This window comes from Molothrus ater, chromosome 6 (assembly GCF_012460135.2).
Source record: "Molothrus ater isolate BHLD 08-10-18 breed brown headed cowbird chromosome 6, BPBGC_Mater_1.1, whole genome shotgun sequence".
Taxonomy (NCBI): domain Eukaryota; kingdom Metazoa; phylum Chordata; class Aves; order Passeriformes; family Icteridae; genus Molothrus; species Molothrus ater.
The window spans coordinates 45,780,605-45,852,693 of record NC_050483.2 but is presented as its reverse complement, the minus strand read 5'-3'; the positions used below and the strand labels follow the sequence as shown (position 1 = coordinate 45,852,693).

General features: G+C 39.6%; 2 protein-coding genes across 2 annotated transcripts; one reads left to right on the top strand and one right to left on the bottom strand.

Annotated features, from left to right (window-relative positions):
• Positions 1 to 23,169: 23,169 nt before the first annotated feature.
• Positions 23,170 to 51,435, top strand: NRDE2 (NRDE-2, necessary for RNA interference, domain containing). The gene is made up of 14 exons (XM_054515282.1): positions 23,170 to 23,270; positions 27,013 to 27,122; positions 29,189 to 29,406; positions 31,421 to 31,570; positions 33,842 to 34,304; positions 34,503 to 34,905; positions 38,443 to 38,576; positions 40,532 to 40,652; positions 42,669 to 42,844; positions 43,552 to 43,938; positions 44,299 to 45,227; positions 47,450 to 47,588; positions 49,929 to 50,000; positions 50,643 to 51,435. The coding sequence occupies exons 1-14, from the start codon at positions 23,192 to 23,194 to the stop codon at positions 50,766 to 50,768; spliced, it is 3,507 nt and encodes a 1,168-aa protein (XP_054371257.1). The 5' UTR covers positions 23,170 to 23,191; the 3' UTR covers positions 50,769 to 51,435.
• Positions 51,436 to 54,234: 2,799 nt separating this feature from the next.
• On the bottom strand, positions 54,235 to 62,149 carry PSMC1 (proteasome 26S subunit, ATPase 1). The gene is made up of 11 exons (XM_036383323.2): positions 62,093 to 62,149; positions 61,666 to 61,719; positions 60,747 to 60,843; positions 60,299 to 60,423; positions 59,639 to 59,824; positions 59,317 to 59,445; positions 58,319 to 58,415; positions 57,945 to 58,134; positions 56,800 to 56,951; positions 55,327 to 55,481; positions 54,235 to 54,535 (listed from the first exon to the last, which is right to left on the bottom strand). Exons 1-11 carry the CDS (start codon positions 62,093 to 62,095, stop codon positions 54,401 to 54,403), a joined length of 1,323 nt encoding a protein of 440 aa, XP_036239216.1. The 5' UTR covers positions 62,096 to 62,149; the 3' UTR covers positions 54,235 to 54,400.
• Positions 62,150 to 72,089: the final 9,940 nt, after the last annotated feature.

Here is a 72,089-nt window from a genome sequence, read left to right as displayed (position 1 = left end):
CCAGCACCATTGCCAAATGACACTTTTTCCTTTGCCTTACCTACAGGAAGAAAACTATGGAATCATTTCACTTCTTTGGATGGCTATTTTATGTTGTGAATGCACCAGTAAAAAACCCACCTCATAATGAAATAACTTCTCCAACTTATCAACACTTCTGGGGAGATAAAAACCCATGCTTTTCAACAACCTTGAGGAGAAGATGCATTTCTAGTATAAAACTATAAATTCCAATCTCTGTTACCTATTGTCCAAGAGCAAATGACTGCCTCTCCCCTGGGAACATTCCATGGCAGTACCTAGGAAGTGCTCTCCTGAGGGCTCATCTCTTTTAATTCTTTTGGTGAACAGGGACATCTGATGCCTCCAGAATGTAGGTTCTGATATCCCCCTTAAGGTTTCTCTTTGATCCAGTTCTTTGTGTAGACCTTTAGGTTTTTAGTTTTGAGGACACTAGCTCGTGTGAAGTTCAGACTCTTAAAACGTCCAACCCCCAGAGTATGCATCTCCATCCTAAAGCAACTCCCATCATTGTTGAAACTCCAGAAATTGTGCCAAGAAAAGCCATCTTTTTCTGTAAAATTAAAAAGTAGAGCTGTCTCATGAGACTTCGTACTCTTCCCCACATTTTTGTGAGGCTACAGTTCACATCAGCTACCTAATTAAACCTCTGTTCTGCCTGCTTTACTCTGAAGCTATCAGCTTCTGTGGAATAAAAATATGCCTAAAAATTCCGGTCTGTCCCAGGTATGTAGCACTTTGTGCACACCTTTCCTGGCAAGCAGCATTGACCTTCCCCACAGTATGGCTATTTGTTGTTATTTTTGTGGTAGCAGAAGTATTCTAGATGCAAATGAAGTACTTATATTTAGTAAGTGCACTGTTATGTGCTGGCTGTGAAGCAGCACAGTTAAAGAGCACAAGCCTAACACAAAGGTGCACTGCACTTTGAGAATGGGGGGTTTTATGCTATATAGAAGGGAAGTACATTTAATGAGTTTATTTTGGTTAGCCTTTGGTTTAGTTTCAGGTCTGCCAATACTGACATCATTTTTCCAAGCAGGGAGCACCATCTAAGACTTCACTGCATCACTATCCTTGGGGTGGGCCTGTGTGTGGGCTGATGCAGTGCTCAGCACTCCAGATCATTTCACTTTGGCAACCATTCTGCTTCTGCTGTCTCTATCTCCATATTCTATTTTAGGGGCTTACGGAGCACCAATCCACTCAACTAAAATATAACTGAAACAAGATATTCAGCATTAAATAAGCAAAAAGCTAAAGACTCAAAATAGGCTATTTTGTTATTATTATTATGGGGTTAAATCACTTAAACATAGATATCTTCCTACTCCTCCTCCCACATCTTTCTTTGTCTCTTCTTGTTCTCTCAGGACGCACTGATGGCCCACAGGTTTGTGCAAAAAAAAATGAACTCTGTTCTGTGAGGGGTCTATGGGTGCCAAGTACTCATCTAGCTTAATTCTTGAAAAAACCTGTTATTGCTAGAATTTTGTCTGTCCTGAGACCCTTGCAGCAAATCAGCAAATCCTTAGCCACCAGTGGGGCCAGGGAGCATCCTTTAGAGAGCGATCTGGCATGGCAGAATTGTTTTGGCATGAAAACACAGCTCCACCGAAGCCGCATTCAGAGTGAAGTGGATTTATGGGTATGGGAAGCAGGTGGATTTTCAAGCAGGTACACCCTTGGCAGGTGTTTGGAAGGATATAGAGGAATAGCGGTCCCTATGCTGGGGACTTCAGCTCGCCACAGAGGAGCTGTTCGGTAGGGCAGCGGGCTGCCCTCATGCCCCGCAGCCGCTCGGCACTGCGGCTCCTGCCGCCGCTCCCGAAGGCGCTGTGGCGGCATCTGCAATTCCCGAGCGGCACCGCAGGGCTCTCGGCTGTGCTCCCGCAGATGCCGCTCGCCAGCTTGGCACGGCAGCTCTGCAGCTCCTCTGGAGACACTCTGGGATTCGCCTGAACCGAGGCTTTGGCTCGGCTCGGCGCTGGTCGTGCTCCCGCTCCCCCCGCAGGAACTGCCGATGGCGATTAACGTGACACCCACCAGCGATGGCCCGGGCGGCACAGCACAAACGCTGCGCTCTCCCGGAGCCTCCCCAGGGACCCTTTTCCCCCACCACTGTCCCGCAGGCAACGAGGCCGCAGCGGGCGGGCTCAGTGCCGGACTCGGCAGCCGTTTGCTGCCCGGGGGATGGGGCTGCACCCCGCACGCTGCCGGGTCCTGCAGCGCTAGCGAGGGGGAGGCAGCGCTGGGGCAGCCGCTCCGGTCCCGGCTCCCTCCGTCCCTCGGCGGGCCGCTCCCGCCAGGCAGCCGCTGGCCCGCGGCGGGACCTATATGCTCTCGCGGAAGGTTACCGCTGCCCGGCACGGCAGCGGCCGACGGAAGCGGTGCTGAGGCTTCTGAGGCAGCGCTTTGTCAAGGAGCGCCTGATTGGCTAACGGGACTCCGCAATGGTTATCTGGTAAGAGTCAGGGCCTCTGATTGGCTGCGCCGTACCTGCAATGCGTCAAGTGAGGATGCTGGGCTGCGCGTGCCAGCGCGCTGCCGGGGGGCGGCCGCGGCCCCGCCGGGAATGGCTGTCCGCAGCCGCTGCTGGCCGCAGCACCCGCCAGCTCCGGACGCTCCCGGCCCTTCTGGGCAGCATCAGCAGCGGTCCCAGAGGAAGATTTGCCGTCTCTTCATACCGCTGCAGCTTGCAGCAATAGCAACTGCTTTGCTGATGAGCCCGAGCTGGCGGGAAGAAGCTGTTCCTCAGCCAGTGACCTCTTCAGAGCAGTGTTTCTACGTAAAAAAGCGGCAGAAAGACAAAGCCGCTTTTCTCAATCCTTTTCCACAACACAGGGTGCCAGAGGTGCAAAGTGTGGCAGAACAAACGTGCTCAGGCCGCCCTTCCGCTGCCCGTGTGAGAAGCGTCTCTCAGACCGCTGCTCCCAGTGACAGCTTGAGTGGCAGCTGGGGGAGGATGTGCACGGCGAAGTGATGACTGATCGCCGAAATATCTCGCTGAAACCCTGCAAAATCTTTCAACACAAAAGAGAGATGCTTCTGCAAAATTAGCCCTGAGCTGCGAAGCTGTGCCGAGGCACGCGAGATTGGTGTGCGTCCATGTGGGGATGGCGGCCCCTCGGGCCTGGCCGAAACCCAGTGCAGCCCTGTTGCATAAGGAGCTGCAGAGATGCCATAACCACTTGTGTGGGATTTTTTGTATGTCTCTAATTGAAATAAGCATAGATCAAACAGAAGCAATGAAAGTCGTCTCTGCAGCAGTAAGAAGCTTACAGGACTGCTTTAAAAACGACGGGGGTTTCAAAGCAGCAAGAACTTCCTGGCAGATCTGTGAAGCTTGATACAATAGGTGTCTAAAGGTAGAAGTAGGTTACAGACACTCATTATCTAAATTCTTCAGTATTTCTGTTACTGGAGTGTTTTCATTGCTCTTTTTCAAAATCCCATTCTTGAAGAGTGAGTCAGCAAGAAGCCTGTGAATGTGTCAGGGAGCAGTGTTTTAAATAAGCTTTTGCTGCTAAGCAATTATTAAAGAGCATGCTTACATATGAAAAAATTACAAATTTGCATATGAACATAACAGCCCAATTTTTTCACTCTAGTGAAAGTTTTTTCCTAACAACGGTTTTCAGGATGACATTCTTGATGTGCTAGCATAGGAATTTTGAGTTAAATTCCTTGGTAATTTGTTTTCTTTGTTCCATTTGGTTACCTGGAAGTAGATCAGTTTTTAATTTAAAATTATCTTTATTTCCTTTTCAGGGCCCTACTGAGTACAAACTGCTTTCCTGCTGGCATGAGAACTTCTTACTGTCTTTTTTCCAAAGAACTCTTTTAAAAACAATTGAACCGCTTTTCCTTGTAATCCTAGCCAAGTGGAACAAGTGCAATGAAACCTTTATGGGAAAATTATATGCCTGTGTAATTATAATGTTTATGAGTCCAAGTTTGCTAAAGTGAAACATAAAAGTCAGACTGCAAGCTCATTCTGTTTCTTACCTGGTCATTTAAAGTATGATAATGTTTTTGAAAATTTCATGTTTGAACACGTTAGGTCTAAACCAGGTTAATGTCTTAATAAATGGAAAGGAAATTGGTATAAAGCACTGCTAAAGGCATCACCTTGTTCTGGACTACTTTCCAGAACAACCTAATATGACTCATAAAACAAATTTGTTGTATTAATTTACTATAATAGTACTATAATGACTGTACAAATAACAGAACTACGTTAATGACAGAGAACCTGGAAAAAGCTTTTAGAAGTGACATCATCCCATCATTCAACAGGAAATAAATATACTAATTTTAGTTAGCATGTAAGTCATTGTTGCCCCAAACAGTCTCCTTTAAATCAGATTATTTAAAAGATAACTTCAAGGCTTTGGTGTGTTCAAGGCAGCAATATATTCTTAGAGTTAGCTTACAATGACCAAAAGTTCTAGAATGAATCAATGGGAATAAAAACCAATTATGTGTTTATTAGAGAGAATTACATTGATCAAGTAATGGTAATTCCCAATCAATCAGCTATGAGTGATGATGCTACATTTTATTTTTTTACAGGTGCTTTATGTAGGCCATGTCCAAAGCCATCAGAGTGTATGGCAAAGGCAGTACAGGGTAGTAAGCAGAGTTCATTACAGTTCTAAATATATCACATTCTAAACATTCTGAGTGAAAACATGCCCCATCAATTTAAAGCAACCATTTAAAAACCAATGTATTTACAGCAATGTCATTACACCAACATCTGTTAAATGTATGCAGGTCTGCCATCTTATGGAGCCTGAATGGTACTGCCAAATAACAGAACGTGGAGCTGCATGTTCATGTTTGGTGAATAGTTTGAATTTTTCCTTTACAGGTAATGTGTGCTTTCTTCTAAAACTTGCACCATTTGGATGCACTCTTTCTATTTGATTAGTATGTTTGTGGGATTTATGCGTGCATGCAAGTGTAAACACAATCATATAAAGGTGTTACACTGCAAGTTTAAGCATATAAAAGCTGGAAAGAGTTGAAGTTAAAGCTGGTTGTTTACATTATATGACAGCCTGGACCAACTTAATCATTGCAATTTTTTGGGGGAGCTCTGTTGGATCTGTCTGGTTCAGCATTCAGGTTAGATGGTTCTATTTAGTGAGTGGCTATTCAGAATTTTGCTCTAACCTCTTTGTTTGGAGTGTGACTGTGCTGTATTTGCTGCAAGCTAGTCAAGTCTTGTTCTAAAGATGAAATTATTAGCTCCTTTATGGGCTTTTCTACAGCTGTTATTATTAGAATATAATATAAACAGTTTTGAATTAAGTTTGTACAGGCCAAAGCAGACAATCATCATGGCAATATCCAGCCCAAGTGATTAAATTTTGGCACAGCTATTAAAGTTGCTAAAATGATGCTTGTTTGTTTGTTTTATTTTCTATTTTTATAAAAGCTGATGTCAGATAAACTTGATAAGTGACTTTTGGGTCAGCCAAGAACAAATGCACAAGAACACAAGAATGTTATAATTAGTACATCAAGTATTATTATACATTATTTTCTCTTTAACTGGTGCAAATTTATTTTTGGGTGAAAAGGATTCTTCAGGAAGACCTCATTATTTTGCTTTTGAAAAGTTTGAGGTGAGTTAGGAAAGTGGTTGATCTAAGTGGTTGTGACACAGTCAGATACTGTGGTAGAACACTTAAGATAAGCAAATTGTCCAGCATTCAGTGAAGTTTTGCAGAGTTTTACCAGCTGCTGGAAAATCTAGTAGTGCCTGGAATCTAAACACATAGGAGGATGTCTGATTTTTCCCAGTTGTACCTGTACTAGAAAATACTCTGCGTTATACCTTTTCCATTTAGTGTCATTTGCAAATATTCATAGCTACCCTGATGCTCTTGATCAAAAAAGACACTAAGCACAAACTGCCATTTAGATTACTGTCAATTTGTCAATTTGATGATGTGAAGTACTGCTTACCACGACAAAGATGTCTTAGCATAATTTGTTTTCACTATTTGAATCAGTTTGTTATCATGATATATCAATTTTCATTTGTCTTCATCTAAAAGTTTTACAGTTTCAGATGGATGTTAGGTAACCTTGGCTTTTTGTTGAGGAAGTTATGTTGTGTCTCAAAGGTCATGCCACATGTTACTGTGTCTTAAACACCTTTTTTTTCCAGTCAAAAAGAATCTGTTGTTGACTAGAAAAAACCAAATCTGTAAACCACATATGTTATATGACAGCAGCAAATTTTTTTGTGTCTAAAACTTACATTATTTTGAAGTGGATAGTTTTGAAGGTGGATACAGACACACATTCATTATTCTGAAGGTGGATAGTTTGAAGGTGGATAGTTTTGAAGGTGGATACAGTATTTTGAAGTGGATAGTTTTGAAGGTGGATACAGACACACATTCAAACCCATTGCCACGTACACATCTCACCGGAGAGCTGCTGCCAGATGCAGATACCAGAGGAGTATTTCATGCTGTGTAATTCTGAGCTGGAGGTGTGGTCAGGCAGGTGCATCCTCAGCATGACAGCCAGTGAGCATGGTGTTTGCTAGGTTCATTGATGGCATGTGTATGACAATGCAAACAATCTCCTGCTACTATAGGTATCCACATATTTTTATGAAAGACTTTAGGAATGACAGCAAATAGGCATAAGGGTATGATTTTTATATGAGTGGCACTCATCTGACAGATTCCTAACTACTGCAGTATTAACCCCTTTGTAGCTGCATTAGGCAACCCTCAATATTATATTAAATAGTTTAAAGTCATCCTCCATTGAATTTACTTCTCATCAAGTTAGATTTGTCTTTGACTATTTTCAATAGCTATCCAAATTGATTAACCTGCTATATGCTAGTTAGTTGAAATAGAATACAAGCTAAAGCATTGGCTTGAAGAATCTGGCTTCTTGTGGTATGGTTTCAGTCATTAGTAATGGGCACCACAGTGATAGATAAGTGTGTCACTAAAGGTGCCAGGTACCTTGCCAGTCTTGTGTAGAAGTTTGTAAAGCTGTTGGTAGCCAGCTTGCAATTCTGGTTACCACAGCTTTCTATTCTTACAATATTGAGAATTTATTTGCTAGAATTTTTGTGTTAAACGAATTCAATGTTCATGGTCCTACACCAATTCCACCCAGCAAAGTTTGCATGGTATCTCTTTGATTTCTGTATCCTATTGCTGTGTGTTTTTTGTAGCCATCATAGAGGAAGATGCTATATTCATCACAAGTCTTGTTCCTTGTATCAGTTGGCTAAGTTCACATGTATGTTAATCTCATTAATTTTGGAGCCATAATCATGGGCTCTCATCCATGATATAGTTGCATTAAGTAAAGGAGTGTCTTCGTTAAGAGGTTTTTTGGTTGTTGAATAAGCAATTCTAGTTGCCTATAAGATACACAATCAGGAACAAGTAGTATCTTAATTGTGTCTATTTGCATTGACTTCCTATTGATTATTAGCAGTGTTTATAGAAAAATGGCTGAATATTATCATGTTGTTCTCATTGTTTAAAATTTGAGTGTAATTCTTAGGAGCCCTTAAAGTTTGATTGGTTGTCTTATGTGTCTATAGTACCCACTTAATTTTATTAATAAAATAATTTGCAATTTCCCATCCAGTATTACCTACAGCTACAGTCAGTTAATTTTAGGCTTTAGGATTACTGTAACATTATCACCTACTCACCCACTATCAGTTCTTGACCCAGAACTAATCTGTGAGAATGTATTTCCAGCCTTCAGGAAGGACCAATATAATCTATTTGCTGAGTTTCTCAGAGTAGTTTACCTTCCTTGAGATTGGCAGCCTATTGCTCTTTTAAAAGGTACAGTCTCATTAAAAAACTAAACAAAACAAAACAACAAACCCAAACCCGACAAAAACCTAAAACCAAAACCCAAGAAGGTATGTGTTTACTATATGTATCACCAGCAGCAGGACACAGGCAATCCTCTCCTTGTATCCTGTTGAAATAAATCATAACTCCCAATGTGTCTTAGCCATTCTGGTACCCACTTACTAGCCTTTCTCAGAAGGTGATTGAATGTTTTAGATCTCTATTAATACAAATGCTGTGGCCTCCCATCCATCATGTACCTAATACTACAACTTCTTGACTTGGTCCCTGCTGTGTAAAGTCAAAACACTAATATTTAATTCCAGAAAATGCTTGATGGAACATTAATATTTAATTCCAGTGAATGCTGGATGATAGCATTCGAACTTTTTCCTCATGCACTCCAGTTAGAGTATGATCTGTGTACTGTAAAATTGTTACTTTGGTGGGAGGATCATTGCTTCCAGCTGTTTAGCTAACATGGCACAGACAAAGATGGGGCCATGGTTAAAATCTTGGGGTATGTGATAAAAGGTACATTGTCTTCCACCCCAAGTAAATGCAAACTGTGGTTTCTCTTGCTCTTGTATCAGGATGATAAAGACCATTTCTTGTGCAGCTGACACACCCACCCATGGAGAGCATTTACTGTGCTGGAAACCAGGGGCTGTTAAAGAGCCAGTTGCTTCATGGGAAGCCCTACAGTCAATAGTTGTGTGCCATATCCTGTCTGCTTTATTAAAACTGGGCTGTTACACAGTGAGCTTTTTCTATAGTACCCTGTTGCTCCAGTTGTTTGACTTAATTCTGTCACAGGTTTTATGGCAGGGGGTTATGGCTCTGAGCCTTCTTTCATTGTGGTACTTGTTTGATCAGTCTCAGCATGTGATTGACTTCCTGGATGTAAACTTTAACTTGTTTGTTATCCATCCTAGCATACATTCCAAGACAACAAAACAGACTGATACAAAGCAGGGGGCTCTCAGGATTAATCCATTGGATTGGGGCAGTCATTTGGTGCTACTGGAAGCATCAAACTTCTGTCCCCAGACTGATGTGCTGGATGTGCAGGAAGATACATGCTTCCACACCAGCACTCTTACGCCACTTCTGTACCTGTGTGCATGCATCATATACGGAGGTCCCAAGTTTTAACTTGCTTCCCTCGTCTCCAGAAGAAGACATTGGTTTCATTTCCTCATATGGCTACGCTCCACCCATGTCACATTTCCAAACTTGTCTTGGTCCCAGAGTCTTGGAAAAGGTGGCTCTTGGCTGGGTTTCTACAGTGAGGGCCATGATGGTGCAGAGGCAAGAGCTGCTAACCCAGACAGCAGCAAAACTCTGCCCAACAATCCTGTGCTGGTCACACACAGCTCCAGGGGTGGAGAGAAACTGCTCTGTGCCAAAGCAGACTGGAGATACAGGAACACTTCACTGTATGAACAGTTTATGACTGCATGGAATGACTTCTGCCGTGGTGATTGCTCCACAGCTCATGAATCTTCTACTTGTGGCCTTCTTTGCAATTAAAAGAATGTTAAAAAGGCAAAATAATGTTGTTAATTAATGGGATTATCAATTTTGACTGAATCAGAGACCACTTTACTGCTTAAACCCTCACTGCGTTTCTCTGCTTTAAAGTGGTCAGAAGCTGACCCCAAATACAAGTGAAAGCAGAAGGTGGATCAAATTTTTATGCAGAGCTGCATTTAAAGAAAAATTCTAACTGCAGAGATTAAAACATAGTTGAGTTACTGTGTTGGGAAAAAAAATCTATAAATTGGTGCCATTATTTATGTGCCTTATTCTTAAAATGGTAGTTACTGATAAAGCAAAATGGCAAAAAAATTACTGAAATTGGCATCCACTATGCTTTCTTCAGCTCCCAAACAACAGGGAGATCACAGGAAGCTCAGAGGTTGCTATGTAGAAAATACTATTCTGCACCAGACTGGAGATCAGACTGGGTCAGTATCTTTCTACATCTATGGCAATATGAGGTCCTTGAATTAATTACTTGCTGCTGGTAAGGGGAATCAGTCCATCCCCATGAAGGATTGTACTCTAAACTTTAGGAGTAAAAGATTTTCTTAACTTTGAAGCATGACTTGTTAAAAGGATTTCAGAATTATTGTGAACAAGCACAGCTCCAGGTAGTTTCATATTCATGTACATTTTAGAATTTACTCAGTTCTTGACCTTGGTGGATTTCTGCAGCAGTATGTTTCACCATGCAATTACTTATTGATTTGGCAAACAGTAATCAAGCACATTCTTTCTTCTACTAAAACGATGCAAGATTTTATTATCATTACAAAGGAGGAAACATTTCAGCTCTCTTGTTTTGTCTGAGAAACTGGCATAACTGCAAACTGCCTTCAGCTGGTTGTATCTTTTAGATCAGATCATCTTAAAATGTCATATTGGGATTCTGGTGTTAATTTACAGTGTCAACATGTCTAAGGTGGATGAACCTTAGTATTTTACTGAAACATAATGTTTTCTGGGTTTTCTAATAATTCAAACCGGCTTTATCTAGTTATTTTCAGCTTTCATAATTATGTGTATTTTTTTTACCTTCCTGATGCATAAATCAATGAGTAGCATTTAATCTAACATTTGGTTTACTTCTGTTTAACAATAAAAGCCTGTACAGATGGCTGCAAAACAGAACCCTCAGACACAGTTGGATTTGTACATTTGTGCTGATTTCTTGCTCAAGGGAACTCAGTTCAACATGCTGTACTGCCAGATCCATCCCTGCACTAATTCTCTTGGCTTCAGTGCATGGCCACATGGGATCACCTGTGCTAGCTGGCTAAGCTAAGAGATTCTGTACCATTCCAAAGAGATCTGCTTGACAATATGAAAAATGAAGTCTGAAGAGGATGCTGTGTTGGGCTTTGGACAGTTCAACTGTTTTGTTCATGTAGGGGCCATGAGAGCCACTTTCCATTCAGGGACCACAAGAAATAATTACAACTTTGATTTATTATAATGGGCAGTAGAAAATATTGTGCTCACCCTGGGTACTGTCTAGGTGCAGACAATAGGAGGGTCAAAGATTCAGCTGATTTTCTGAGGACTCAGAAATCATTTCAGAACTGTGGAAGTCATTGAGAAGCTGCTCTAATTCTGTCTGTGTGACATCAGAAATGCTGGAAGGAAGATTTTTAGAATACAGCTGCCTACAAAAAGTCTGGGAACTACAGGCACATAAATTGTTCCTATTCATGTGAATTTCTTTGTGCTCCATAAATCAAGTTGTAATGTCCATTATTCCTAAAATCAAGGATCATATTAAATTTCATCAATTTCTTTTCCTAATGGAAAAACCCTTAAAGATGTAGAAATCTGAGCAACTGGGGCCTAAAAGGAATTGACACTTCTAGAGAATATGATATTCCACAAGATTGCAACATAGGAACAGGCAAACAGCTTGTTTGGCTTTGTTTGGTATGGCTTATACAGGGCAGGCAAGACACACAGAACTGCAAGTCCTGAAGCTAACTTGTTTTTATGGAGTTGTGCACCTTATCTGAATATATGCAAAGTATGAAAATAATTAGTTGTGAATTTTTGATCATCCATTAAAGGCAAACTGTGATAGTGATTACATTAAAGTCAAATTACTTGTGCTCACTTGTAAGTTGGCTTGCTTTTCTATGGGAAACAACGTTCTTTCAAAATCACCCAAAATGGTAAGCACTTTCATGGTGCAATACAAATAAAACAGAATAATCAGCTGCAAAAATGCTGTCCAGAACGAAAACATACTTCCACACCGAGAGGTGATCATAGTTTGTAGGAAACAACCATGCTTGTAAACAGTGTTAGCACTGTGACAAACAACCAGGAAAGAATCACCTTATAACTTCAGCTGAATCCTTAGGGTCATGCAGCTCGGTTGGGCTGGAGCTGACCCAAGATGGAATGCTTCTCAGCACTCTACTCCTCCTAATTGTAAAGTTTCCCATTTTCTTTTGCAAGTAATACTTTATAGTGTAAATACCTCACTGGTGGTGTCACCTATGACATTTTGGCCTTTTCATTCTTCCCATACTTTCCTCCAGAAACTGGCCAGGGTTCTTGCTGTTGATGTTTCAATGCTATCTCCCCAGTTGCCTGTAGGAGAGTTTGTTGGGTCAGATATCCAAAGCGGATCCGTGCCTGTGTATCGGATTCACCTGACCTGAAAGGCCTCCCACAATCCTGCCTGCTGGGGATCATTTCCACATCAATCCTGCCTGCTGGGGATCATTTCTACTTGAAGGCGCCTGCAGCTGGCCTGCAGCCCAGCTAGGTTTGAGCTGCTCCTGGGGGGAAGCAATGTGGTGTGACTGCAGCATGCTGTCTGTCACTCCTGCTTCTGGGAACACGGTGAGGAAAAGCTTCAGCTGTTTTTTCACAGAGGCCACTTTGGATTGACAAAATTTATGATTTCTGGCTCTGCAGGAAGGTGCATGCATTGTTCCCAAGCCAGGCACGGTCTTGCAAGAGATGTTTGTACAGTCATGGGCTTCAGCTAATACCTATGCTGGAGGCAGTGTGGTTGGTTTTATATTTGTGGCACAGATTATCTGCAATGAAGATAATCTAATCATAGATAATTGAGAATTGGCTCAGTGGGTGTTACAATCCTGCTCTCAGTTTTGATCTAGCACAGGCTGGTTTTTGCTGCTGTCCAGGCACTGCTATCAGCATGAGGTATTCCTGCTTCCCTGCTCCTGTTCCCTCTTCTGCTGTGGCATGCCAGCCATTCAGTTGTGCTAGCAACTGAATGTGCTAGTGATTATCACAATCAATAATTCTTTTTTAACTCCAGTCAGTTCCTTGACTTAGGGCTGGCAACTTTTTAATGAACCTTAGTTCAGAAGCCCTGCAAGCAATTTGTTGGCACAGCTGAGGGGCACAGGGGTATTAAGAAGGTTTTAAGCTATTACTGACATTTTTTATCATGAAACACTAGCCACATTTCAGCTGTATTTTTGTAATTTCACTATACCATTGTAAATTAGGAGTAATCTCAAATAAAACAATGCTTTCACTATCACCAAACATGTTTTGAGAAGGTGAAATAATAAAAAAAAAAGAAAAATTATGGTAGGTAGTTGGAGATTTGAGAGAAGGCTTTTTCTTCCTTGCAAATAAAATAATTTAGGAATGCCATCAATAAATACAATTATTTTATTTTAGCAGATGAAAACAGGATTATCTTCCATTTAGTACTGAACCAGCACTTAGAAAACTGCAGGGTTACAGAATTAAAAATCACACACAGTGTTCTATGAAAAACTCGATTGGTTCAGTGAGCCATGTCCTACTGAGCATTTCATGGCTCGCTGGGAATGAGAAGCAATAGTGCCTCGGATTCACCAGTCATTTTTGTCATTGACTTCAGTGAAGGAAAGGCTGCAAATAAAGCTGCTGCAGGGGCCCTCTGTCCCACAGCCAGGTGTGGCAGGGCCAGACAGGCAGAGAAATAAATGACTTGTCCTTGGAGCTGCCTCTGTCACACCACCCTGCTTGGCAGGAGGGGGAAATGTACAGGGTGGAGGGAGACAGATGATCATCAGGCTTCAGAAATCCCTTCTAGGAGTGCCATCTGATGGGTCTAACTGCGCTTTTTGTTGAGAGGGTGAGAATCCTTGTGTGCAGGAAATATAACTGCACAAAGAAAAGAAATCCAAACAAAGGTAATAAATGCAGAGCAGGCACTTTGACAAGGAGTAAACAGATTCCGTTTTGACAAGCAACGGAACTGATGACTGTCAAGCTCTTTCCTTGACAGGAAAAAAGATGTCAGAATCTGCTGCTGGAGAAACCTCCCACCCCATCTGACTAGCAAAACACAGCTGGCAACCCCAGGGAAGAAGATCCCTGAACAACAGGGAAAAACAACACATGAAAATACTCTATTTCTTTTGACTTGAGAAGAACAAGTTCTATCAGCAGAAAGCTCTGTTTGATACAGCTATTAATTAACGTTATTGGCATTTTCTAACTCTGGCCTTTCTTACTGCTTTCCTCCCTTTCCTCTTTAGTCTCTCCGAGCACCTCTCCCCATCTTATCTATGTTTCTGACAACTCACTAACTCACTGTGCTGATTATCTGAATGTCCTTCTCTCTGGGCTCGTCTGTGACTGCTAGTCCTAGTAATTTACCTTTTTGAAATAGTTATTTACTGAATAGCAATAGAAAGTAATTACTTACGATAGCCAAAGAAAAACCCTGATGTTAGCATTTTAAAATGGGATACTTTACAGACAAAGTCTTAAAGTCTTCAGGGTTCATATTTCTGTAGTGGTACTCTAGTACAGGGCCTCCATTAACAATTATGGCTGTTCAAGAATTTCTGTAATGTCAACATTGGAGTCTCTTTCCTTTCTAGTAAAGTGTTCCTGATTTTTTTGCTAACAAATATGGGATACCAACCCACAAACTGAAGGTGCAGTGTTCTATAAATGAACTTGGATGAACCTAGCAGAGCCTGCTTTATGTAGCTCTTCCTAAATGAAGGCTGCTCTGACAGTGTTTAGAGATTCCACAGTTCATATGAGGCTACTGTGTGCTCCTGCCAAAGGCCGTAACAGAGTTTGGGGTGGAGTGCAGCTTCCCCTCTCAGTGTGAGGGTGCCAGAAGTTTTTAGATTTAAGCATATGGTGTACTTTCTTCATTAAAACAGCAATGTGCTTAGCTCAGAAGTACTTAATTCTAAAACTCACTGATAGCCTTTTGATAGCAGAGCTGGTAGAATGCCATTTAAGTGTTATTTGGATTTTAGGACTCTGAGCAGCCCTAAATATAGGGAATCAATGGTTGTGATTCCTAGGAAATACAGCTGCAGCTTTACATTGCTTTCAGCACAAGATTGTCTACAATGATTAGCTATACTTTAATGAAGTTGTTCTGGATATACTGATGAACACTAACAATAATTTCTTAATCTTTAATTAATTGTGTAAATTGTTATCTGCTTTCCGATTTACTTCTATATGGATTTTTTTTGGTATTGTTTTTATATATATATGATTTCTAGTTCAGAATGGTCTGGTTGCTAGGTTAAATTATAGAAAGAAGAGCTCATATCTAATATGGATAATAATGAAAAGAGTAGACAAGAATTGTTTATCAAAGCAAAGTGTTTGAAATAGAAACTGTTATTGAAGCATCTTGGAAGTTGTCCATATTTACATGACATTTCATGTAAATAAAGTGAAGTAATGAAAATAGGTGAGAAGTCCTTTGTCCAAAAAAACTCATATAGTCAGATGGGTAGAAAGTATTTCAGATAATGGCTGCAGTTGAGAAAATGAACTCAGGGTTCATGAAAGCCCAACAGTTTTGAACAAAATTTAGCATCTGAAAGTAATGAAGAATCTGTGGGGAATTAAAAAAGAATGTAACATTTAATAGGGGAAGAAGAAGTATTTGGGATAGACAGTGAGATAAATGATTGTTGTACAATACTGAGTGTCTGGGAAAAGGAAGGAACAAATACGCCTGGCCATTTGTGAGCAGATGGTCATGTGTGGTCATGATCATCCTGAGGTACCAAAAAGGGAATAAGTATGTATGGGAGACAGATCTGTGCTATGAGCTCTTTGACAAAGGGTTGTCATCTGGTTTTGTGCATGTCTGGGTGTGGAATAGTGGTTGTGAAGAGAGAGAATTCTAGGGAGAGAATTCATAGAGGATCATAGCATGAGTCAGCTTGGAAGGGTCTTCAGAATATCTTCTAGTCCAACCTTCTGCTCACATGGGAATGAAGATGGTTGCAAACATTTTGATGAAGTTGAGCATATTCACGTTTGTGGTACAGACTAACAGATTTTGAAGTACTCAATTTTCTTGGAATTTGTAAATTTTGAACTGCTCACTCCTGTATGTGTGTCTAAAATAAACTACAGAATATAAAATTGTATCTATATTTTCACTATTACCCTGATGCATGTGTATGGGCATTCAAATTATTTTGGCTTAGGCTATTCTTATTCTTGCACTAAGAACTAGGTTTGCATTGCCATCATCCTTATTTTTCCTCCTAATACATTTAATGAATGTACAACTGGTTGCAGCCTTCTGAGCTAAAAGAACTGCTTTTATGCAATTTAATGGCTATAGCAAAACACTAAGGGACAGGTAAGGTGAAAAAAATGTGCATGAAAAAAGCACAGACATACCTTTGAGGACATACCTATGGTTCTTTGAGGAAAAACCATAAAAATAAAATTAATGTTCTTTCTTCTCCACATGAAGATCAAATTTCCAATTGCTGTTATAGAGCTTACCTATGCATTCTCCTCTTTTCAAAGCTGTGAACATACTGATGCTTTTAGTATGTGAAAAGGAAGAGCACATCAGCAGAATAACTGCAGTCTATGATAGGACTTCCACTGCTAGTAAGATAGAGGATTAAATTTTAATAAATATATAATTGATTAGTCCCAGTTAATACAGTATTATGACTTAGTGATGGCATCCATAATTTAGGTTTATTAGGTTGGGTTTTTTATAGGCTTAATAATCTTCAGTGTGCTGAAAGGAGTGTAATAGTTGAGGACAGCAGGATTTCAGGTCATTATATTGTAGATTTTTTTAAACTGTGTATTTATCATCTAGCTTCAATGCCTGTCATATCAGTTGTCTAGTGACAGCAATCAGCATTCTGGCAAAGGGGTGACATTGCATACAACTCAAGCATTATACAAATTGTCTGGTAATAAACTTTTCAATACCAATAATGGATATCTATGTGATATTATTTACAGATTGAATTTTTTTAGAAAACTGAGGAAAGCTTATGGTCTCATTGGCAGCTGAATTCATGTAATTTTGCAGCACAAATGGAGATTGGAGAAAGGAAAATCTGTGGGCATCTCAGCTCAATTGTTGGCAAACCATGGGAATGAGGAAGATTTCTGGCAAGGTTGAAGACAAATTAAAAAATGCAGTTGTATAGTGAAAAATGCGGGCTGCTAATGCTCAGGTACAGCTCAGGTACTTGTGCAAGTGACAACAAAAGCTTTTTTATTTATTTACTGGGCACAAACTGAGGCTGTTTTAGACTAATTTATGTAGGTAGTAAAGATGGGAAGGAAACTGGTTGTGTTTAAATTAAAAGCAGAACAGTCCTCTCTCTATACCCACCTGGCTGAAAAATCCAAATGAAATGGAAGAATAAACAAAACTGTTTTGACAAAGTTTTACAGAGCTTTTTTAGTACTATAAGAACAAATATTGATAAACTAGACATAGTAATTGAGGTAATAAATCAGGCTTAGACATGACAGAGATCTGGAATTTATCTAACACAGATACAAAAAATGTCTGGAATTTACATTCCAAGTATGAAAGAGGGATGAGTAACCTTCACAGTCAGAGAAGAAACAAGGAAAAGCTCTGTGTAGAATGGAGAAGGGAAATGAATGAATCAAGAAAGCTACAATTTGGAGTCTTGGAGGTGCAGACTCAAGGTCTTGCAGAAGACTGAAACAAAAAGACTATTTAGCAATATAGGCAGCAAATTGCAACTAGCACATAAAGAAGGGGGAGCCCTAAAGGTTTTGTATCATCTAGTTGCATGCCCCAGCCTAATGAGCAATTTTGCAGCTTTCAGAACAGACAATGATGTAGAAAAGAAAGACAAAGCCAGAAGTGAATATACACAAAGTGAAAAGAACTGTGGGGTGGAAACTAAACTAGGAGAGCTCAACTTATTCAAAGGGATGGGGAGCATTACTGACTAGTGAAAAAACTAGGGAATGAAGTTTTATGGCTTGTGGTAGAGATTTTAATCCACTTGTGGTGTGCTATATAACAAGCTTCATTTTTATTTTATAAACATTTGCTATATTTGCAATTAAAGCTTAGAATGAATGAACAGTATGGGAATAAACAGAAGATGGGATAAAATGCAGTTCAAGTTTACCAAACATAGACCATGAGTGTATTTTAATGGCAGCAGAATTTTTAGGATGGAAACATGTTAGATACAATTAATTTTTATCTCAGTAAAGCATTTGACAATGTTTCACTTGTGAGATTATTAGGTGAAATGGGAAATAGCACAAGAAATAGATGAAGAAGTGGCTAAAAGAGGGATGAGAATAGGTCTGTGCTGGAAAGGGGACTATGAGACTAAAGAGGGAGTTCAGTGGGTGCTCCTTACACCAACTATTGGCCAACATTATTTAACAAAGGCAATGACACAAAAATAAGAATGTGCTAATTAAACTTGCTGATGGCAAAACCAGAGGCATTGCTCACAATGAGCCAAATCAAAAATTTCAATCCTATAAAACAGGTATTCTATGGAAGTAAAGTTGAATTTAATACAGAAATAGAAGGCAGTGTCCTTAAGGATTAATAACAAGATTTTCTGGTATAATAGGAGAAATTCATATAAGGGAAGCAATTGCTTGGAAATGCCCAATTATAATTATTCATTATGGTCATTATGAGCTACTAGTATGATTCACCCAACTGTACATTAAATGCAGGGATGTAGAATATTTCCAGTAGAGACTGAGAAGTACCACTGTGTCTTGAATACTGTGTACAATTCTAGTTCAGAATATGAACTGAGAAAAGTGCAAAAAATTTAGTGGACTGAGCACTGAATATTTTTAAATTGCTTAATGGCAGAAAGGCTGAGTGGCATATGATTGCTGTCTGTGCATAGATTACATCCAGGTTAGCACCCTCATGAAGCAGAGAGCTATTTTAAGCCATAGAAATTGCTAGCCCAGAAAGAGATGGATATAAACATAAATGGAATTAAGGAGGAAGTCAGGATGTTTCTAAGCATTGGAACATAATGGTTCTGGACCTCTCTCTCTGCAGGAGCTGTGGGTAGAAAAGGCCAACAAATTTGAAAATTGAATACATGAACACACCTGTGGGGTGAGGTTTTCTGCAGAGAAGGCTGAACTCAGTGGCTCAGACCATCCCTTCTGGACATATGTCCACAAAAGATTAGAGACCAGGGATAAATGGCAAGATCAACTTTATTTTGGGGAAAAGCCTAATGAGAAATTATCATGGGTTTTACATAAGAAATCATTAAATCCAGGGAAATGCAGAATAACGAAACACAACAGAAAATCCTGACTGTTGGTATAGCTTATTTATTTTTACAATACTGACTATTTAAGCATGCTGTTTCATAGGCTGCATTTTGAAAGGTTCATTAGGAATATGACTCCTCCTCCAAATTAAACCTGATCCTATGATCCCAAGGCACCAAAAACCCCACCTCATTACAGTAACTGGAAGCTTCACCTGTGGCTTCACAAATAATGTCACAAAGTCACCTCAAAATTATGCAGTAAGTTGAATGTTTTCTGACAAAATTAACACTTTAACATTAGCATTTAACACTTGTTTTGATTTGAGAGTAAAAGAAGTATGTCAAGTGCATTTTTCTTAAAGAAGGATCTATTCCTATGGTTTTAAAAAGAAAGGTGGAAGAACTACAGGGTACAAAATATAAAAATAGACCAAAAATAAGGGTGGATGTGGGGTCGGGTGTTTTGTTTGGTAGATTTGGTTTGTATTTTTTTAAGAACTAAAATTCCTCTATTCTTTTCTCTGCAAAAAGAAACTGGATAAAATTGTATGGGTCTGGATATGTATAGGAAGTTTTAATCATTCTGGATTTCTTAAAATTCTCTAGTCTTCACCCTGAGAAGGCTTGTATAAAATGCTAGTGGGCCGTTCTAGCATAAAATATGTGCTTATGTCTGCAAAATACCTCCTTCCTCTCCTACTGTGCTTTGTTCCCAGTAAATGTACTGGGGACAATATCAAGAGCCTACTTTTTTGGAATGATATAGAAATACAGACTTATATTCACATATGCAAAAATGAATACATAGCAGAATTTAAAATACTTTACAAGTCTGAGTTTATGTCTAAACACCTCACAGACCAGTCTAGAATATGGCTTTGATACAGATTTTTCATATTAATGTTGTTGCTGGTTTTGTTTTGTATAGTGGAACAGTGTACACATATTTCAAACTTGCCTACAGGATCAGTCTGACCATGGCTTCAATTTGAAGTTCAAGACCAGCACTTCCATGCTGCCTGAAAAAATCAAGTCAGGAGAACTCCTTAAAGTTTTTGAAGTGTAGCATCAGAATGCATATCTGAACTGAACCAGTTATCTTTATTACATATGTCCATCACAAATATACCTGCAATAACTGATCCACCCAGCAAGCATTTGATAGCCCAGCAAGCTTTTCATAAGTGAAGATTTTGCAGATAGGACTTGGATCCTATCTGTAATAAACCACCTAATAAACTACCAGATTTATTAAAGCATTAGAAAGAGGGCCTGACAGCCTTTGTGAAAATATTAGCAATAATGCATCCATCAACTTGTATATGTTTACTTTCTGTTTAATTTTGTCTGTGGAAGGAAAAATGTTTGCACCTTTCACATGTAATTTTATAGCCCTATTTTATTAATAATTTAAACTGCTAAGACTTTATTCAGGTATTGTTTATTACATTGTAAGAAGGCAGTAGAATTGCATTTTTATAATGTAGTTTTCAAAATCTCTGTATAAAAGACTCCAGGAAGCATAAACATACTGACCTGCAGAGTAGGTCCTTTGAGGAGAAAATGTGATACATTAAATGTAATAGCAGTATTATACAATATCATCACCTAGAATACTTATTGTACAAGTAATATAACAGATAAGTAAAACTGAAGAGAACACTAGTAATTGAAATTTGTTGCTAAATATGCAGCTACTGTGGTTTTGTCTGTAATGTAAAAGGCATGATGGTTTGCTTTTATTAGGATAGAACTGAAGAAACTGCTGGGTATTTCTTTACTCTAGACATCAAGAGGTCCTTTGGTCAGGCTTTTTAGTGAATCCTAAGGAAAAGTGTGGCTCAACTGCATTGAGGCAACCAATTTATTTAATACACTGGATATGTTGCAGAAAACTCCACTTCATCAGCATGAACACTGCTCACTCAATAGTACAAGGAAATGTCAAAGCAGGAGATTTTACCACAGGGCCAACTTTAAATAGTAACTACTTATGTAATAATCTAAAAGCAACATTGACACAAGTTTAACTTCATTTGTGATAATGGAAGATAACTGCTTTCAATTTTGTGGTAGTGTTAAATATGTTTGTTTGGTTGGGGTTTTTCTTTGTCACAGTACCAGATGTATGGCAACAATAACTGTTTATTAATGTATCCTTCTCATCCTTTTGCCATAATTTGGTTTAACTTTCAGGGACATGGCATAAATCTGTGCTTAGGATTCTTATAAACTCTCTCTTTGGCTATTTGCTTTACTCTCAAAAAGCACATTTTCTGTATTCTCTTTGTTGAGAAACCATTAGCTACCATCAGAGTGAGCAGCTCAGAGACTATATGAAAAATTACATTCAGCAAATTGACTAATTTTTTTTTTATTAAATCTATTTAGTTTATCTTGCACTAGAGCATCAAAATCTTGAAAGGGCTTTGAGTCTCACTCATAAGAGAAGAGGGAAATAATTATTCTTCTGTAGATAGGTGGTAATTTTCCCATTGCTGAAGTATGCAAAATAAACACATTTACAGATTTCAGGAACTATCCAAATATGACTATAAGAAATATTTCCATTAACAGAAGAGTTCTGCCTCAACTTTCTCAGTAGGTCAGTCTCCCAATGTGAACTGCATGCATATTGGAGTTTTGCTCCCACTCAAAATCCTGCTCTGAGTTCCAATCTGTTCTCATTTGATTTGCAGTAATGCAGTAACCTTTAACCCTCTTTTAAATTTGGTTGATACTAATCATGAGTTCTAAAACTACTTGGAGAAATTATGCCAGGCAGACAGAAAGACAACTGCAGGTTGCAAAATTACATACATTTTCCGTTCTCAGGATAAAGGCCGAAACATGCATGTGGCAAGGTAATTATTTTGTACTTCTCTCTTCAAAATTGGTAATGTGCTTCTTTTAGATGTCTCCTGTTGATTAATAGCATTTTATGAACTAATAATAAACTTAAGGTAGGAAACAAGGATTAAGAAATAGTTTTGGAGTTTTCTAAAGGATGAAGTCATCAACATCTAAAAAAGGGCTGCAAATGCAGGGACCATGGAGCTGACAAAGTTTGCAGATGGTGCAAAGGTATTCACAGCAATCAACTGGAAATCTGACTGAGAAAGGTCACTGACGTTTTTAAAAGATGAATTATAAAATGACAAAATAGTCAGTTTGGTATATATGAAGCAGTGTGTATAGGGAAGCTAATCCTATCATCTAGAAACAGTAGTTACTGTTCTCTTTTGCCAATCACAAATGGTCTTTTGACAGATTCTGGAGCTCAGGAGAAGACAGAAGTCAAACAGAATCATCAGAAGGCATTGGAAAAGGAGCACAAAACAAACCAGTCACCGTAATTCCATATAATCCCTAAACTCACTGTACACCTTAATCATTGCATGAAATTGTGGTCATGCAATAGTATTAGTAAGAATTTAGAAGAACTAATGAAATTCAACAAGGAGACTGTTATGGAGTGGCTTTAGCATACAAATCAAATAGGCAAACGTTTCAGTCAAAGAAGAATACTGAAGTATATTAATAGGGTATAAAATTTTGCAGAAAAAGTGAATAGGGTGCTTATTTTTTTCCTCACAATACAAGAATTGGGCATTGGCTAGAGGAAAAAAAATGAAATACTGTTTCAGACAATACATAATTAAGAAGCGGAACATCCTGTCCAAGAAAGCACAAAGTGAAAAACATAAAAAATTATTTTTCCAGTTCCTTAGTGGAGGGCAGGCTCATGGATGCTATCGGACACGCAGGGTGGCTCCGGGGTCAGGGGGTTATTTGTGCCCGTGCTGGGACAGGCTGCCAGGCTGGCCGGCTCTCCGGGCATGCACTGGTTACCAGCAAAGGCCGCCTGGCCTCTCCCAGCAGCGCCTTTAACACTGCCGAGCATTCCCGGCTCCCGAGACCGCTCGGGCCTTCTGTCCCGGGGAGCTTCATGAGGGATGAGGGCGGTGGGAAGGACGGGCTGGCTCTGGAAACTGCTCCCGCCTCTTCCCGCAGCACTTCCCTGCTCCAGTCCCGCAGTGCGGCGGCGGAGGGCGCACGATACGCGGAGTCCCACAAAAAGCCGCCGGCCACAGCAGCGACCCCAGCGCCGAGCCCTCCTTCCCCCAGCCGCCATCTTGGGGCCGGGCGGAAGAACTACCGCTCCCAGCGCGCTCGGCGCCGCGGCGCCATCTTGCCGCCGGCAGCGCGGGCGGGGGGCGGCGGCGCCGGGACATGGCGCTGTTCCCGGCCTTCGCCGGGGCCGCCCAGCCAGGGGAGCCCCCCGCCGGCAGCTCCGAGGGCTCCACGAGAGGTAAAGTCCTGGGAGAACCGTCTTTCCCTTAACAGCTCTCCAGCGGCCCCCGGCACCCGCCACCGGCCCCCTCCGGCCGTGTTTGGCCCCGCCGTGTAGCGGCGGCGTGGGCGGTGCTGCCACCGGGCCCGGGCCCATCGCCCCCAGAGGCTGCGGAGCGCGGCACGGGGGCTTTGGGTTTATCGTTAGTTTTGTTATTTTTTCTTTTTTTTTTTTTTCTTTTTTCTCCGCTAGCTTTGGGTGTCTTGAAAAGTGTTTTTTAATTCCTTGCTTATTAAGCCACATTACAGTTGGAAAGGACTTTCCTGGAAGGTTACAAGTGAGGTTGTGATTCATTGTATCACATTGACTGTTGATGTCTAGCGAGTTATACTTTTAATAAAATAAATAATAATAGTAAAGTAAATAACACTTTCTGGTGTAATGCCAATCGGTGAAGTAGGTACTAAGTTTATTTATTCTGCTGAACGGGATTTGAACTAACCCTTCCTTTTGCTTGCCACCCTTAAATCTTCCCATTCCCTGGACACCACAGCAAAGGGTAACCAAAGAATTATTTCCCTAGGCTCCATTTCTTGTGTGTTTGGTCCAGTCGTATGGTGCATTAGCTTTTTGTTCTAGCCAGTTCTGCATTACCCCTGATGGCATAGCAGTGGTTGATACTCACTCTGCCCGTACAGAGATGTTCTAGCTGCCGTCAGGATCCTTTCTGACATTTGGTGTAGGGAGTCGTGGACATAATAAGATCCCAAACTATAGTTTGTAGGAACAGAAGAGCTGCTCTGTCAGGCAGAGATACAGTAAAATTTTCTGGTAATAAGACTTCGGTTATATTTTAAAACTTTAGGAATTTAGCCTTTAAGTTTGTTACAGTAGCCTATGTCGCTTCAGGACACCTTCCACTGTCTGGAAGATCAGATTATACAGAAAAAGGTGTAAGACCTGACTTTTGGATCCAGATTTCAGTTGTTAGCACTGCTTATGACTTACATTTTGGTATACTGGAAGCTTTTTCTGATTGACAAACCTGGAACATAATTTGTTTGGTTTATGTTTTAATAAATATTGTACTTTGTTGTTGACAACGATATTTTAATGTGAGTTATAAAAATTAAATATTAACTCAGAACCACGTTTATGGCAGTGTATATCAAATTTCACACATTCAGCTTGTGAGAACTTGAGAACTTGACAGGCATCTGTCTCTCTGATAGATGGTTCTCTGCTCAGACCTGATGTGAAGCCAAAGTGCATCATAATACAGAGATCCCAGAGTATTTTGATTTTAACGTTAAGTAAAACTAAGGTGCTTTTAGCAGACATTTAGGACTGCTTCATAGCTTTACTGTAAAACTTGAAGTAATAATGTATATATGTTGGTCATGTTTCATGCAGCAACCACTCTGTCTCATACTTTTAAAAACTTTCCTAAACCATTTCTGAAGTGGAAGTGCTGTTTGAAACAGAAACAGAAGCAGTGCTTATGCTTCCTATGCTGCTCAATTGCTGAGTTGTAGCAGCCACCAGGGTGCTGCAATTTTCTATATGCTTTGATATAAGCATATGTTGTTGTCAAGCTTAATTAGTGTTTGGTAGAAGATAAATTGTGAATGTATGTGTAGCCATGAAGAGAGCAGTGGTGATAAGTAACCCTGCTGGCATTAGTAAGCATTATTTGCATCTGAACTATGCTGTAGGTCAGACAATGCAGTGAATTTTGCTGGAAGCAGATTTTCAGGATCCTGAGAGGCATCAAAAGACTTCATGTAACTCTTAAAAATTGCCTCTGTAGACATGCGCTGTAAATTCTTAATTTTTCTTTCTGCTTGAGAAGGTATAAAGAGAATGTCATTCGATTGCTGCTGCTGTTGCTCATAAGCATGTAACAAGTACATGCATATTATTGAAAAATAGGTCTTTTATATCTCCTCTGCAAAAATGATAAACTTCTTAGACATTCCCCAAGAAAAAAGCATAACAAGTGAAGAGATAGTGTTTTAAAGTTTGGAATGCATTGTGATGTTTGAAATGCTTGCATCCAGCTAACTGAACACTTGAGATTATTTGCAAGCAGTTTGAACTTGAATGTTGCATAATGGCAAAAATTGCTCATATCTTTTTGAGTATTAGGTCAGTTTGGTTAAATTCTTCAGAAGATACTGTACTTGGAGAATTCTGAGCTTCCTTGCTGTAGCCACAGAGGTGCATTGACTATGCACAGGGCTTGATTTTCACAGAGTGATTCTTCAATGCATTAAAGATGCAGTTTGATCTTACCTGCTCAGGTAGAACCAAGCTCCAGGCACAGGCTGGGAAATGGTGCATGGTGGTGTTCTGCAGCATGTTGGTTTTGGCTGGACATGTGGAGTGTGTTTTGGTCTTGAGAGTGCCATGATTGTGGATTCTCCTATGCACAGAGATGGAGGCTCAAGAGCCAGGGAGGTGATCACTCCTCATGGGGCCTTTCGTAATTGGGATGGACTCGTGGGAAGCACACACTGTAGCTCTGCTTTATTTTTTGTGTTTCTTGATGTGTTTAATTTAGGTTAACAAACTGTTTTGCAGCCTACTCTGCTTTAAATCCTTTTGTGGACAACAGCTCAGGGATATGAGACAGAAGAAAGCTTTTCATACCAAAATTCTGTTTCTGAAATAAATACTTTGAAAGGAGGAGAGGTATACGGCTTGATAGACAGTGAGTTCTTGTTGTTAAGGAGTAGAGGTCAGTGTAGTCAAGAGCACAAAGACAAGAATGTGACAGGAAGAAAAAAAAAAAGTGATTGTGAAGAGCCTGGAGAGAGGCAGGGAGACCATATTTGTTCCTCATGTTATCTCTGTCAGTGTGGCACTGGAGGGACTGCTTTTAAGTTCTGTATTTATGCAGAATAACTTTTGTTGTTAAATAGCAAAGAAATTTCACATGCTTAAAGGAATTCTAGATATTAAAACCCTGTGAAAATCATTATAAACTTGTAATATCAGTAAAATTGTGACAAAAAGTTTCTCTTCCATGTTTTGTCCATGTCTGATCTTATCTGGTGACTTAGATGCAGAATGCTTAATGCTGACCAGTGTATCCAAATTAGTATCAAATAGCTTTCTTTCACACTGTTGAAAGGTCTCATGATATTTCAGTGGTTAGAGAACTGAGAATCCAGTGCCATGTTTTAGCCATGTATAAAACACTTGAGTATTCTTATCAGTAATGGATGTGCCTATCAATAAAACTGTGTTAAGAATATTTTCCACACAGTCAGTAAAGTACACTTTTGTTAGTTTGTATAAGCGTTATCACATTCATTAACTATACCTTTTGTTTTATTATGCTTTTCTGTAATTTTTAAATTTCATTTTTAAAATATGTAACTAATTCTATTTTATATTGTATATAGAAATTAATGTGTAAACGACATATAGTAGTAAATATATTATGATACAGTAAATTATCTTATATAATAAATTTTTACAGTCTATAGATATATAAAGTTAGAACCTTTAAATCATAACAATGAATGTTAGATAGATTCTTTTTTATGTATAGAGCTGTGTTTTAAACATGGAGTCTGCTTTCAGTTTGAGCTAAAATGAAATTTCATTGAGTGCTTTCCAATATGCTCAGTTATTGCACATGACTTAGTGACATTTACTGTGAATTTAACTGTCTGCTGACTAGATGAACCCCCAACTTTAAAAAGCATGGCAACCTAATTTGTATTGATCTCACACTTTTTTTTACCTACAGAGTTAGACTGGCTTAGTAACCCAAGCTTCTCTGCAGAAGATGCGCTATTACTGCACCAGCGCTCTACAGAAGTTGCCAATCTCATTCCTGAAAAATCACCATTAATAAGGTAGAATGTGCTTCAATGTCTTTTGAAATAGCTTCTTTCTTTTGTCCTGCTTATCTTTTGTTGTATGAGACCAAATTCAGAAGCTAAAAGCTGCTTTTCATTCTATTGTTCAGTATTTAAAAATGCCTGAACTGAGTCACGTGTAAAAGAATGAATAATGCTTCCCTGTCTTTTAACTTAAAATAATGAGAAATTGTGTGTATGCAATTACATTCTTATTTTCTTTTTCTCAGAGCTGCGTTTAAATGATTCTTATTTTGGAATGGAGAGGGAACTGAGCAATCATCATTCTTTATTAGCTTTTGAATGTCTAAAGTGACCCTTGAAATAATGTAAAGATTAAGCATCACCTTGTGCCTTCTCTGGGGAAACCAGAGAAATCAGCCATTTCACTGTTGAGTTTTTTACTTTTTGAAAAACAGTTGCTGATGTGAACTAATGAAATATTACATATATGAAGTTGAGTGTGGCTGGAGAGCATTCTGGTCAGCTGAAGTGTGTGATTATCCTTTTGCAGAAATGAGCTTTAAGCAGCCACATTTGCTGAAGATCTGGTTTTAATATGTTCACTGGGCTGGGTGCTTGGCTTATCTACACTGTAACTCGCACTCAACAGGGAATTCAGTCAGGCTGTAGTTGTCAAGTTCAAAACCTTAGTCTCTCTTAATTTGATACAAGCGCCCTTGTCTATGCTGATTGTTGGTGGTCATGATAGAGAATATCTTTATAATACCAAGCACACCTAAGCACATCTTTTTCCATACTTAGTCTTGCATTTACATGCATTGTGTGTTTGAAATGCAATCAATGTTTTGTTTATCAGTCATATACTCTGCTGCGTTTCTTCAAATCTTTTTAGGACTTTCATGTCATAAAGTTAAGGATTTTGCAAGTTACCATCAGATAGACTGACATAATAAATCCATCATATTAATTTTATCTTTGAAAAGGACTTTGTCAAAAAATAGTGTGCAGAAAAATGTTTGGGTGTTTGTTGTTTGGGGGTTGTTTTGCCTATTACTTGGGTACTTGCTTTAATAAAAACTAATTGGTTGCATCTCAGTTCAATAAAAAGTAATTGCTCCAACCTGGTAGGTGGTTTTGAGAGGGTTTGCTTTGTTTGGTTTGCAGAAATGTGCATGTTTGTTTTAAAGGTCTGCTAATGGTTCTTCTTTGGTTTCTTTTTCTTTAGTGTCCCTGAAAAAATTCTGTCAGGGCTGTTGCTTGAGATGCCTTATTTCTGAAATACAATATTTTCTTTTATTGACATATTATGAATAATGAGAGTTGTCAGTCCTTTTTTTCATTGAAAGACTGCAGAAAAAAAAGTTTTAAAAGAGTTTCTGCTTTTCTTAAGGGTTAGAGAAGACTTCCATTATTCATTTGATTATTAAGTGTTGGAGTTTTTGTGGAATGTACAATAATATACACGTGTTTTGCCAAAACTATGTGTTCTTTGTGTGATCTCTCAATAATTCAGTTGTCTGTTCTACATAGTGTTATTTATTACATTATACTGTGTTATATGATAACATTTGTTGAGTAGCCATCAAAAATTGTTTCTTGGTTGGTAGATTTCATTTTTTTAATCTGGAATCTTTGATTTTTTTTTATCTGGAATTTGATACTTCTTATATAAATCATAAAAAAAAACGGGAAAAAATTCAGACTTTTTTCTTTTGCAGGGCACAGTGAAAGACTTCTCAGTCTTTTAACATGACCTAAGTTGTTTAGCAAAGTTAGGAAATTTTATCATTTCGGTCATCTTCTTTAATTTGGCAGTGTTAACAGATGGTTATTTATAGAGATCACACATCTAAATGCCTTGACAATTAGAACATTAAGACTGGCCGTCCGTAATTCCAGCAGCTGAAAAATGTAGTTGTGATTTATTGCAGATTTAGCTCACTTTTGCTGTATATGTTACTGCTACCATCTCAAAAAAATAGAGGGAGAATAAAGGTAAAGAATAAAATGTTCTGAACTTCCTTCTGTGCTAGTCCATAACAGTTTTACTGCTTAGCTGTATAGGTGTATATAAATGTCTATACTTTTTTCCAAGCAGGGACTTCTTCCAGATCTGAGTTGTCAGAGAAGAGTGATACAGATGAGAGTCTGAAACAGACAAGTAAGAAAAGGAAAAAGAAAAAGAAAAAGCATCACCACAGTAAGAAGACAAAAAAGAAAACCAAAGGGGATTCCAGTAGCAGCGAATCAGAGGTGGACACTAAGCACATCAAGGACAAAGGAAGTGGCAAAAGTAGTGAAAAGGAAGCAGCAGCAAAGTATGTAAATATTAACATTATGTAAGATGTAAATCCATTGTGTTCTTGTGCTTGTCTCTTCAACTGAAATTTTTACCATTGGTTGATCATCTTTTTCTAAGCTTTGTTTGACTAAACATGCATTCAAAGCAAGGGAAACAGATTTAGAGCTACTTGTTTAATCATATTAAAAACTGACTAAAATATTCAGTGAGGTGCTGTTGTACAGAGCAAGGCATGGTATGGTGGTTATGAAATAAATTTTTGAAGTCATGTAGAGGCTTACGTTCAGTTTTTGTAAGCATCTTGTTTCCTTTCACTGATCTTTTGTGAGGGTTTGGAGAACGATTGCATTAAACATTCTTAATTATTAATGTGTGGCTGGGTTTGCCTTGTAACTTCCTCCTCACAGAGTTTACATTTCCTTTTTTTTTCATTTTAAGACAAAATTTATGATTTAATACTTCTTTTATATCCATATATTTTGCTTCATACTTCCTACTTGTAATATTTCTATATGAGTATTTGAGCAATTGAAATTGTTTTGTTAAGTCTTCTTTGTTAATTCCAGGAGCTCTAAGGTACTGTGTGATTAGTGGAGATGTCATGTTTTTATAGAGCAAGAAAATAGGCATGTAGTGACTATCAGGATGTTTGAGTAGCAAAAGAGGTCCTGTCAATGCAGCAAGTATCCAGGTTTGGCATACCTAGCTGTGCTTTCCTCAAGCTGCTGGGTTTTTAACATTTCAAGGTGGCCCTGTCCAGCTGGCAGTGAGTCACATTCTCCTGGTTGTCACCATGTTTGCTAGTTTGAGCAGCCATTTTGCCTCTCTTTGATTCCCTGGCTCCTGTGTTTTCTTTGGCATCAGCAGCTCTGGCTCTACTGTATAGCTACTCCTGTATAGAGTGAGGGTTTGGTGACATTAAGGAATTGTTGTTACAATTGATGCAGTCTGGGTAGTCTTTGAATTTCCCCCAATTTACTACTTTTCTCAAGGGGGGTTACTCAGGAGCTGAAAGTGCAGGTTGGTGGGCTGTGTCTATGACTAGGTAACGTTGTTTCCCTGTGGAGGAGTGGCAGAGGTGCTGCAGGTGTTGTCTGATACCTCTAGCCCTGACCTGGCTCCTCCTTTATGAGAACTTTTATTGGCTTGTGGTGGCTAAGGCTTCCTTGACTTAGGAAGGACAGTAAAAATTACTTGGGTGCTGAACCCATTCTGCTCAGTCCCATCACTCATCTGTGCTAGAAGGGTGCCTGGGCATGGTTCATAAGCTGTTTGCCAGGTTGGGCCAGACAGCCAGTGCTTTGCCTGAATAAAATGTTGAAGTTCTTTCATGGTGTCTTTTTTGACTACTTTCTAGAAATGTTTGATGCTGAGAGAATATTGAATTTTCAAAAGACTGGTTTTGAAACCTGAACCACAAAATTGCTCTGAATGTGAAAAGTGTTGTGAAATTTTAGAAAACTTTTCAGGACTCTAAAACTAACATAATTGTACCATGAATTCAGATTGGAAATTCACAGTTATCTAGAGTTCAGAGGCAGGTGGCAATTTCCACTTAAGTTCATTTGTGTAACTGTAATCCATAAACCACTTTGATACACACTGTTTTATCAAATGCATGGGTATAGTTACAGCTAGTCAGTCCTCTTACAGGTTATCTTATTTTTCTTGATTGTAGCATCTTAGCAAGACAAGAGTAAATTTTGAAAGTAGTAATATATGGCTTTTGAATTATAGCATGCCAAGCTATTGATTAAATTGATTGGTTAAATCTGGTTATTACCTTTCATAATCATAAATTCAGTTTTTGGAAGTGCAAGGACTTTCAGTGTTTTGATTTGATGGTACTATTAGGGTATTTCTAATTGTTTTTTTCAAAGCGTGGACTGACTTTGCAAGAGTGGATCATGTACAATGACTTTGAGTAAGTTAAATTACTGTGAACTGCAGAAATTTAATGTGACTTGGGTTATGTGAATGCTGAATATGTGCACAAATGCTCAGAATATCCTCCTTCTCCTTGTCTGCAGTCTAGGTAAGAAAGCATCAGGTGTTACCAGCAGTCATTCCATTTGGCTTGATGATATCCAGGCCCCCAGAGCAGACACCTTCCGGATAGACAAGAAACCAGACCCTGCAAACTGGGCCTACAAATCCTTGTATCGTGGGGACATAGCAAGGTATGGAACGTTGTTCTCTGTTTGTATCCAAGTCACTTGAGTCTGTCTGCAACTTTTTATGTAGAAGATGAGAAAAGATAACTGAGTAGCTTATTTCAAAATTTGACTTGGTGTTGAACCAGTGTCAGTGGCAAGTGATATCCCTAGGGGGTCTGTACTGCTACCTAATGTGTTCTTCATCAATGACATGGACAGCAGGATGCATGACGTGCACACTCAGTAAGTTCCACAACTCCAAGCTGAGCAGTGCAGTTAGTGCTCCTGAAGGACGGGGTGACATCCAGAGGGACCTGGGCAAGGATCTTGAGATTTAACAATGGCAAGGTGCTGCACCTGGCTCAGGGCATCAGCACAGGCTGGGGATGAACAGATCAGAGCAGCCCTGCCAAGAAGGACTTGGGGGTGCTGGGGGATGAGAGCAGTGATGAAAGCAACTGGATGAGGAGTCAGAAATATGTGCTGGCAGCCCAGAAAGCCAATTGTATCCTGGGCTGCATCCAAAGCAGTGTGGCCAGCAAGGCAAGGGATGGGATTCTGCCCCTCCACTCTGCCCTGGTGACACTCCACCTGAAGTGCTGTATCCAGCTCTGGAGTCCCCAGCACAGGAAGGATATCAGCCTTTTGGAGGGAGTCTGGAGAATGGCCACCAGATTGATTACAGAGAGATGGAGCACCTCTCCTTTGAGTAAAGGCTGAGAGAATTGGGGTTGTTCAGCCTGGAAAAGAGAAGGCTCCATCCAGTACCTGAAGGGAGCCTACAAGAAAGATGGAGAGGGTCTTTTTATGCTCTTTACTGAGAGGGTGGTGAGGCATTGGAATAGGCTGCTCAGAGACTTGGATGCCCCATCCCTAGAAGTGTTTGAGGCCAGGTTGGAAGGAGCTTTGAGCAGCCTGATCTAGTGGAGGGTGTCTCTGCCCATGGGGTTGGAATGAAATCATCTGTAAGGCCCCTTCCAGCCCAAACCATTCTATAATTTTTGGATAAATGTTTTAAAAGGCAAAAGATGGCATGAAATAATGGGTATAATGTGCATGATTTTCATTGTTCTTAAAAACATTCTCTGTGTAGCAAACTACAGGGCCATCTGGAGGTGGCAGCATGGGGCAAATTCAAAGGTGTGTTTTTGAGGTCAGAAATCTGAGGTTGTGTTATAAATTGTCTTTTGGTCTCTATGGTTCCATTTCTGTGTCTGAAAGGAAAGTGAAGGTATTGATTATTTCATACTAGATTTGTCAAGAGGTTTACTTGAGTAGTTTGATACCATTGTAAAAAAAAAAAAAGCTACAGGTATTTTCTTAGAAAACAGATTTCACCCAGACATTGTACAAAAATGTGTCTGTTCTATGCAATGCTACATTTCAAGTTAGTATAGATGAAATTGCACATTCAATATCCTTAGTGAGTTACTGGTGCTGTGATGACCCTTCAGAACATTTCCTTGCATTAATACAGAAGCCCATCCAAAGGAGCCTGCAGTTGGCTCATGCATTATGTATGTACACTTCTTGATTTTCTCAGGAAAATTGTTTACTGTATATACAATAATACTGTACATAATTATTTGTGGAGGAGGGAGAATTTATGGGTTATATTTTTTGTAGCTGTTTATGCCTTTGCAATAAAATTGCCTGGTTACAGTTTGTTTCAATTTTCTATCACCTTTAGATTGTCAGCTATTTTCTGAGATGAAAAGTATTATTTTAGTGTTGTATGTCCCTATATCTGCCACTGAAATTACATTCTTTGATAATATTTGAAGATGGTATTTTCCTGTCTTAATCCATAGGATTATTGTGGCCTTTATGAACATGGCCTTTCTTTTTCTCTTCACACTCCCCTCCACTTTTTGGCATATGAAATGGACAGAGGCTTAGGGATGCAGAAGGAAATTGCTGGACTGAACAACTGGTGTCTCATTTTCAGTTTAAAATAGTCTAATCTAAGTAACCCTAAATAATGTCTGTTGTTCTTCCTCTGGGTTTGTCTACATGGTTTAAAATGATGGAAAGGAAAAAGGGTTTCTTCTGCTTGAGTATGATATATGTTGTTGAATTCAGAGGAAGCTTAGTGTGATAGTAAAAGTGTGATGGTAGTGAAGGAATTTGTAAGTTGAAGTCTTAAATAAGCAGAAATTTACCAGGTTCCTAAACTTTTGAAGATATATGCATACATTATTTGGGTTAATTTGAATGAAAGTATTTCTTTCAAAAAGGAAGTATATTTTCTAATGTGTATTTTAGAAGATGTTTAATTCTATCTTCCCTTTCAAGGTATAAAAGGAAAGGAGAGTCCTGTCTTGGCATAGATGCAAAGAAACAGTGCATAACTTGGGACAGTTCTACATCAAAGAGGAAGCAAGCACAGAGTCGACCTGAGCGCTACTTTACAAAGAGCAATGTGAAGATGCTGAACACAGATGGGATTCTTGTCTGTAATAAAAATTCTCCATCTGATCCACCTGCTTTTATACCAGTTTCCCAAGTGGAAACTGATGATTCTTCTGACACAACAGAAGTAAATCCTCTTGGGATTTATGATCCATCAACCACAGTGTGGCTACAAGGAAAAGGGTGCAAGAGTGCAGACACTGAGTCTGTAAATACACAGCAAACAGTTCAAGAGCCTGGGCTAAACATGAACTCCATTCTAATGACTAAAGTGGAAGAATATAACAAGAAAGTTAGAGAAAACCCAAGAGATATTAATGCCTGGATGGAATTTATTTCCTTTCAGGTATGTATTCTAACAGACCTTGTTGATTATTATAAGTAATGAATACATGAACACTATATTGTAATTTCATTTGTTTAGAACTGTATGTATTTTCTTGGTGAAGAGTGAACTGTTAACTCATCTTCACAAATGTCAGCATTCTTGTTATTCTAGTGAGCATTCTTCCTAAGGTTGTAATGGTGTTTCTTTTTGTTTTAGGATGAATTAATGAGAGGACCTAGCCCTTATGCCAGTAACGGAGAGCAGGAATTAAGGAGAAAATCACTCAAGTTAATCTTGGAAAAGAAACTGGCCATTTTAGAGAGGGCAATTGAAAGCAATCCAAGTAATGTTGATCTGAAACTTGCCAGGCTGAAGCTTTGCACAGAATTCTGGGAACCACCAGCCGTGATCAAAGAATGGCAGAAGCTAATTTTTTTACATCCCAATAATCCAGAGATGTGGAAGAAATACCTTCTGTTCTGTCAAAGTCAATTCACTACCTTTTCTGTTTCAAAGATCAACAGTCTCTATGGGAAATGTTTGACAACACTGGCAGCTGTACAGGATGGCAGCATGGTGTCCCACCCTCTGCTGCCTGGCACTGAAGAAGCTATGCTGGGTAAGGTTCCTTCTGCATATTATGGTCAGATTGCTCTTCATAGGAGCTAACTGCATTAGGAACAGATTTCCCTATGTATTGCAGGAAGCTTTTCTTCTCTTCAAAATGCCTGGCATCCTGGTTTCTTAGCTGAGAATTAAAGCAGATATTCCAACCAAATATGGATATGGCAGATCCTTCTCTTCCCCAGGACAGTTTATGATACAACATCCATTAAAGTCTATTGTGCTGAGTGGTTTATAGCACAATGTCAAGACTGGAGAATCACAGCCAAGAGCCAGGAGATGTGCTTTTATAAAAGGGAGACTTGTGAAAAGAAGAATTATCTCTTGTTCAGAAGTTTTACAATTGATTACTTTAATCCAGAAAAGAGGAGGAACATTACAAGTCTGATGTGAAATTTTGTTGAGGATCCCAGTGTGTAGATGGAGAATTCTAAGCTGTAATACCATGTGATCATGCCTTTTGTATTTCTCCTATGCATACATCTACCACTTTATAATTTATTATATAATTATCCTTGGAAGGAAAATAATTCAGATAGTTAGGATGCTGGAGTGGATTCAGGGAAGAAATGAGTTCATGCTCAGTTCTGGCATGGTATTTAAATTTATTTGAGCTAAATGACTTAACTTATCCATTTCAGTTTTACTTCTCTACCTTGGCATGTCATTGTGATTATTGATTTGTGAATACTTTGAGGAGGGGAAAAGATTAGTGTCACCATGAGTATTTTTGACTTGTTTTTTTTAATTTTAAAATTAATTTTCAATCTAAGAGAGTATTATGGAGGAGTCCTTTTCTTTTCATGTGCATCATAGTCCAAGAAGCCTCTTGTTTTTATCCAGTCCTGTAATTCCTGTTGGAGCAATGATGTTATGCAATATCCAGTCTGGACTAACAGATAGAGATGCTGGGTTACCAAATTGGTTTCAGGTGTTCAGATCTCATACGGTCTTTGGCTGACTCATCTTGGATCAAGCACTGCAAAAAGTGCTGCAAAGGAAAAATGCTCTATTGGCCAGTGCATATTGTACAGCCTGATAGCTTCTAATTGCTTCTACCTGTCTCTGATTTCCAATATTTCAGTCACTTTGTACACTCACCAAAATGAATGATACTCAGGACAAAGGTTTTATTCAGAATCTAGTTTTGGAAACAAGAAGGTTTTTCTTTCATTTTGTTTTCCTGCACATATTTGAGGGTATATGACTCATGAAGCAGTTTGTCAACTGCTATGAGGATTTTTTTAATAGAGTTCCTTTAGCAAGTTAACCAATACTAGATTGATGTTTTTCTAAATACTTTTTTGCTGGCAATATCCATAGATAGTTAAAAATGAAAATGAATTCAAATTCATGAATGGAACAGAACCACAAGTAACTTCTTGTTGTTCTGTCTTAAGCCTACAGTGATTTGTTTATGAATATTCTCAAGTATTTTATTTTTCCTCTTCAGAATTCAAATTATAGGATTAGAGAAATTTCACTGGGAGACTTCTTGATTTGAGATTTCTTCATTTGTGATTCAACTATGTAATTCTTGGGCTGACTTTTAATTGATATTGTACTTATTAGGAAGGTTACCAAATTGTTCATTAAGATAAATATACAGAATATTTCACAAACTTATTATGAGGTGAGTAGCACCGTAGATGTACATTAGGTTTATATCTTCAACCTTTGACCTTTCCTAGGGACAAAGTGTAAGAGCTCTAATTTTAAATAGTGGGGGACTGTGCCATCTAGTGTTCAGTTCAGTATGGAGTACTGTCTGCTGGGAAATAGCTGGGTGGTTTTTTTTAAGTATTGAAAAATTCTGAAAAGGTAAAGCTGAATTTAAAATAGTAGATCAGCCTTTACATAAATTTTGAGATAATAATTTATAATACTTTAAATTTACTAGGAACTGTTAATATAAAGCAGATTAATATAAAGTATTCTTGATTTTTGCTGTGTAAACAGAGTTCTGTTTTTCAAATTATACCTCCTGGTTGGGGAGAAACAGCCTTATCTTCTAGGTCAGTTCAGCTGCAGAATTGTCTTAGCATCATGACTGAATTAAGTATGTATTCATGCTCTTTTCAGTTTTTGCCACAAAGAAATGCTGATCTTTGCATTTCATCAAATACCTTTTTTTTCTAATGCAGAAAAATTTACACTGTAATTTATTTTTGGCACCAGTTTGGCAGCAAATCCTGATGAGGCATTTTCTACATTCAGAGTATTTCAATCAAAGTTCATTTCTGAAGCTGGGAGAGTAGGAAAGGACAATTTTTTCAGTATCAGTTTGACACAGTGCCTAAATTAGTTAAAATACTTAGGAAGACTGCATTATAAACTTAATAATTGTTTTTGTCGTTTAAATACCTTCAGAAATCTCAGAGTCTTTGTCAGCAGGAATAATCATTGACTTTGCAGAAAAAAAATTACTTAATGCCCAGTGTATATATTCTGCTGAATTCAGGTTTTTATGTGTCTGATACATATCTAAATTCAGATATAAGGAGTAAATAATTTCCCATGTGCTAAATATAAGATGATGATGATGAAGAGCAGTTGCTGCTAACCTGTGTTGTTACATGTGTGTATCTAGACACCTAATATTTGGATTGTTTAAAACCCTCCAAAGACAGTGTGTTTAGTGAAGGACCAGTAGTATTTAAAGAACTGTTTTACTGTTTTCCAAGCTGTCAGTGATTAAGTCTTTATGGGCTTGGGGTTTTTTGCAAGTCTGTTATGATTTAAAGCAATTTAAACAGCTTTTATTGTGTTAAGACTGGAGTGTCGTTTGGAGTGATTGAGGATCACTGAAGTGTCCTTGAGCTGCCTCATAATGGAGGTGTTTATAATACCTGTTACTTCTCCAACTCTTGTCCAAAATATGGAGAGGAACACTGGGACTTTGCTTCCCTTTCTAAGCTGAGACTGAAGTTCAGTGTGCAGTGGGAATATGGCAGTGGTTAGACAAATAATTTGTTGAAGAGTGAGGGATAGGGCTTTTCCCTACTTTTAAGCAGTAATATATTGACCAGAATACTGGATTTCTCTTGACTCAGGTCTTACATACAGAAAAAGGAAATGACAATTGGAATGAAAATTATATATTGCTTACATATTATCAGTGTAAATATCTCATGCAAAACTGAGGCAAAAAGGATTTTTGTTGTCATCACCTCCTGTGTGCCCTGTGCTAACACCCAGTATCTTCAGAGAGGGCTGTGACCCACTGACAGATGTTGGTACAGTGAAGGGCAGAGCATTGTGTCCAACTTCCCACCAGTAGGGACAGTGCATGGATGGCATGAATAAAAGTCATCTCTTTGGCACATTTAAAGTGAGCAGTCTTAAAGGTCATTAAACTGTGACCATTTTGACATGCATTTGTGCTGGTTACCCTTCATAGTTTGGATTTTGATACTGTTCCAAAACAATTATGTTCTACAGCATGTCATGTATGTATTTTTATATTTGTGGGCTGTAATAAAACACTTTGCAACAAAATCTGAAATACTAAAATTTAATCTTTTCTTTACAGCTATATTTATTCAGCAGTGCCACTTTCTGAGACAGGCTGGCCATTCTGAGAAAGCAGTGTCTTTGTTTCAGGCTCTGATTGACTTCACCTTCTTTAAACCTGACAGTGTAAAAGATCTGCCAACAAGGGGACAGGTAGCAATTTCCATTTAAATGGGTGTGTGTCTTTATGTATTACAGAAAATGCTGTACCAGAAAAATGTTGATGACTTTTTAAGGCCATAGGGAAATATTTTGGATAACAGCTTACTTAGAGGTTCTGCAAGGTGATGCTTGCATTGAAAAAAATGCTTGTGGGTCCTCTGGAACTACAGGCCAATTGGCTGCTTTTACTGTATATAATAGAAGTATCTTTTTTAATAATTAAAAATGGAAAAAATGGAGCTAGCTGACCAATGTCTGTGTCTAGCTAGCACTTGCCCTGCTTCTTTTCCCCCAAAATGCTGTTGTTTTGTTACTGGTGATGGAGAGAGCTGATAGGACATAAAATCTTTCAGTTCACACAGTTTTTGCCAAAGTTTCTTAGGTTCTCTGTTATCTGTTTCCATTAATTTGATGGCTACATTAAGAACACTTTTGTGCTTTCAAGTGCCTTTTATTTGACCCATAAGATTTTGTTCAGCTTATAATGGTAAATGTTGAAGTACTAAATCGCTTTTTCTCTTAATTTGTTCGGGAGGATGTTGCACATGCACCCCACTAATAATAAGGAAGTTAATATTCAGTTGCCAGTAGCATCATCCCACTGAACTGTTAGGAACTGTTTCCTTTTTAATGAGTGGTAGAGAGGCTGCCATTTAGGCAGCTGGGCTGCTGTAGAGGATAAAATTAAATTTGCTGCCACTCCCTCACAGTCTTCCCAGAAACTCAGACTCTCGTTCTTGCTCTCTTGATTAGCAGTTACCCACAAATAGAGAATCTTACAGGTTAAAAATCAGTGCTGTCTTCTTAAAGAGCTAAAATTTAGAGTGCAGTCATAGCTATAATGGAGTAGTTGCACAGATACATGTAGTTACAGTTCCAGTCATTTGAAAAACTGCATTTGTAGTTTTTTAAAAATCTTAGAGCAGGATGAAAAGGAACCTTGATTCAAAAGGACCATGTTTAGGTTGAAAATGCAGTTCTTGAAAATAGGAAAATGCCAGATTTACAGCTGATCACACATTCTGCTGTGATACAGAAGTGTTATGACTCAGTCTGGAATTACTTGTTTCTGTACTGTTTTCACAGTTCACTTTCTCACTTGCAGCAAAGAATAAATCCACAAGGAGCAGAATTATATTTGGCAGTTTGCTGTAAGCCTGGAATTTTCTCATGTTGGTTTTTCTTGGAGTAAATTTTATTGTTAATATTTGTATTAACAGTCACATCTCAATGTCCAAGCCAAGGGCTGGTAAACAGCAGAAGCATTTAATAGGTGAGAGATTGTCACTAGAGCTTAGAATACACAAAGCAGAGGAGGAATTGATGAATCTAGAGATGACTGATTGCATACTGGCAGTGACAGTCACCAGGACTAGAATCCTGAACTTCTGATTCACTGGAAAGTGCCCTGACCTTTTTGGCCATCCTTAAACCTGAAGGATTAAAGTCCTTATGGATCTTTTTCTTCTGTCTTTAGTCATATTTATGTGCAACTGTAACATTTTGATTTGACCGTAGGTGTGTGATGGAATTATCATTCCATTAGCCAAATTCTTCATGGTCCCATAGAACTTCGGGAGGAGGGGAGTTTTGGGTTCTGAAAGCCACACCTTAGGGACTTTGGATCTTTATCCTTGGAAGATCTATAAAGGACTGTGGGCACAAAAGTATTTTGCTTTCTTTAAAGCCTGTTACCTTTTAAAACAATCTTTATTTTCATGAGAAGAGCTGATGACAGTCCTTATGTGCCACAGCTGTAACTGAAGTACTCAGTTGTGCCTGCTGAATCTTAAGCAGTATCTAACAGAGTCTTCAGATACAGAAATTGCATCCAGTACATGCTTGTAGGGTCTGAGAAACCTAAGTTGACAGAGATAATGTCTGTAGAACAACAAAAATTATTTCTCTATGTGTTTTGTTTTGGTTGGTCCTGTCAAAAACAACAGGTGGAATTCTTTGAACCCTTTTGGGATAGTGGAGAACCACGAATTGGAGAAAAAGGAGCAAGAGGCTGGAAAGCATGGATGCACCAACAAGAAAAGGGTGGCTGGGTTGTTCTTAAGCCTGGTATGTGTGTCACAATATGTGCAGTTGTATATCTATGTGTTCTTCTAAACATTTTGATTAGAATGATATAATCTAAGTCTTGCCATAATTTTGCATACAAGTTTTAAAAAATATTTACTGATTTCAAGATAATGTATATCATACTTCACAGGGAATAGCAGGTGTTGAATGTTCTGTGTATGATATTGTTTGTGGAACATTGTTGCCCTTCCTACAGTGAGAATTAGAGGAGGATGCCATATCCTCCTCTTCATGTTGGAAAAGGCAGAGGTGTGAGTACCTGGTGGAGAGTCACGCCCATCAAAAGTGAGAGGAAGCTGCTTCCCTTAAGACCCTTTCACCATATTATTAAGGTGAAGTGGGATTATATTGTTAGATGACAGTTGCTTCAAGGATACCTACATTTATGATTCTATTTACAGAATCAGACTTTAGTTTCTCAAGCAAAGGTATAGCTAAGATAGGAGGAAAACATTTCCTTTCTCGTCGTGATGCAGAAAATGAAGGAATTGTGTCTTCACTTGGCTGGAGTGCTTCTGGATGAGCAGGGATGCAGAAAACACTCCCTGCTGCTTAGCCTCACCTTGACTTGTGGTCTACAGTGCTTCTTTTCATGTCAAGGACTATTTCTCATGCAGATACAGCTTGCAGGGAAGCAGGAGGCTGGAATGTGTCTGACCAAAGATGAACTGTCTTTGCTTTTGCTACTCCTGCTGTAGCAACTCTGGTGAAGCAAGTTTGGGTCTGCTTTTAGTAAACAAAGGAACTGAAAGATAATTATGTGCCTCCTTTGTCCCTGGATTAAGATGGAATTTCCTTGGCCCCTGAGTTCAGCAGTTTTATTTTTGATGGCTTTAGGCATTTTGTTCACAAACTGAGAAGAGTGAGTATAGAGAAGAGGACCACTGCCAGTCTTGGGCAGCTCCAGTATATACCACTGGTTTCCCCATATGTGTCAACCCCTAAAGTCCAGGTGCAATTTTCAATTGAGTGTGTTCATTAAAAACTGTCAGGTTTCTTCACACTTTGATTAGATTGTTGAAATGCTGTCTTTTTTCATAGAGTTGCTGACTAAAGGGGATACTATTGATCACAAAAATATAGAGAGAGTAAAAATCTTGCAACCACCTGTTTGTTTTACCTGAAATTTAAGAAGAACTGGGATTGGGAGTGTTTCAGATGGCAGATGTCAGGATCAAGAATTTGGAGGTGGTGTAGAAATAGCTTGATTTTTATAATGCAGGCAACCATCAAATTTTGAGGGCAATTTTTTTCCTCAGCAATAAAAAGAAACATCTCTACAAGCTTTCCCTTGCCTATAGGTGCTCATCAGTTTCTGCACAGAATTAATATATTGCTGTCAGAAGAAAAATATGGTAATTGTATCCAATAGTCCAGAAAGATTATCATAAAAGTGGGGTGTGGTTAAGCACGTCCTTTAGAGTGTGTGTTTGTAACTATGTGGGTTGTTTCAACTGCACATTAATTAAAATGTTGAAAATACTACTTATAAAGCAACATGGCCAAACTTCTTTTGCAGTGTTTAATATTAAAATACCATTTTTTATGTTCAGTGGTTTTCTCAAAATGTTTTATCCAAACTAGTATTGATAGAGCATACTTGAAATTTTATGCTCAGGTATGAAGTGAAGAATGTAAATTGCACAAAAGGATGACTGACTCTTGGCTGTTGCTTGCAAGTTGCTGTTGATAGAAGTGCTCCACAGCCTGTCAGTGTTTTTTCTTCTCCTCTGTGAAAAAGTTTGAGTGCTGACACTGATTCACAACTTCTAAAAGTTTGGAAGCTTTCTACCTTCCTGTTACAGAGTTGGTGTCAAAACCCAGAACTGTGATGTGGGAAATCTCAGCTAAGTCTTGTGTGGTTTTTTTTATTAACTATAATTTTTTCCATTGTTAAAGTAGTTAAAGTGTATGTCATGCCTGGCCTTTGGATTTGGTGGGATAATTTTTCTTTAATAATTTTGTGTGTGTATATATATATTGATTTGATTTTAGATGATGAGGATGAGGAAGACATAGATGAAGATCAAGAAATAAAAGATAAAACTCTTCCCAAGTGGCATATTTGGTTGGATATTGAATATTCCCGGGAGGCAAGGCACTGGTTACCTTGGAGGCCAGACAAAACCAAAAAGGAAACTGAAGAAGATTGTGAAGATCCAGAAAGACAGGTCACTGTGATAAAATAGAACAAGGGGAGATGATAATACTAGCTATACTTCAATTTTAATTCATTGCCATGTTTGTGGATATTTTAGAAGAATAATACTTTTCTTTGTTTGGAAAAAAGATTTTTTTCTTTGAAATTCAGAATTTGCCTGAGGTTTTGTGCTGAGACTTCTGAAAGCCATGGGAAGCTCATGGTAAACTTTAGGAAGTCTGCAGGCAAAATAGTCTGTCTTTGCTGTTCCATGATTCCTGTCATCTATGTGGAGAAATCTCACAGAAATATGTGTTTAAGAAGAGATGTGCATTAAATAAACAAAGGTTTCATTGCCTTCAAGTCAGATAGTTGGATATTTTTTATTCCTTGGGAAATAGGTCAAGTCAGACATTGATTTTCAAATTTGAATGTGTTAAAAGGCCTATGAATAAAATCTTCCAGACCTTCATTTTGTAAGTTTTCTGTGGAGGTCTTTGTTGTTCACAGGCAAAGAAATCTCTTGATAGCAAATTTACAGACTGATTGGAAAAACAGATTGTTTGTTTAACTTGTCCATTTTTAATTTGAATGACATTTTGATACTATTTAATGGTAATTCTAAATGCTATTGATTTCAAAAGGTTCTTTAATTGCATAAATTGTTTAATTGCATAAAGTTTTGCTGCTTTTGATTGCATAAATTAATGGAATTTGTTTTAATTTGGATTTTTTTAGGTGTTATTTGATGATCTTGGACCATCTTTAATCCGTCTTTCTAATCCAAAGCTTCAACACCAACTACTGTACTCTTTTTTGCAATTCCTGGGAGTTCCATGTACAAGTAAACTCTTTCCTTCCAGTCTCTATATTGCCATGGATGAAAACAACATCTTTGACAGTGTGCTTTATGATGATAAACCACTGACTTCTGTTGATTTTCCACTTTCTGGATTCAACAGTATTGGTCATATGGATACGATGTCACGAGGCAGACATCAGATAGGACACTATAAAGAAGGAGAGGAGTTCATACAGAATGTCTTCCATGTTCTGTCCCAGATATTTACAGGAAAGGAAAAATCTAACCTGGCCATTTGTTGGCTACAGTATGAAATATCTAAGGTAATGAGGAGTCTGCATAGAATCAGTGTTGTGATGTGTGGCTTTCTTCTGTAATAATTTTTATATTGAATTTTAAAAAGTCTTGACAAAAGTTTTCTTGCAGGACTAAGTATTCAAATCAGGAAATATCAGTTAAGACTGCACAAGGGGGGAAAAAAAGAAAACCAAAAACCCCTTTTCTTCAGTACATGTAAAGAGTGGCATACCTGTAGCAAACTATTTTTTGAAGTTTTGCATAAATGTTATTATATGATAATATATAATTTTGTAATTATATTATAAAAAATTGCTGTGAGGGGCTTTTTTCTCCTTTCTGCTTCCATCCCTCTCAAAATATACCCTGTTTATTTTTCCCTGCAGGTAATTCAGTGTCTCCAAGCAAAAAAGAAAAAGAAGCTAAAAGCACAAGGGAGGAAGAGTAAAAAGTTGGCCAAGAATTTCCTTAAAGCACCTGACAACCGAAACAACCTTTCTCTCTGGAAGCTCTATGCCTACCTGGAGTGGCTGCTTGGTAACACAGATGATTCCAGGAAGGTGTTTGACACAGCTCTTTGCACAGCAGGGACAGGAGGATTGAAGAGTGCTCAGCTCTGCAGCCTCAGCCTGCTGTATGCTCAGCTGGAGGTGGAACTGCTGGAAAGTTTGGAAGGAGCTGTCACCTCTCGTGCTGTTCATATATTGACCAAATTGGCTGAAAATGGACCATACGTGCCCTATAGTGGACAAGTGTCACCTGTGAACGTCTTGAAAGCTCGTAAAACATATGAGCATGCACTGCAAGAATATTTAAGTAAAACAGCAGTTTCTGATCAGGATCAGGCCAATGATACTGATCAGCTGGTTAACCTGGTTGGTTGTTATGCACTGTTTCAGTATTTGACTCTTGGGATTGATGCTGCAGTATTAATATATACGCAGGCTTCAGAAAAACTTGAAGTTTCTGGTTCACAGAAATGTGAAAATACAGGAGAGAATTTTGGCATTCTAAATTTTCCCAGTGCTCTTGAAGCTGTCACACTGCTGCATACAAATTTACTGAGATTCCACATGAAAATCAGTGTTTATCCTTTGAATCCCCTGCGAGAGGCACTGACAGAGGCTCTGAAACGGTATCCTAGCAACCAGTCCCTTTGGAGGTCATACATCCACATCCAAAGGAAGTCTCACTGTGCCAGCAAAGCACGAAGATTTTTTGATAGTGTCACAAGGTCTACTAACTCTTTAGAGCCATGGCTGTTTGCAATCCAAGCAGAGCAGATGAGAAAAAAGCTCACAGAGAAGGTCCAAAGGTAACACCTTGCAGCTCCTTACAATTATGCTGTTTTGAATCTGTCTAATCACTCAGCAGAGGAGAGAAAATGCTATCACAGTTCTCATTTTGCAGGTGAAGAAGCTGTAGCTGCAAGAGCTGTAGCTCCAGCTGTAGCTGGAGGTTTTTTGCTCAAGGCTGAACAGGGAGTCAGTGGCAGAATCTTGAACAGAATAAATGCCCTGAGTGATAGCCTTATGTCCTTTCTCCTGAGCCAGATTGTGTTTGAGTTTGTTTGATTACTTCCTACTAATATCAGGATGGTACACATTAATTTAAAGAATTTTTAAATAACTAAGCCTGCTTAGATGGCAAAGATAGGCAGTGTGAGCTTAGAAACTGCTGCATTTTAGTACTACAGCAATAAAGAGCATAATACAGAGCTATGCTGCACTTCCTGCCTGAGCTGGCTGCCCTACTTTACTCCTGAATCACAAATACAGTTGTGGCAGATCTGTTTCCATAGTGAGTCCTTGAGAGTTTAGTTTTCGTGTGGGGCTGTTACTAGGTAGAAGAGGCTGGAAATTCCATGAATTCACAGTGGTCTGGGCTCAGATTTTTTGCTCCTGAGAAAGGAGGAAAGGGTAGGAGATACGGGGAGCAAGGTACATGTTCATTCTGAGAGCTTAGTCTCTTGTCTTCTCAATGTTTGGAGCTGCCTTTCCACTGCTGCCTACTGCAATATCTGCAGTGACATTGACAGCTTGGTTGTTAGTGTCTGCACATGACAGCAGATATCTAGGAAACAGTTACATGGAAGTTTTACAGGGCTGTAAGCTCACAATGTTCACACATGGTGAAATTACACAATTACCAGTATACTTGGAAATGATGTGTATCCACTTTGATTGCTGTAGGCTGACAACAGGCATTCAGACATGATAGTGACGTTCCTGAACTGTTAGTCTGTGTCATCCTAAATTGTTATAAGAATTCTACAGCCACCAAATGTAAAGGAGGATTGTGATTTGATTTACTGTTAATTTCAGACTAACACTGATAGGTTTTCATTATTGTTACTTGGAACTGAAAATTTCAGAACTGTTTTCTCAGTGAGGATGAGTTCCTTTCCAGATTGTTCACTGCTAGCAAAGCCTTTCCTATAGATTACATTTATAAAGGACAAGTTGGGTTTTGCAAGAGCAGAGCTGAACTACTGCAACAGGGAGATAAGTGGCCTGTCAGTCATGCATAAAACTAATGTTTTGTGATGTTGTGACAAAATTAGAAAATGTCTGTGTTGTGTTTGTCTGTCTCATATTCTGGTTTGTATTTCTCCTTAAGCACATGGAATTCAGATGAAAAAATGAGCACAAAGGGTAAAACAGGAATGTTTTTAAGTCACTGTTAGGTACAAGCCTTCAAATGTTTGACTCATGCAGAGTAGGTTACATAATTTTCCCTCATGGCAAAGGTTAAGATGAGGGGAAACTTACTTCAAAGACACAAGGAAAAAAAGAGAGAGGTTAGGAGCCAGGTGTTACTGGTGAGTGGAGCAAGCTGGCAGGCTGAGAGAACATGCACAGACAAGTGATGTTGCCATCAGTGCTCCAGCCTGTTTTGTCAAGCTCAAGCATCAAAAGTAAGCCAGTCTGTATCAGCTGTTGAAGGAAATCAGTGCTTTGGTGAAAACTATATACCTGCTTTGGTGTTCTGCCTGGAACTAAGGGGATTTGAATCTCTGGGTGAAAATTACTGTTATAATTATGGTTGAAATTCAGAGTTGTCATTTTGACCTTGATCAAAGACCAATGTATGGCATTACGAAAGTGATGGGTAAATTTGAACAAACTTGCCTGGGCACCAGAAAATGTGCTGATCCAGACTTGAATTTCTTTTGAGCTGCTCTGCCAAGCTTGGAGTGATAAATTATCTTGGAGGCAGGCAAGATGTTTTAAGATCATATGATAGTGGACTTTTATTTTCAAAGAGAAATTATTTTTGAACATACTACATGAATTTTCACCAAAATACTGGATTTATATTTTTTTTCCTAATTTTCCTATTTAGAAATGTGTTGATTGCATTAGCAAGTGCTAAAAATCTGGTTTATAACATTGAGTTTATAGCACACATTGCAAAAAAACCTGGCTATAAATGGTGCTGTGAACAGAGGCTTTCTGTTGTTCTTTACCTCTTCTTACCCAGATGTGGTCCCTTGGCTTGGGTTTAAAGGACTGTTGTTTGTTCTCTGTGTTTCAGGGCAGATGTTGGTGAAATACATTGTACTATTCCTGAAACTGGATTAACAAACCGGATTGTAGCTCTGTTTGAACATGCAGTTCAGAGTGAAAATGGTACCCATTGTCCACTGCTATGGAGAATGTATTTGAACTTTATGGTAAGAAGAAAAATATTTAAATATTTGTTTTGTTTTGCCATATTTGGAATTCTCATAAACACAGCTGGAATACTGCTTAGAAAAAGGAATACTAAATGCTGCCATGCCTCTGTGATTTGCAGGGTGATATATTTGACTTGTACTGCTCCTTATTGTTGGGAACATTAGGGAGAAGGTAATTCATGTGGATTAGGAGTAATAGCTTCTGACAGTGTAGTCTTAATATAGATGCAGACATTGTGTCTGTCATCTTACATAGATAAAAAGAAAGTATGTCTTGAGATACCAGTAGATGTCAAGCTGCTTTCCAGTGGAGTGGACTCCAGTGTAAATTGGGTGCAGGAATTTGCACTTCCTGTAGAACTTGGAGGTTTCTGTCAGCTGATTCCTTCATCCCATTGCCATCCAGCCACTCCTCTCAGTTCTGTGTGGTCTGCAGGCTTGCTGAGGGTGTACTCTGCACCATTAGCCAGATCATTAACAAAGGTGTTAAATGAGCTTTGTCCCAATAGTACTGGGGCACTGCTGGTCACTGACTTGTAACCAGACTTGTTCCACACATCACCACCCTCTGGGCCCTCTTGGAGACAGTTTTCTCACTGTCTGTGCATCCAATTCTTTTGTCAGCTGCTCACTTAGGAGGCTCTTACAGGAGACGGTATCAAAGGCCTTCCTGAAGTCCAGATTGACAATGTCCACTGCTCTCCCCTTATCCACCAGGCCAGGCATTTCATTATGGCAGCTTATTGAGTTGCTCAGTCATTACTTTCAGTGAATTCACACTGCTGCTGATTTTCTTCTCACTCACGTGCCTGGAAATGGTTTCCAGAGTTCTGTCACCTTCCCAAGGTACAAGGTGAGGCTGACCAGCCTGTAGTTCACTGGGTACATCTTCTTCCCCTTCTTGAAAGCAGGGGTGATGTTTTACTTTCTTTAGTCTTTGGGTCCTTCTCCCAGTTGCTGTGATAAATCAAAGATTGTCAAGAGTGACCTCTCAGTGACATCTGCCAGCTCCCTCAACACTTGAGGTGCAGTTCATATGCAAAATAAATGCATGGTAGGCAAAACATAGCTATAGCTTCTGTAACTTGCCTTCAATTTTGACAGTCTTTTGTTTCTTAAAAGCTGCATATAAAAGTTACATTAACTGGCATTGCAGTTTAATGCTGAAAAGCAATAATGTTTGTTTCTTCCATAATTCCCCATGGAAGTACAGAAATAAAATCATATAGTCAGCTTTGCCATCTTGGTTTTCTTGCTTCTCCAAAGTACAATATGGAAGATGAAAACACTCAAGTAATAACTTGCATTCCCCAGTGTTACTCTTCTGTTCATGTCCCCTCGTGTAATAAATTGTGAGAGGGGGATCAGCAGTCAGAAGGCTGTGAAATAGAGAGGAGGCAGGAGAAGAAGAAATCTTGTTCTGTGTTTGAGAAGATCTCTTGTGTGGGACTGTTAATTGTGACCATTTCTACACAAATACATGCTTGTAAATATGTTATACAACTTTGTATGTAGGAATGTAGAACTGAATTACTGTTATTCTTTACAAACTAATAATGACACCCCAGTATGCACAAATGCTAAAGATCAGCCATTATGTATTTTAACACTAGTGCTTCATTCATGGAAGATACCTTTTCCACAAGAACAACTAGGAGTATTTACTAGATGCTAATAAAATGGAGGCAAATACAGTAATAGCTTGGAATAACATTACTTAGAGAAGCAAAATCAATGAGTAACATTTACATTTTCAGACATAATCATCAAAGAAGTTGTGATTGTTTGGTATTACTCTAAGTTCTATAGATCTGTGTTGTCTTTGCTGATGAAACATGGGTTTGGTGAGTGGACAGGGGTGTGGGCTGGACTCTGCCTGAACTGCCAGGCTCAAAGGCCTCAGTCAGCAGCATGAACTCCTGCTGCAGGCCAGGCACTGGTGCTGCACCCCAGGGATTGATACTGGCACCAGTGCCCTTTAGCATCTTCAGTAATGATCTGGATGATCAGAGAGTCTGTACCATCAGCAAGTTTGCATCACCAAACCAAGAGGAGTGGCCAAAGCACCATGTTCTGCTCTTGGTCTGTCCAGGTTCCTTAGAAGAGCTGGGAGCCCTTGTTCTCTTCCTTATCTTACAAGTAAAGCCTTGAAACTCCTGTAAGACATCTGAAGAGTGTAACCTGATAAAATACATAGCTACTACAATGTAGAATAAAAATGATTTCTCAACAGAAGAACACTGAGCTTTTCAGCAATCATTTCTTTGTCTCAGAAGTAATTGTTTCAGTATTTCAGCTATTACTGCACTGAAGTATGAATGTCTTTTTATCACACAGGCTTCACTAGGAAAAAAAGAAAAAAGTAAAGGATTGTTTTATAAAGCTCTTCAGAACTGTCCTTGGGCAAAGGTAAGCACAGAAAACAGGTAAACTTGTCATGATACTTTAATTTTTGAAGTTCTGTATTTGAAAAAAAGTTTAGCTTTAGTAGTTGTTGTAAGAATTTATATGCAAATGAAAGAAGAGGTTTCTGAGGATGTAATGTTAGGATTTTCTGCAAATAAGAGATGTATCTTAAATGGAAACATGATCAATAGTCACTGCAGTTTGTGTTTCAGGACAGAAAGGTGTTGCATTGAGGGAGTAAGAAATCCTTTGTGATCTAGAAATGATTGAGTCTTTCAGACTTTTATCATGACTATGGGAGTATCAGAAATACATAGCTAAATAAAAATTTATTTATGTAATAATACATAAAAATTATTGAGAGAACCTGCAACTCCTCAGGTAATGTCTGTATTTGCTGCAAATGCTCCAGTGTCTTGACCTCCATTTTATCTTTTTGAATAAAGTTTCTCAGTACAAGTTTGAGAAGACTTGATTAAACATCTACTTGGCTGTCACTGAAGGAGTGCTAAGTGTGTTCCTATTACCTTAAATAATACATGCTATTTCTTATGTTCTTGCTACAGAGTTGTTGCTGTCTACTCACTTTAAACTGTGTTTCTTGCTAGAAAGGTAGCACAGAAAATGTTCTGGCTGTCTTTCCAGGTGCTCTACATGGATGCAGTCGAGTATTTCCCTGAGGATCTGCAGGAGACACTTGATCTAATGACTGAGAAGGAATTGAGAGTGCGGGTGCCTATGGAAGAGCTGGATCTACTACTGGAGATTTAAAAGCTACAGAAGTACAGAAGCTGCTTCCAAAGCTAACAACTAGATCCATTTTCATACAGGAACTCTGTTGGGACTTGGGTACTATGTACTTGACATTTTTTTGTTGTTAAATATTTTATATAAATTCCTATCAAAATGGAGTTCTACTACCTGCAAGTCTTCTGGAATCAAGAATTGCATTTTGCCCACAATAATGGATCCATTTCTCTGCAGTATTGCTGGCTCCTGCAGAAGGACAGGCTCTTTAAATAGCCTCCTGTTGGAAGTTGCCTGCATTTCTTCCTCTATTGTTTAAAATTACATTCCCCAGGGCTCAGTAGAGGTTCAGTACATGCCAACTATGGCTTGATGAGCAGCACAGGAAATAAACATCTGCCAAATGGATGCTCCACTGTCCTCCAGTTGGCAGACTTCAGTAATTTCCTTCAGCATGGTGTGGCTGTGCATATGCAGCTGCCAAGTCAAACAGCCATTACATCTGTACATATACTGTAAAAGCTAAATTTTTGTTTGAGCAGGCACCTATTTTGATATGTTTTGACAGATGACCATTTAAATGTACATCTTTCTGAAAAATATACCTGAATATTTGAAAATTCAAAAATAACTTGTTTCTTATGTATTAAAAATAGAACTGAGTGTATTAAAAATGAAAATGTGTCCATAATGCATCTCTAAGCATCTCACTTCTAAACAAATTTTTGTAATTAATTACTGGCTTTGTAATTAATTACTTTACTTCAAGTCCAGGCAGTTGTTGTAAGAGAAGTAGAGGATTGATCTGTATTTGATTCTCATCAAGAAGGCATAGTCTTCTATGATGATTTTAAAAGGAGCTTCTAGTCCATGAGGCTTTTAGCAAGCTCCTAGAGAAATAGTATGAAATATAGTAACAATTTACAGATACAGTTATGTTATAATTTATTTTGTAAAACAGAACATGCTGAAACATGGAAAGGATTGTTTAGCATCCCTACTCTTGAGACCCAAGGGCTCAGAAACTGAATTTTCATCTGAAACAAGTATACCTGCAGCCACAGAATACCCTCAACTGCTTCAGACAGTTTTCATGAGATAACGAATTGTCACTAGCAGCACTAAAGCAACTGGGACCATCCAGCTGGTGAGATCCATTATATATGAAACTGTGTCTGGACCAAGCCACACAACTTCTAGCTTGGGTTTGCCACCATGGTACAAGATAGAATACACTTTAGTCCAGGCTGCATTTCATTTATTCCTTTCTAAAATGATTCTAAATATTGCAGGGAATACGTATAATTTTAAATGGCATTTCAGCACTTCTGAAGAGCCTTATAATATTGATGTAGTTGCAAGTGATGCTGGTTTTGCTGTAACCAATTAGTCTTTGTGAAAAATATGGTTTATTTTTTAAATCTTTACTTTCTACAAAAATGACAGAGCTCCTGAACTGGAGGTAGAAGTTACTCTGTACCCTGCACAGTAACAGGACAAATTATGCCTGTGTTTGTTAATGCTTTGCCATCACAGCAGAATGCCATTTCCTCTAAAGCCCTGAAAGGCTATGGGGAGGGAGAGAAGCTTGATTGTGCTCCTGCTTAGTCACAGAGGAACCCAGGTTGAGAGGGACCTTGAAAGATTATCTGGTCCAACCTTCTGTAGCACAGGGAGCCTGGATGAGATTAACAAGCTCTGGCTGCAGTCACATTTGAAAATTTCCAGTGATGGCAGCCATGACTTCTGTATCCATCACTCTTCTGTTCTTCCATGCATCTTGTCCCAAGTCCTTTCCTTTGCAGTTTCTCCCAAAGCAGCATTTGGGCTGCTTCCTTCCTTTTGATGGTCAGAGGCCTCCTGGAGCAGGTCCTGCCTTTTAATTCAGTCCCCAGTAGCTTTCCTGTCCTTGTGGGGAATATACTTGCTGTTCACTTTCTCCTGATATTTATTACTTTTGTCTTGTCAAGTTCAGAAACTCTGGCAAAAGTGGCAGCAGTTAAATTCTGCTGCAAAAGCTAAGAGCTGAATTTTCAAACGTGTGTTTTTCAGTTCCTAGGGTGGCAGACAGGGTACCAGAACAGAGTCCTTGGGTTCATTTAATGGAATGCAGCTGTTCTTCAGGGAGCTGAACCCATCTCTTTGTGGCTGTTGCTTTGAGGCAGCAATAACAGCCATGTCCCTAATCAAAGTGCCTTGCTTGCCATGCATGTCATACATCTCTTCAGCCCCTAAGGCAACAGTGAGATCAAGTGCCATGATTAGAAAGTGCTAAAAAAACCCCTAGCTTTTTGTGACCTTTCCAAGGAGACAGATCTCCTAAGATTTATAAGAATGGGTAATAAAATTTGTTTTTCTAGCTTCAGATGAAAAACAATTCTATTTCAGGATTTCTGTCATCCAGATTAAATAAAGAATTCCATTCATCTGTAGGGTTCATTTTTAACAATGAGCCACATAATTTTCACAGAGAAGAATAAAATCTCTTGGCCCTGTTGCTGCCATTGTTGTTGGAGCACTGGCAGTGAGGAAAGGCATTGCTCTGGGTCTAACTCTCCACTGTCTGTTACTGGCCTGCATTTGCTCCCACAGAAAGTTCCCAGAACAAAGACTGCACACAATGCAAAACTGGTTTGCATGTGGAACTTTTATATAAACCTTAAAGATCACATGTACAACATTTGGAAATGAATTCCTGAGCACTTAACTAGGCCTTCACATAAGAGTACTACACAGGATACTTGGTAAGTAGTACCTGCATGGCTACAATGGAGCCAGTGGACACCTGGCCCCATGGGAATGGAGCTGGAGGCAACAGAATTGTCCAGGGGGAAGAAATCAAGGTTATGCTGTAGAACACCAAGCCTGGCACATGTAGTTGGGATTTCTCTGTGCACATCTGCTGCATGCCAGACCCTGCACCTCCAGCACTGGTGCCTTAGCAGTGTGCACAACCTGTTCCTATTGTTGGCTCTTTTCAAAGACATTCTCTACCTTGGATATTTATCTAATTAACTGAAACCCTTTTGGGAAAAACAAATTTATAAACTCTAATCTTAAAAGCACCCTATCCAAACATGTTTATATGTTTAAGGTAAGATTACTAATGAGCATCCATCTTGCCCTTATAAGCTGCAAGTGCTAGAGATGGGTACCTTTAAAGTTTATCTCACTCTTAACTCACAGTTGCATAACTGTCATTGATTTTCATGTATAAATGACTGATGACACTAAGGTTACTCAAAAGTGACACTTGTCCTAGTTAGCCCCTAGAAAAAGATATAAGAAGGTAATCAAGAACAACAGCAGTGCTAGAGTAGTTGTAAGAGAGCGTTATGCCTAAGGAGGACTAAGATTTGGAGCACCTGCATTACTCCCTGCCCATATGGTGTGGGTCACTGAGACAAGCACTTGGGGCACCAGCAATTTTTCTTGAGTCAGTGAATGCAACAGTTTCATGTAAATAGCAGGGCTGTGCCCCCAAAACAGCTCAATTCAAATAAATGTTTTATTGGGAAGTGAAAAGTTACACTGACTGAAAACCCACAACCCACCAGCTTTTAACCTGTTCATGAATGCAAACTAGCTGTGTGGTTTTACACAAGACTCTCACCACCACAGAAAGTTCTGTATAGTTCCCAAAGAGACAAGATGACTTAAAGATACAACCCCTCAGGGGTTCCCTCTTGCTTTTTATAGAGAACATTCTCTTTAGACTTTTTGAAATCTTCATTTGTTACTTTCATTCTCCGTTCCCTCAAAGCCATCAATCCAGCTTCTGTACAAATTGCCTGCAACACAGGAAGCAAGAATAGTTACACTTAGTGTGCAACCCCTTCAAACCACACCCTCAAAGGCATCTTTCCTACTGCTGCAGTAACTGTAGAAGGGAGGCTGTTAACAAAATCTACGTTCTAAAGTTTGATACTGTTCTGAAGCACTGAAGCAGGCTGGATAAAGCCAGGTGAGCTGTCTGAAAGGACAGAGGTAGTCAAGAGTTACACTTCCCTGACAGAAAGGCAGCTTTGTAACAACAGTAATTTCCCTGTGCAAGGACCTACACATCCAGCTGTGTGATCCTTCTGCAGGGAGGTCACAGTTGTGTCATGTTGGTTTAAGCTCAAGAGTGTGGTAACTGTAGCAAGGGCTCTATCTGCTTTAAAAAAGCAGACAGTATCGCTGAAGCTTCCTAATATACAGTTGCATTTTTATCTGCCTTGCAACATAGTTCCTAAAAATGCTACTTATCCTGTACTATCTTAAGTACTGTTTAAGATACCTTGCACAAGATTCCACACTCTCTTTTTAGTTTCTACTTCACTACTTTAAAATTTCATATTCAGGTAACACAGGTACATGCTCCTACCAGCACAAGCTACCTCACAATTACGATTTTGATAGTTTCCCATTTGTAAAGCAGAGTACCTGATACTCATAAAAGGTATTTTAAACCATCCCACTGTCCCTCGGTGATGTATGCACAGAAAACTGGCAAACAGTTCAGGTGACAATGGTTTTGGATGCAGCAAAAATGAGATTTGATTTTTGCTTTGACATATAAACAATGGTGATGTGCACTGACCTTAATATCTGCACCACTGAGATCATCTTTTGCCATAATCAACTCATCCAAAGTCACATCATCTGCCAAGGTCATCCTGCTCGTGTGAATCTGAAAGATTCGTTTCTTCGTCTTTTCATCAGGCAGAGGGAACTCTATTTTCCTGTCAATACGTCCTGTGCAAAAGAGAAGTTCAGCCTTAGGTTTTCTGCATGCAGCTGTTGGAAACAGCAGGAAGAACACCTGAAGGGTTTAACTGGCAGTAACTTAAACTGGTACATGTCCAGAGAAGGGCAGTGGAGCTGGTGAAGGGTCTGGAGCACAAGTCCTGTGAGGAACACCCTGAAGGAACATCTGGGGGTGTTTAGCCTGGAGAAAAGGAGGCTCAGGGGAGACCTTATCACCCTCTGCAACTGCCTGAAAGGAGGCTGTAGCCGGGTGGGGGTTGGTCTCTTCATGCAGGTAACAGGTCAAGAGAAAATGGCCAAAAGTTCACATGGGGAGGTTTAGATTGGATATTAGGAAAAATTCCTTCATGGAAAGGGTTGTCAAGTATTGGAACAGGTTACCCGAGGAAGGGGTGAAGCCACCATCCCTGGGTGCTCAAAAGAGGTGTAGAAGTGGACTTGGGGATGTGGCTTAGTGGTAGACTTGGCCATGACACCTTAATGGTTGGACTCAATGACCTGAAAGGTTCTTTCCAACCTGAGCACTTCCATGATTCTTCCTGCCACAATGAATCATGTCTGGAGTAGAAAGCAAGGTCAGACTATCTCTTTCAATTCTGGCACAGTATTATCTCCTCTGTACTCTAACAGCACTGAGTTTGAGCTAAGGGGTCCAAAGTTAAGTGATGACAAAACTAGGCCAAACATACCTCAGCAACTTCATACCATGGAGGTATTTCAGCTTATTCCTTTCATCTCTATGTTGTTTTCTACCTTCCAACTTAACAGACACCACAGACATCCTATGCTTTGGTACATTTTTAGTGGCCATTTAAAAATACTTCCTGTGCCTGCTCAAGCTCAACATGTCTCCCTTACTCACCCCCCAAATGGCAGGAGTGTGCCAGGTCAGTAAGGAGTAGCCTGCTTTCTCTGCACCAGGATCCAGGCTGTCTCTGGTAAAGCCTAGGTTCTCACCCCTCAAAACACAGGTGGTGCTGCCCTGCTGCAGGTGCTGCAGGTGCTGCTGCTGCACACAGCTTGCTTAATAACTACTTAAAATGGCTGTGCCATCTTAATATAAAGGAAGAATATTCACATCGTTTATGTATATATAAAGGAATTAACACATTTCTTCACTTCCAAAGATTTTTCTCCTATTTAGAAGCTCGTGAATAGGTTCTGATTTCAACAGATGCAGCAGCATAGATGAGATGGTGAATAAGAACAAGTTTGCAGTCTTTATACCAGCCCGTGTTTGTCCAGTTATGACAAGTCCTTTCACAAGAGAAGTGGCTTAAGCATACACAGCAGGGAAATCCCTTACCTGGTCTAATTAAAGCTGGGTCCAGTGTTTCTATTCTGTTGGTAGCCATGATAACTTTAACATCTCCCCGAGAGTCAAACCCATCCAGCTGGTTCAGCAGCTCCAACATTGTGCGCTGGATCTCTCTCTCACCCCCTGAATTTGAGTCATACCTTTTAGAAAAAAAACATAGTTGGAAAAAGCACTAAGTAACTGGCACAAAGTGGGAGAGGGGTATTTTGTTTGTAGACATCCATAAGAGATTTAAATAAAAATTTAATGTTTATCCATATAAACAAAACATAGATTTCCAGAATCGTGTTGTGACATCTAGGTTAAGTAAAGAGACTGAACTATTCTGGTAGCTGGGGAAGGTAACAGCCATCATGTGAAGGAGATATGGGATTTTTTTCCATGTTTGTTATATATTTGGAAATATCTTCTTGCCACCCAACAAAATCAACATAAAAAGGAAAAAAATCTAATTCTTAACAGCACATACATCCATACATAAGGCAGCAGCTAGCACTTTGGGCTGACAGCACTTAGGGTTGGTGGCCTTGTAATAAACATGTATTTTTCTTACTTTCTTATTTATTTAAAAAACACTGACTACTTTACAGACTATTTGCCCTCGACCATTCCAACAAACCTACAGAATTTTCAAAGTAATACAGCTTGGATATGGGCTGTTTAGTGTGGCAGAAGCAATGCTTCTCCATGACATACACTGTGTAACCTTCTGTAAAATACTCTCAGAACAGAAGCATTTAGCCACCTACTCGAGAGGCAAACAACAAAAGGATATATTCTATATTAAATATTCTGCTTTAACATTGGATCACTGAATCCAGTTATTGTATATGGACTTGCAGCTAGGCAATGCCATATACACAGTGTCTCTGGTTTTGACACTCTCTCCTGGAGATGCTGCCATGTAACAAGAGAACAGAGGTTATCTCTGATCACGTCTATTTAGTATGACAAGGCTGTGATAAATTGTATTTCCACCGAAGTTACTTAAGTGCTACTTGTTACAAAGCTTACACCTAAACAGTGTATGCAAATAGTAGCAGAGCAAAGAAAGTGAGTCTCAGTATAGCTGCAAAAGAGGTGTTTTTGTAAAGCTGTGTTTGCTGCTGCCCTGGCGCTCCTGTGCACTGCACCTCTTGGTGCCGATGGCATCGATCTCGTCGATGAAGACGATGGAGGGCGCGTGCTCCTCGGCCACGCGGAACAGCTCCCGCACCAGCTTGGGGCCATCCCCCAGGTACTTCTGGATCAGCTCGGAGCCCACCACTCTCAGGAACGTTGCTGATGTTTGGTTTGCCACTGCTTTGGCCAGTAAAGTTTTGCCTATTTTTAGTTAGAAAGAAATGTTGTGATTAGTTTGCAGAGAAGGAAAAGAGAAAGAAAAAAGTGTCCTAACAAAAGAGTTGTATGAAATTTGTGACAGACTTGGCAATGCTTTAAATGCTAACCAAGTGTAAATTATTTAACTTGTATTATCTCAGCACAGATGTTACTGACTGTAAAATACCTGTGCCAGGTGGGCCATACAGAATGACTCCTTTGGGTGGCTTTATACCCATCTCTTCATAATATTCAGGGTGGGTGAGAGGAAGCTCCACAGACTCCTGAAGCACAAGAAAAACATGTTTTTATAAGGCTGAGTGGTCTCCAACAGAGATCTGTAGGGATCTTCAAAACAGCAATAATGAAAGCAGTGAAGACAGAAAGAACTTAACTGATTTCAAGACATACATCAAACAGTATGACCCTCTGCTGCCTCCAATTCTAAGGCAGACAACTACTCCATTTGCACAACTCTTCCTATTGTTCCCACCTGACGTGTGGTAGAGCAGCAGTGAACATTCCCCCTCCTCCATCCTCAATGCACCATCCCACATTCAGAACCCTGGAGCTCCTGGATCCCAAACAATCACGGATGACCTTGGGGCCAGGGAACTCTTTATGAAAGGGTGCCTTCTATAAAGAGTTACCCAATACCATTGATTTTAAGAGCATTTGTGGTTTTAGACACCTAGCCAGAACAAAAGGGCTGAGTTTTAGCAAGGTTTAAGCAGAGTTCTGTTGGTAGGGAAAAAAATCGACTGACCAAACACACCCCAACCAAACAACAAACAAATGCAAAAACAAAACAAGCAATTGTCCTGAAAGACTAAATCCTTAAGTTTAGATTGGATGGCATCAGTAGTCTCTGCAGTTTGTACAATTTAACTCTCATCTTGCAACAACCGAAACATCACGTGTTGCAAAGTAGTAAGCTATTAGAGAGATTTTATGAGCTCTGGGATTTACAGGTTCCCGAGCACTGCAAAAGGTTCCTGTGCACAAAGACTCTGGTGACTCACTTAAAAATTGAGGTCCACAAGTCTGCCTTGTGGAATCTAATGAAGAAATACACTACAGAAAGATAAAGGACACCACTACAGGAACAGCAGCCAGTCCTGCTGCTTCCCTTCTCAACTCCTAGCACAAGTTACATTCCTGGTTAACTGTAAATGAGTACAATACCTTGATTTCTTGAATTTGGTTGTCAAGGCCACCAATGTCAGCATAGGTTTCTTGAGGAGCTTTCTCTACCTTCATCACAGTCACTAGAGGGTCTGTGTCATCCATCAGGACTCCTATCACAGCATGAACCTAATTCAAGAATTAAGAGTTGTCAAAGAAGGCAAGCAGCATTTTAATACAAGCTGAAGTCTAATCCCTATGCCCACTTATTTAGGTGTGTGAAATAAATAGCATTCTCTCTTCTGTGGTCTTCAGAAAAAGAAGGTCAGTTAAAAACAGTATAAGAACTTGTAAGAAACTTGATTTTATAAAAACAACTTACCTTATGATTTAGCAAAACAGAGCAGCCTGGCTCTAGCAGGTCCTTGTCCACAAAAGACAGAATACTGACATAGTGCTCTGATCCCACTGATGTGGACACGATGGCGTGGTTGTCATCAATGATCTCCTCCAAGGTACCCACAGACATCGGTGTTCCTCTCAGGTCATCCACCTTGGACCTTTCCTCCTGTTGTCAGCAAAAATCCAGGAAACAACTGAACAACACAGGCAAAAACATTCTTGTACAACACTGGCTCAACAATTCAGACAGAACACAGCAGAACCAGTCTTTTCTATTGTTCTACTGCCCCAAAAAGACAGAGCTCAGTAACAAAACCCACTATTAATTGAGTGCTACCCTATGGACACCATTCATATGGATGGGAATAACTAGAATCTTCTCTCTCTGTTGATGGATATCTGTGAGCTGTACTTTGAGCATTAACAAACAAAAAATCCCCACGGCTTCACCTGTAGTGATCTGTGCTTGGTCTAAAACAATTTAGCCAATTAATGAGGAATTGTGATAAATCTGATATGTTTGCATCAACTTGCACCAACACTGCTGGTACTTTATTTCCACTGCTCTGATATGAAGCAGCTCACATTAATTAAGAGCATTTACTGTAACATTAGAAGTAACACTTCATTCAAACCTCACCTCTTGTTTTTCTTCCAAAGGTTTCATCTGTTCTTGATTTCTGATAAACTCTTCCTCCATTAAGAGGTAATCTTTAATTCTCTCCAATTTCAACAACTTGAGTCTGCACTGTGTGTGGGGAGTCACTGTAACCAAAGCAGAATCACAGGATTTTAGAACAAGTTTGACATGGCACCAACTAACCACTAATTCATTACCAGAAATCCTACTTTATTTTCCTGACTGTAACTTGTACCTTACTTCTCCCACTGTAACTCCAGGTGAAAAACAGATTTAATGTTTCCACTGTATTTTCACTCAGTTCAATTTCTCTCTCTCTTACCTGGAGTTCATGGGCTGCACCTTGCAAAACAATAATCTTATTCTGTGGGGGGCCGTTTTATGTTAATTAGAAATAAAATTACATTTGGCACTGTGTTAGTGACCTCCACAGAGGCAGACTGCTTACCCAGAGGGAGTTTGCTGGCAGCATCTGGTCCCTTGGTCTTCTTTTTCTTTTTCCCCACTCTGGTTGGAACTGGAGGTTCATATTTCTTCTTCTTGTCCTTATTCATAAAAAGAATTCAATTTAAAAAAATTGGGATAATAACAAGTAAACAATACACACAGGTGTTAAGTGCACAGACTAAAAAAGGGCTCAAGGTGAAGGACTTCATAACAAAACTTTATGATCTCTAGCAAAAAGCCCAAAAGAAACACTACTCTTATTTTTTAAGAATGTTCAAAAATTTTTCTCCTGCTTATTTTACATCTCTCTAATTTAAACTTCTGCCATATTTCAATGAATACAGGACAAAGAAGGCTCAAGCCTGAAGTAAATCACAAACAAAACTAATAGATGAGACAATGAGAAAAATATTGAATCTCTACCTTCCTGCTGCTCTTCAGTCAATAAATCAGACACACTCAGCTTCCTAGCCTAGTCACTGCCTGCCATATGCATTGAACTTTCCTTTTCCCAAGGAGACCAGGGAGGCCCCTGATGTCCCCCAACCTGAAGTACACTCCTACTGCAGATCATTGTGCAATGTCGCTTCCAAGCCATCAACAGCTCCTTAAGTGACAGCTTGAAGGCAACTAGTCTTTCCTAACCCTGACACATTTATAGTTTGTTTCTTTTTCAGAAAAACAAGTCACTGTGAAAAAATTTCAGTTTTCTTAAGCTCCCTTTTTTATTTATGAATAACACTTGTTGTCTCCAATGTACACGTAGAAAAGACATTCATCAGACCCAGCAAGAGCATAATTTTATGCAGTTCCAAATACAACAATAATTTTTAGAAGTAAATTTAAGAAGCCTATTGCAGCCAGGCTCTGTAGCATCACACCCGTAGTTCATTCTGTAGGTATTTATTAGTTTCAGTTACCTTGTCATCCTTCTTGCTACCACCAGGACCGTGTCCACCACTCTGACTTTGACCCTAGACAAAAGGTAAAAAAACAAACGACAAAAACAGTAATATAGGTACAGTTCTATGAATCGAGACGCCTGCGGGCAAGTCCACGTACAGAAATCCCGTAATTTGATTTCTCCTGTCTAAACAAAGCACTAACTTATTTAACTTATTGTACAAAACCAAAGAAGCGTCCCGCCCGGCGCCCCCGCCCGCGCTCCCCCCTCGCCGGGCCGCGGCCTGCAGGCACCGGCGGTGACTCCGCAAAACGCCGGGCGCCGCCGGCGGAGCCTGAAGGGGCGCGGGGCCCCGGTTCGGCGCTGCAGCCAGAGCCTGGCTCTGCCCCCCGAGGCCGCGCTCGGTGCCGCGGGCCTGCCCGGGGTGCCGGGGCCGCTCTCACCATCGCGCCGCGACCGCCCGGCACCGGCACCGCCCGCACCGCACGGGCCGCGTCACTACGGGCAGCGGAGAGGGACACGCGAGCGCGCGGAGCCAAACGCGGGTGTGGCACCGCAGCGCCCGGCAGGGAGCGCCCTTGCCCGCGGCTTGTGAGGGGAGCGCGACTGAGGCACGGCAAAAAGAGAGGCAAACCTTTAAAGCTACAGGGGGCTTTTTCCTCGACCTGATCCTTCCTTCCGTCTCTTGCATCAGCTAGCCAATACAAAAACGTTTTTGTGTGTGCTGTAAGAATTGTTTCTCTTGTAGCCGCACTTTAGGAACATGGGTAAAGTTTTCAGGAAATCCCTCCCTCCATAAAAACATAACTTTTGTACCCACACTGAGTTCTACCGGTCTGTGGTGTTCCTGGAGAAATGCAGGAGAACATGTCAATGTCCGCTTCTGACGTTCCCGAGGGCACAGCTCGGCCTGGACTCGAGCCCGATGGAGCCGAGGCAGGGTCGGGTCCCGCCAGTTCCACCCCGCTCCACGGCACCGGCGGCGCCAGCTCCGTGACACCGTGCCCGCCACGGCCGGAGCTCCGCTCCTCCGGAGTCTGCAGGCGGCAGCTCCGTGACACCGTGCCCGCCACGGCCGGAGCCCCGCTCCTCCGGAGTCTGCAGGCGGCAGCTCCGTGACACCGTGCCCGCCACGGCCGGAGCTCCGCTCCTCCGGAGTCTGCAGGCGGCAGCTCCGTGACACCGTGCCCGCCACAGCCGGAGCTCCGCTCCTCCGGAGTCTGCAGGCGGCGGCTCCGTGACACCGTGCCCGCCACGGCCGGAGCTCTGCTCCTCCGGAGTCTGCAGGTTCCTCCTCTGCCTTGGGCTGGAAGGGCATCACTGACAGCAGGGGAGGTTACAGCCAAGATGAAGGCATAGCCTGAAAACACTGCCAGCCTGCTCTCACCCAGTCAACCAGCATATAGATCATATTTACATCCATCAGTGCTCAGCGTAGGGATCAGAGCATTTGTGAAAAGAGGCTTCGGTTTGCAGCAGACAGTAGGATGCTTTGCTTTGATGTTGTTTTTTTCTTTCACACTTTCTCTAGAATTCCTGTCTGAGTAGGGAAATTTATTAATTATTAATGTCGTTGGCTAAGTTGTGTAGAAAGGTGTGAGGTTTTGATAATTTACTTTGGTTTGGTTCCATTCGCTCACAAGGGTTACTGTTGTGCACTGTGGATTTAATTTGACTTTTCTATTGTTTTTATTGTTTTTTGAATTAGCTGCCTTTTTGTTACAGTATCAGCTGTTCTGTAACTTTTAAGGGCATTGAAACAAAATTAAATATAACAGGTGTTCTTTGCTTTAATAACATTCACTTTTTGGAGTTTACAGTCTTACAGGATTGCATCTGTATTTCTTTTAAACTTATAGTGTAAAGATGCTACAACATTCTTTCCCTCACACAATTCTTACTCCCTTTAACCTCCCTTTAGACTAAGATATACCCATATGTATTCTAAATTATACCTGTAATTGGTAGTTCTGGTTACGATTGAGAATTCTTATCACTTTTTTCTTTAGAAACCTGATTTTAGTGCCATGTAGCTTTGCAGACATTTTAACTGTGAGGATTATGGCATAAACTGATCTAAATGGTAGGGGAGTAGGATGAGTGTAAAAGCTGAACTTTCCATTTATAAGCTGACAAGACAAATTTGTAACACCTATCTGTTTTTTTACTATTAATAAATATTAGGAAACTATATATGGGAACAAGTGTAAAAGGTTATTGGCAAGATTGTCTCCCACCTCATTCACTTAAAGACATATTATGGAACAGCTGTGACAGAAAACATGAACTGCAGGAGGGGAAAATTGTGTTTGGGGTGATCTGGTTAATGGCTTTCAGTTCTTGGGGTGAATAGTGCTGGCAAACTGAAGCAAAATACAAATGTGGTTCTGTAACCTGGCTGCTTGCCCTAACTTTACACATCCTGAATTTTTGTTTGGCTGCAGAGTACAGATAATGTCAAATTAGGAATTTTAAACAATAAATATTGTATAAAAAATAAAAATTATCCAAGAGCCCCCGATTTCTAGGGTTATGCTTACTAGAAAAAAACAAACAAACCCAAAAGAGTGAGCCAGGGTAACAGGAAGGAACACACAGTCCTTGTTTGTTAAAGATGAACATAGCCTTAGGGGCATCAAAAACCTCTTCATATCAAAAAATACTGAGACTTGTTCAGAGAGGATGATTTTTTTGTGCTTTGTTTTATAGTTAGTGCCCCTCTTCTTAATTCTGCAGTAAGCTTACTGCTGATCTTTTAGGCATACTCTAAAGCCCTCAGCTCTGTTCCCAGGCCTTTGAGGAGGGAGAGGGCAGCTGAGGGCTGGGGGATATTGGGCTTGGGATTAATAAATAGCAGAGAGGTTTATTTTCCCTTTGCACATACAGGAAATTACGAGGATTGCTTATGTTGTTGATGTTAATTTGTCTTTCTTAGTATATGTCTAGCTGCCTAGAGCTTTTTATGTTTGCATAAAATGAAATAAACTCACAGATTGGAAAAATACTAATCTTGCTATTGCAGCTACATATAGTGGGTTTCATTTTCAAAAGCTGCAATTTGGACACCTTCTTTTCATAAATGGGCGTTAACTTACATCAACTTCAATCAATAAATAAAATTGCAAGGGTTTAAGGACCATTTGGATTTTTTTTTCTTTTAGAAAAGAAAAAAAATGCATGTGTCAAAGTAGCAAATTAACAATTAAGCTTCTCTGCTGCTTACAAGTTATTCAAACAGTTCAGAGGTGGAAGGTATTCCTACCACCTACTAATTAGTAACAATGTGAAGGATAATTATGAGCAGAATAGTAATCCTTATGGGTTCCTCACAGAAACAATTCAGCAGAGGTTCTCTTCCAAACTCAAAATAAGGCTTCTCACCTTCTGAAAGTCTTTTACTTTATATTGTCCATCCATGGGACTATGGACATGACTTTTAAAATTAAGGTGCTCAAACAAGTGCCTGATATCAGGCAACATGATTGCTTCCTCCTTCTCCCATCACCAAATATGGTTTTTAAAATGATTTTAAAAATAGGAATGTCACCTTCACCTCCACTGTTTTTCCTGAAGTCTCTACTGTACATTTGAGCCAGTTCATTTTCCAGGAGTGGAAGCCAACAAGCTTCAGCCCTAGCTCCATCAATGGCTCTCAGCTGAAACCCCTTTGATGTGAGTTATTGGGTGTTCACAAAGATGACATTCCCTTAGAAAAGATTCACCTGATGTTTCCTGACTCAAACCATCAGTCACAAGTTCTCTAGTCTTCCTTGGCACGGTGCTGTGTTTCTCAGCTGGGAAGGGCTGTGGTCCTTTGCCCTCCTGATGTTCTGTGCCTGGCTCCCAGTGTGGATGAGAGCAGCTCCAGCACCTCTGCAGTGACTCTGCCTGTGTCCCCAGGCACAAAGAGCTCTCGCCCTGTCTCTGTTTCCCTGTGCTGGCCAGGCTGCCAAGGGAAGGGAAGAAAAGGAAATGAAGGCACCTTGCTAATTCCTTGTTTCTCTGGAGAGCCCAGACAGATGCCCATCTTTAGAGCAGCTTCGTGGCTGTGGATTAGCACCAAGCAGCTGCAGCAGTGTAGAAGGGCTGCTCCATGAGCTTATCCCTCTGAAACAGCAATGCATGTTCCCACCATTGGTGATACCAAACACTCCAGTTAGAATCTTCAGCTACTCCAATTGAAGCAATTTCCAAAGTGCACAGATTCTACTGTGCATTGGAAAGGGGATGCTGAAGTAGAGGAGGAGTCCTTACATTCTTACTTCCTAAACAATTTGAAAACTAAATTTTCTGCATGGCTAGAAATAATCTGGATGAACTTCATGTTCTTGGATATGCTGTCCTCCATTTACACAATTGAGATGGCATTTATTATATTCCTAAACATAATTATGCATAGTTTGCTGTTGTAAAATTTTATTTCTTGGCAGCAACCACATTAAAGCAACATTTAGGTATACTAAAAACTAATTGTCTTGACAGCATTAGCCACAAACTTGCTGTGAAGCTTTGATTACTACATATTGGTTAGAATAAGATCATATATGAAAGGGAAAGGTTGCTGAGACCATTCTTTAAAATAGCTGATGCACTCAATTTTAACCATAACTAGTTAAGAGATTTATTAATTAAACTTGGAGTATACTGTAACATTTTCTTTGGAAACAGAATTAAGTTTTTTTCATCCACATGGAAAGGCAATATATGTTTTTAGTTTAAAAAGCAAGTAGAATTAGTTGACAATGAAGTTTTTTCTCAAGCTTTCTTAGAATAAGGAAATGAATTGTAACCAACCCTTGCCATAGTCTAAAAAAACCAACCCCCAAACACTTTGCAAAGAAAAATGTCAAAATGTCCAACCAGATATTCATAATTAGCTTTGTGAGGAAGTGACATGTTTGTCCATTTTCCAGATTAACAACTACCTTAAATAAAGTTGAGCAAATCTGGTTTTGGTTCTGTAGCCAAAAGGACCAAATTTAATATATCAAAGATTTATTTGAAGGGCAAATGATGCCAAATTGAATAGAGTAGAAAAAAAAATTCTATCTGCAAAGGGCAGAGTTCATTTGACATACTGTTACAGCTGAAGGAAGGGATTTCACTAAAATGTGTGTATTTGAGAGAGGGAGATCAGGAAATGAAGAAAAACTACCAACTGCTGAACAGCAAGAATGATAAGGAAATGGAAATATATGTTTGTTTCTTAGCTAAATAATTACTAAGGAGACAGCTGAGCAGTACAGCAAGTGTTCACTCTCAGAGCTGTATTAATCCCACTGTGCTTTACTACAGCATAAACAGGATGGCATAATTTTTAGTTCCCTTTTCTGTTCTAGGGGCTGAGGTGTGCTGGCACATCATGAAGTCTCTGTCCCATCCTGTTTGCCTTCTGGCTGTGGTAGGTGTTGATTAGTGCCACAACTAATATGTTTAATTTTTTGCAGTATCTATTAATTTGGATAGCTCACCTGAATTTCTGGCTACTGACTCATCTGCATATCAACTCCCACTGATAATGTGTGGTTGTTGTGGTCTGATTACCAATGAAAAGCAGAGTTCTTGGAGCAGGAATTATTTAGAACTGGACAAGCAGAATTCAAAACATCTGAAGTGCATGAATGCTTTCAAAAATTTTGGTAATAAAACTCTTGGGAATCTTTCCACGTTGTAGCAGACTCTGACACCTTGAAGATTGTTTCATACATATTTTCAGAATGTTGCAGAAGAAGCAATTTTATTTAAAATTATGTTTATAATATCCTATGTCTTTATATGATCTCATTTGGAAGTCTCAGAGCAACATACAATTCCCCCAAGTTAGGCCTCATAGTCCTGCAGGCAGGCTGGTAGCTGAAGGACACTGCCTCAGTCTTACCATCCAACAGCTGAAGTGAAATTATTTCTCCCTTAGTGTGAGAAGTATCAGAGACACCTCGCCCACCTGGTGGCAAATACATTCCCATAAGTGATGGCAAAGTTTGGCCCAAAGGATTCCAAGGAGTGAGAGCAGAGCCAGAGCAAAGTGGAATCCTAAACCCAATGGAAAGTGAGTGTAAGAAGAATATACCTTTCTCCCTTTCTCACTGTGCAGAGGTTAGCAAATACCAGGTAGTGTGGCTTCTTGGGCCTCATATTTTGGTAAGAGAAGATCCTGTGGTACTTCAGCAGTGAGCACCAGAATGATGTTGCTATGTTGCTTCCTTGTTGTGTGGCAGGAAAATGTAATAAGAAACTGATTTTTTCATGAAGTCTAACATATTAGCTGGTTAAAATTCTGTAGAGTTTTTAGTAGCTTTAGGAAAGCTGGAACAAAAGACTATGGGATAAGAAACTTACTACATGTGGGGCAAAGAGAAAAAGATAAGTGATCAAATATGGAGTTATCCTCTAAATGGAATAGAGAGTTCTTCACCTGGCTAATTAATGATTGCTGATATCGAAAAGATCCCATCATGCAGTGGTCATCAGAGTCAACCCACTGATACACTAATAGCTGAGGAGGGTTTTAACAAACTGAACATTTCTTCAGTAATTACATCAATATTCACATAAATTAGTTGGATTCACTTTGCAGGACTCAATCAAATTATGAAAAGATAGTGAAATAATTTTTATGTAAAGAGAAGAAAAAGAAACAGGCTTTTCCTTTCATTTCTGAGAAAGCAGTATTTCTAAAGACACAAATGCTTTCTAAATATTATACTGGCTACTACTTAGGCTGTGAGTCTGAAATTCCTAGACAGTAATAAATGTTTGCCAAATCTGTGTGCTCCATTGTTTTATTAACTGCTAATGATCTGTATGTTTTCCATCATGAAAGGGCAGAGTTGTTATAATTACTCATCTAATGCTGCAAGTGTTCTTGCTTTGCAAAACCCAGGAAAGTCATTATGCCTGCTCCAGGTCTTCTCCTCACAGTGCAGAGAGAGGCCAGAGGGCAGAGCCATCCACACAAATACACCAGCAAAGCCTTCAATAAAGACAGGAGTCTGGAGGAGAGTCTTTAAGTCAGAAAGCATTTAGGGACAGTCCCAAAGCCCACCGAGGTGGATAGAAAGAAAGGCTGACTCTAACAATGAAAAGCATAAGTGGCTGAATGCACTTCTACTAAAGGCAGTGGAAATTGGAAAGAAGGGAGAGAGCTATCATTAGTGTAGGGGAATGGGAAGTAATTGTGTGAGACATCAGCAAAATAAGGTCCCTGGTAACCTAGGAGCCACAAGCTTCACCACCTTGCCACTGGAACTGAAGATATGTTGGCTTTAATCGCTCCTCCCTGAAGTACTGGTTCTGCATTAATCTGTTGACTAAAATGTAATGGCTCCTCTGTCATTTCCTGCAGCACTGTAATCTAATACTGCACAAGTGTCTCACCATGTTCACATTCTCTGTTGAGTAATTGTGGTTTTGATTTCATGATGCACAGTCTGTTCAATCAGCCTGTAATTGCAGCACTATCTGGAAGTATTGTTGATATATCTATGTAATTATGTTTATTGTTAATAATGCAAATTGAATCTGTTGAGTTAGTCAAGTCAGTCATCCTCAAGAAGCAGTTTCTACAGATGATTCCTTTAGCTGCTGAGGAAGGGTTTTTTTTTGTTCTCCTTTGCTCTTTCACAGAAAATATACTCTTATTGAAAGTAAGAGCCACAGCCCCTTCACGGACATGTCAGCATGTACTGTAGAGGCTACGCTTGTCCATCCAAAACATCTGGAGAAGGCCCTGAATTCAGTCTAATGTGTGTGGTACTGGAAGGTGGAGTGACAAATGAGAAATATGGGGATCCCTGTTTGCTTTGGATCTCGTTTCATATGGGCTTTTCTAACAATTGGCAGAGTGATGAATTCCAGAGTATTTGGAGATACTAATTTTGTCTGGAAAAGCATTGGAGCTGTGCAGGTGCTGTGGCTCTGAAGCTGTATTTTATCTTCTACAAACATGTCTGTTAAAGAAACTTTGTCCCTCCCTGACACAGATTTCTTTCCCCAGTCTCACATTAAGTTAGCCCTGGAAAAGGCTTTCAGATATATGTTTATAGCTGATTGTCTGTATTCCCTGCTGTAAATACAGCTCTGTATTGGTTTCCTTCATATCACTCAAATGTTACACTTATCAGGATAATATACTTAATACTCTGTCCAAGGCCAGGTTGGATGAGGCCCTAAGCAACTTGATGTAGTGAATGGCATCCCTGTGCACAGCAGGGGGGTGAAACTAGATGATTTTTAAGATCACTTCTAACCCAAAACATTTTATGATTCAATGGTTATAGTGTGAAGTGTTTGGACTGTCTGCTTCCTAGTAGTATGTGGCACATCATTTCCTTCTCTTGAAACCTGCTTTCTTGGGAATTTTTTTGTTGTTGTTAAAAAGAATTACTAATTTTTATCTCAGGATGCTCCTTTTGTAAATGAAGAATTTGTCATACAGTATGAATAACACTTGAAAATGGGTCTATTGGGTGCATTTAATTGAGACTGAAAGTGGCACTGTTGCAATAAAATAAATTCAGTTCTGTATCCAACAGTGGGGAACACTGCATTTTGCATCACAGTCACAGCGTTCTCCCCCTTTTCTGCATTTAGGTGGCTGTTGGAAACCATTTATTGATCCTGCATTGTTATTTTGGGCAACTGTGTTACCTGTGGCTCTGTAAACTCCCTGAAAAAACCCCTGAGTTCAGCTATTCAGATAAGGACTGTGGAGTTTTCTTAGGAAGTGCCCTCTGAACATGCAAATCTCTCTTCGTTGCTGGCTCATATGGTCCCTCAGCTCTGACTGACCCCAAACACCACTTCAGGTTCTTATGTGGTGCCAAAAGTGCACAAGACTGTCAAAGATGGCATGACAAACAAGGGATATGTTATTTTATTTACATAAAGCTGGTAAGCACCCTCAAGGCACTCTCCCTCCAGCCCCCTGTCTCAGCACTGGCCAGCTGGGTGGAGCTGGCCCTGGCCTTGCAGCAGCTCTGCAGAGCCTCGATGGCAGCTGTGGGTTACAGAAAGCAATCAAGGGGAACATACCACATTTGCTATTGGTTCCTTAGCAACACTGTCAACATTTTTATGCTTCATTTTCTGTCTTCTGCTTAAGCTTTGAAGTTCAGGCTTTTGGCTATTCAGACTGGAGCACAGTTACTACATGGTAAAGTGGAAGCATTTCCAAGTTGGTGTTATTGCAATTCAATGGGAACTCCCACTCTGCTCTGCTCTGGGGGGAAGACTTTGCAAAGACATGAAATAGTCTCCTTTTCTACAATATGAGTGACAAATAACATTCTTTTTTTTCTCTTTTTTACATTTTCTTGATAATGACACACTATTTCTTTTTTGCTTAACATAAGCACTATTCCTGCAGAGAAACAACTGAGGCTTTGAAAGTGAGTATCCCAGCAAGGGTGAAATCCCCATGCCACAGTTTGGGCAAATGCAAACCATATTATCTACAAAGTGATTTTACAAGAAAAGTAGGGCACTCCTCTGAAATCTAGACGGCAGTGGTGTGTTCCCAGAAAGCTGATAAGTCTCAGGAATCAGCTGTGATTAAGGAAAGTGAAAATTCCATTTATTTTGCTCCTGGTTTATCCTTTAAAGATGCCAAACTTCTTCTATAGCAGATTCCTCACAACATGTCTTAAACACAGCCCAACACTCTGAATCTTGTTTTGGAGGTTCTGACTTTTACTAGGCATTTCCCACAGTCAAGTGAAAGTCATGATTTCCAAGAGGTGACAAGAAGGAATTCACAACTATGCAATTCCAGAGGATTTTGGTGGATTTCTGACGTCCAATTTGACATTTGGTCATTTGAGAATCTAAATTTATGGCCTTTATCTCTATAGTAACTACAAACTCCCCTGTTCTAGTATCAACCACAGTGAGGCAGACGAGAAGCAGGCATGGTACTGTAATTATGATAGTATAGTAAAGTCTCAGTTTTAAATATCTGTTCTTCAGACAGAAAAATCTGTAGCAGGTATAGTCATGGTATTTTCACTTATGCTACATGCCAAGCCATGAATATGCCGTCTTTAAGATATAAGGAAATCAAAATGCTATCTATAGGATATAAGGAAATTAAAAAAAGAATCTGACTCATTGCCTCGTAAGAAGACTGTCTCTCTTCTTATTAACTAACTTCAGTCTGTGTCTCCCTTAGATATTTGGAGCAGCTGATCTGTCTTTCACCTCATGACTGGGTTATTGGCTGTATTCCAACAAGATAAATGGAATCAAAACAAACGGTACACAAATGATGCATTTGTACAGTGAAGGGGAACAATATCAATCATGGCTTGTGTGGACTTCAGTGAAGTTTTCCAACTCTTCAATATTATAAGCAAGACAAGCTAGAAGCAGGAATCTCCAGAGTGGGTGGATTTGCTAGCCCATCCAGATGCATTTTTCTGAGATCCTACTGCCCGTTAAAAA

Bases quoted from the DNA above. Each gene is read 5' to 3' on its own strand.
- NRDE2 (XM_054515282.1), top strand. From the start codon at position 23,192: ATGGCGCTGTTCCCGGCCTTCGCCGGGGCCGCCCAGCCAGGGGAGCCC. The intron at 27,123-29,188 runs TAGAATGTGCTT...TTCCAAGCAGGG, and splicing joins AAAAATCACCATTAATAAGG to ACTTCTTCCAGATCTGAGTT. The intron at 34,305-34,502 runs GTATGTATTCTA...TTTTTGTTTTAG, and splicing joins TGGAATTTATTTCCTTTCAG to GATGAATTAATGAGAGGACC.
- PSMC1 (XM_036383323.2), bottom strand. The intron at 58,416-59,316 runs GTATTGTACTCA...CTTGTGCTTCAG, and splicing joins ACCAAATTCAAGAAATCAAG to GAGTCTGTGGAGCTTCCTCT. The intron at 54,536-55,326 runs GTCAGTGCACAT...CCTGTGTTGCAG, and splicing joins TCAGTGGTGCAGATATTAAG to GCAATTTGTACAGAAGCTGG.